This window comes from Amblyomma americanum, chromosome 9 (assembly GCF_052857255.1).
Source record: "Amblyomma americanum isolate KBUSLIRL-KWMA chromosome 9, ASM5285725v1, whole genome shotgun sequence".
Lineage (NCBI taxonomy): Eukaryota > Metazoa > Arthropoda > Arachnida > Ixodida > Ixodidae > Amblyomma > Amblyomma americanum.
This window is the reverse complement of record NC_135505.1, coordinates 96,459,734-96,531,822: the sequence shown is the minus strand read 5'-3', so window position 1 is coordinate 96,531,822 and position 72,089 is coordinate 96,459,734. Positions and strand designations below refer to the sequence as shown.

The window sequence follows — 72,089 nt, the reverse complement described above, 5'->3', positions numbered from 1 at the left end:
GGTTTTCAAGGCTAAAAAGCCTTGAAAACCAACAAATTTTCATACTCCTAAAAAGGAAGCAGTTAATTGTATATTGCAAAGAAAACTAGATAATGCCACACTGTATTTGATACTCGCCTGCTTTTTCACGAGGAAAACACTTGCTTCGCGTTGTAGAATGAGATGCTACCACCTGTGCTCGCTTCAATGCCGCAGGAATTTTGTTGTTAAATGTTCAGAATCCGGAGCAGCTGCTCATAACATAATGCAGGAAGTGCAATTTTAAGTCAATAAACTGTATGGACCTAAAATATTTTCGGTGCTGTATTTAGAGGAGAGGCAAAACGTAGTTAACAAAGCTGTGCACTTAGCAAGCACTACTGTCCTACTCAACTACACAACTACACAACACTACACAACTTTCCCAGTGCCGATGTTCTCTCACCTATAAACTACACTTAGAATAAACATATATTAAGAGGAAACAACAAATTAAACGAATTGTTTCTGCATAGAGTGTGATTTTTAAAGTATATATTAGAAAGTTTGTAAAAATGAAGTTGGTTGCACGTCGCATACCTTCGCATTGTTCAAAACATTCTACATTTTCCAGGCTTACATGAAAGTCCTTGAAGAAGAATGTGAGAATGTTGACACTCGTCTATACGGTCTCGAAGGACTTTCGGGCATCCAGCTATTCTATATAGGAAGGGCAATGGTGAGCGGTTCTGCTTACATTCTGTAATGCAAAAAGGAAAGGAACAAAAGCGCACAATATTCCTTTTCTTACACAGACTTTGTGCAGTTCGTTCAATGAGGAGGGTCTGCTCGAGTTGATGACCTCGAATATGGAAGGTCCGAATGTGTACAGGTAAGTGCACTTGCAGTCTGTAGTGTAATAAATTTTAACCGGCGGGCATGAAAAATGCGAGGGAATTACCGTGTAGCCTTAAGAATTGTGCCAAATATATGATAAATATCTATGTTTCCCACGTATCGTAAAAAGACGAACACCGATATTAGCCGTCAAAAAGAAAATAATTTTTTTTGTCTTGAAATCAGGAAGTCTCTTCAATAACATTGAAAACTTTTCATATTCTGATGTAGTTTGGATGAAAACTGGTACTTTGCGGAATGTGGTGATGCAGCCATTGCGTCCTTATCCCTTCAGGCAAGTTTGTACACAAATTTCGCGCATTCACATATACGAGGAGCCATCAGCATAAACGTAGGTGGTAAAATATTGTGCCGAAATATTCGAAATCGTCTGTAGCACAATCTCGAGCCAGCTATTGAAATGAGCTCTAAGGTCTTATTTAAGAAGAATGAAAAAGGTTTTCCAACCGCTCTGGTATGGGTCCCGTCAGTGCTACTTTGTTCTCGTTTGTTTGATAGTATGAATAAAACACGTTTTTGGGCAAGTTGGTAACATTCTTGATTCATATTGCAGCGAAGAAGCACACACACACAGAGAAGGAACACGCAAAAAACACGGACGAACGCTGCACTCACAACAGGTTTACTGCGAAAGGAATTCAAGCTTAGAATGGCTCACGCATCTGCGCACTACAGAAAGAAAACCAAAACAAACACGTGCCACGAAATAACATCTTATCGTATTGCCGCGAAAAGGTTGAATTCCGAAGCATACAAAAAAACGGATGCATCACCAATGCAGCAATCTGCTTTTTCCTTTATGTGAAAGGCCTCCAGGAGTTCACGTGCCGTTTTATACTTGCTTCTACACAGGATTCGAACACTATCGAAACGTGGCGAACATGTCACGCATGACTGGCAGTGCCTAACCAAGTGCACATTCTCTTTGTTCTTTAAATTCCTTTGGTGCTCCACTAGCCGGTCGTTAATACATCGCCCCGTTTGACCGATGTACACTTTTCCACATGACAGTGGCAGCTCGTATACCACCTCAGAAGCGCATTGCACATAGGGCGTAGTGTGCTTTTTTCCACACCAAAGGAGCACCAAAGGAATTTAAAGAACAAAGAGAATGTGCACTTGGTTAGGCACTGCCAGTCATGCGTGACATGTTCGCCACGTTTCGATAGTGTTCGAATCCTTGGCAGAAGCAAGTATAAAACGGCACGTGAACTCCTGGAGGCCTTTCACATAAAGGAAAAAGCAGATTGCTGCATTAGTGATGCATCCGTTTTTTTGTACGCTTCGGAATTCAACCTTTTCGCGGCAATACGATAAGATGTTATTTCGTGGCACGTGTTTGTTGTGGTTTTCTTTCTGTAGTGCGCAGATGCGTGAGCCATGTTAAGCTTGAATTCTTTTCGCAGTAAACCAGTTGTGAGTGCAGCGTTCGTCCGTGTTTTTTGCGTGTTCCTTCTCTGTGTGTGTGTGCTTCTTCGCTGCAATATGAATCAAGATAGTATGAATGCTGAAGATTCCTAAAAATGGGCTGCTTCGTTTATACAACGAGTTCTTTTGACAAGACTGAGTCAAAATCAGTATTACTAACTCCCTGGAAGCAATTCTGCTATATGATGTGAACAGATGAGATTTCAACCTTAACTGCTTATTTAGGCACTAAATAAATCACCTTGTTAAGTTATTTAGGCACGTCGGGAGATGTCAAATCTTTTATGTACTGTTGGCATGCGCTTCATTAAAACTTGGATAGGATAACATTTCCCTCCATTCGAGTAGACTGCACTTGTCCTGTTCCATAAGTGTTTAATCCTTGTCCTTGCTGTAAGGCAGTAACGTATTACACAGTCATGAACCAGTACAAATTACCCCAACATACCGCTCTATTACATTCGGGTAGATATTTCTGTCTGAAGGAGGTATGGTCATCAAGGTATGGTGAGTAGGTTCGAAACCTTGCGCATGCTTTACCTGTTTTTAATAAACATTACTTCCTTCGTACAGAAGCAATATTTCCTTCAGCCTTCCCTCTTTATTGGTCAGTTTTGCTTATCGGCTCAGTTCTCCGTATTCAAGTGGAAGTGTTTGCCACGGGGCATCGTCTTAAAATTCGCAAGCCTAGGCTTAATAGGAATGGCGCGATTTAAAGACCGGACTGAGAAATATCCGTCAAGTGCACATATATTGAGCTCAAATTCAAAGGCAGCGATACAATTCTGTGGCAAACGAAATAAAAACAAAGCACCCAAAGCGTACGATTTCTCTAAAGGTTATGCGTGTTTGATCTGATAACACCGTAAATTACTCCCACTCACGTCAATGTTTAAAAAGTACTACTTCCCGGCCTCAAGTATTGGTCAGTAGCTCATCCTGCGTTGCTTACGCTTATCGTGTTACCAGCCTTACGTAAGAAGCACTGGCCGCTATGGCTCGAGCGAGCAAGAAATAGTGAAAATTTTGGGTTATGCAACCAGTGACAAGAACTACCCGAAACATAACTGCCTTCATCCACGTTTGAGACATTTTTACAGTAGGCGTAGTAGACGGCTGGAGTTTGGTAAATAGCTGACTGGTCAGGTCTGCTGAGACCGAGGACGCGGTTCGATGGAGGCGAAACGCAGGGCGCCTATATACTATGCGACGTGAGTACACATCTTAAAGAAATATAGGTGGCCGAATAAAATGTGAGGCCCTTCAATGTGAAGCTCTCCTCGCCAGTTTAGATTTGCGAAGGTGAGCCTGAGGTACCAATCGACTATTGAAATACAGAGATTGGTAGCGCTGTGACCAATTTCTATTTATTACCATCTAGCGGCTCATCGTTCACCTTTTCTTGAAATTGCCAACATCCCCGTTCAACTTTTACTAGGATCAGTGTCCCGTTTGCTTTGTCGCACTAAGGTCTTACAATGCGCAGTTGTGTTTGCATCATTATTAAGTCAGTGTTTATGTATGATACGGAAGAGTAAATGTTATTTTGAAGTTAGCGTTTGCGTTTTGCTTGCAAAAAAGACTGTCTTCTCAAAAAAAAATTTCTTGTCCCAAGGACATGGTTTTTACTCTATTGTCTGATACCCAAGAATCCTGACCTCTAAAAATATCACTTGCTCGGATTTGTTTCTCACCCACAGAGTTAATGTGACTATGCAAAATGATGAGGGATTTGCACAAGCATTCAACTGCTCCAAGAAATCCCCAATGTATAAAGAGGAAAATGAAAGGTGCTCTTTGTGGTGAACGAGATTTCAAGCGGCAAGAAATAAAAGATGCAAGTGGTGCTTGTTAGAAGTAACTACAGTTCATAGAAAAGTTTTCGGCAATAACTATAAAGGAAGAGTAGTATTAATAAATTCCTCTTTAGCTTTTTGTTTCCAGAAGTCATTTTCTCTTCTTTTTTACCTATGCAAGTCAACTCACGACTGACACTGTACTACACTTTGTTCTCATGGCCTTCAGTGTGAGGTAAAAATATGAAGCTCTCGCTTGGTGGTAAATACCCATTACTGAATTACCCAGCTATAACCGGCACGACAGAAAAAAAATAGGGGGGAAGGCACTTAAGCTGCCGCTTAAGGATATGACGCAATAGCCTAATGGGGTAATTCTGATATGTGCATAAATGGTCATTCTCCACTTTCTATTCATAGATACCTGTAAGTGTTCATACGACGCCTGGTGCAATCGCGTAGAGGTTAAGCGATGCGGCAATGCCCTGCGATGACCGGTGCTGCCACCAGTGGGCCTTTTGCGACCCTTGCTGCTCTTGCCGAGCTGCGAATCATTACTTTAACTGGCACCTGTCACTGTGGACAGTTTGCTCACAATCCAGTGGGCAGGTTGTGATGCCGCCGGATGTTCATGTGACCTAGGCAGCCCACATGCCTCCTAGGCTGCTTCACTGGGGTTTTTTCCTGGCTTGTTCTCTCCTGGTGAACGACGCCGACACCAGATTACCTGCCGCATTAGCTCCTTAATGCTGTCGCGTTCAAGGTACAGACAACGACGCAAACCTATAAGCATGGCCTTCATTTGTGAAAATTGGCGGCTCCTAGACAGATGGGTGAGTTCTTATAATTCCACTCAATGAGAGCACTTAAAACGAAGACAAGAACGTTGCCTGTAGACGCCGTGAGCGCTAACGTCGGTCAGCCATAAATCTGCATACTTGGAGTGCCTGATTTGAGAAGTGCACTACAATAAAGGAAGTTTTGTTGGGGGAGTCATACATCCAGGTTTTACTGTTATTTTGTGCGAAGGAGTTACAAAAGGGCGCGCAACAAAACATCATGAAAGGGCGTTTGTACACAAATAAGTCAGGGGAAAGAGTTCACGGCGGGCGACACAAAACGGCGAGCAGGACGGCGGGCAGCGCCGACGGCCAGTCCAAAAAAAAAAAAAAACAAGCGATCTCGTGCAGCGCGGTGAAACTTCGTCTTTCACCGACGCCTCGTCTTCATCGGCGCTTTATCAATGATCTGCCTATGCGGCATCAGGCGCGGCCGTCATGGTTCGCTACAATTATTTCAAATTTAGTGCCCGAGACTCCTATTATTTTCGTTGTCGTCTGCTTTCTGATCATCTGCTGTTTCTGAGAGTAGCAACGCCATTGTGTTCCCTGAGCATCATATTGATGGCAGATGAAGGCCTAATGTCAGTGGATTAATTCTTTTGAGGCCATTACGTCTGTCAGTTAAATTTTTAAATGACTTCAATCAATACGTGTGCAAAATTGGTTACAGTTCACCGCTACAACATACCTCAGAGCTCATAGGACTGATTTTTTGCGTAAAAACGCAAAATGAGTGGAGCTTGTGCTGTGCATGACGTTAAAAAATATTATTTAGAACAAAATATTGGCGTTGAACTAAGGCACTTCGAATATTTCCCGTATGGGCGAACTTGCGGCAATGGAGTAGTTTCCGACAAGTGAGGCTGTCTGAGATTATTTTGCCGCACTGTTAGCCATTTGCTGGCCCCGCCGTGCTGTGCGACAGCACCAGCTGGTCTTCCTCGTTTTCTTCTACTCAAGCGTGGGTTGGCAGAATGTGCCTGCTCCCAAGCCGCCGCCTGCGCCGAACGTCAAGACGTACAGCGAAGGGTTATGCAGCTCTGCGCGAGCACCACCGACATTTTACTGACTTGCTCCTCCTACTACTCCTTTAGCACATCAACGCTTCTCTCCTTCGCCTCCTCACTCTGACGCGCGACCACCCTTCAGCAAAGCACATGCGTGGTGCGCACCGAACAACCGACCCTTGTTCTTCCAGTGCGGTGAATCCGGCCACATACCGCGCCACTGCCCGTATCGTCTGATGGGCCGCGAGGATGTTCACCGGACGTACCGCGGCCACTTTATGGTTAACGATCCTGTTACAGTGACCAGTACCTTACGGCTAACGTCCCCCTTGCACCTTGGCTATAGCGGCTGTCCGAATGGCCGTCACCCCGTTGGAATTCTCCTCTAGGTCGCCAGCCCTCCTTCCGGCAGGCCTCTAGTCGGCGCCGGGAACTGAGGACGGCGACCTCTGGGGGCAGGGCCGTCGTCGCTCCGCGATTTGAACATCCTCCGCTCAACGACTAGACCGTTCACCCGACCTTCCACCCCCTACCTTCCGGCGTCCATAAGAGCCTCTGTTCGACGCCCCACTTCGGCGAGCACCACGACCCTCTAGTACAAATCTTTCCACAACGCGCGTTCTAGAAAGTTAAATGGTTTCCGCCGAAATATCAGTCGTCGCTGACAACGACCATGTGACTGTCCTCTTACATATCGGCCCGTATTTCTCCGTTGAGTCGTGGTCCTGCTACCATTTTTAGAAGAGTACTCGCCCCCTGGCACGGAACACAAATTCGGACAGCTGGCAGCCATGTGGTGATGCCGCTCTGCGTTGTGCACCGCTAGGATAGAGATTTGCAGTATAATCTTCACTGGTTGCTTAGTGCTCCAAGAACCTGATCCGCAGCCACGATTTTCTTCGCGAACATGGCACTATTGTCCATCTCAGTGAACTCATGGGGATATTCTCCACCCCATGCGCCAAAACCAACGACAGTGCGCTAGTCAGGGCAGTATGTCTTGTGTCCGACGACCACATCACTACGATTTTGTGCAGCTTGTTTTTTTACGGTGGACTGCGACAGCCCCGCGCATCAAAAGGACCGCAGAAGAAAACTTTTCGTTACTGCTGCGCCATCAAGCCTGCATCGTTCTGGGCGTCGTTCCCCTGCAGAACCATCGATCCCAGCTTCTCGTCGCGAGCTTTAGCACTGAATAGCGCCACTTGCCGAAGAATATAGCCGTCGCCTATTTCGATGGAATTATCGAGTCTGCCGCCAACTGCGTGTTGTCCACGTCAGGGACACTTCTCCAGGGGTAACTAGTCGAACAGTTAAGGCTAACTTGAACCATTACTTGAACACTCTTAGCAACGCCACCCGCAAACAATCCTTGACTATTTTTAATGGCTGCTATGCGACCACCTCTAAGGTAAGGTAGACGTCCATAAGAAAACCTCGCATAAGAGTTGATGACAGTGAACCTCCTATCCGTCAACACCCCTATTGAGTGTCGAAGAAAGAACGTGAGGCGATAGGTCTACATGTTGACGACATGCTCCGGCATGATGTTACACAGCCGTCTACAAGCCCTCACAAAACTTCACAAAACTTCTAAGAAGGACTTCACCAAACTACTAAGAAGGACGTTTACCCGTTGTCTCGAATCGATGACACTTTCAACTGGCTGCGTTATGCTTGGTACTTCTCCTCTCTGGACCTCTGCAGTGGGCACTAGCAGATTGAGGTGGATGAAATCAACCACGAGAAGGCAGCGTTCGTTACTTTCAACGGGTTGTATGAGCTCAAGGTGCAACCTTTCGGCTTGTGTTTGCACCTGCCACCATTCAAAGAATGATGGACACTGTCCTAGCTGCCCTCGTATTGCAGTCCTGCCTTGTCTCCCTTGATGACGTTGTCATTTTTTCTGCCACCTACGACGAGCATCTCAAGCGCCTGTGTGCAGTACTGGAGGCCATAAAATAGGCCGGCCTCTCGCTCAAGCCAGAAAAATGCCACTTTGCGTTCTAACGTCTGAAATGGACACTGTCCTTGTTGCCCTCATATTGCAGTCCTGCCTTGTCTGCCTTGATGACGTTGTAATTTTTTCTGCCACCTACGACGAGCATCTCACGCACCTGTGTGCAGTACTGGAGGCCATAAAATAGGCCGGCCTGTCGCTCAAACTAGAAAAATGCCACTTTGCGTTCCAACGTCTGAAATTTTTATGGCATGTCGTGAGAGCTAATCACATTGCCCTGACGCTGACAAGACGGCTGCTGTCGCTGCGTCTCCCCCACTGATCAGCGTGCTGTGCTCCGCTTTTTGGATCTCTGCGCCTATTGCAGATGTTTTGTGCCAGACTACTAGCAACTAGCCGACCCTCTAACTCGCTTGACAAAAGACGAGAAACCTTTCATCTTTGCGCAAGATTAGAGAAGGACCTCGACGATCTAAGAAAACGCCTCCAAACTACACCCATCCTTGGCAACTTTGACGCGGAGGCGGACACGGGAGTGCAGACCGATGCTAGCAATATAGGCCGGGGCGCCATCCTCCTTCAGTGGCAAGATGGTGTTGAGCACTTGACTACTTACGCAAGCCGCACAGTGTTGCGATCTGAGGCGAATTATTCTACCATGAAACAGGACTGTCATGGTGTTATTTCAGTGGTAACGAAATTTCACCCGTACTTGTATGGTCACCCATTTCAAGTCGCGAGTGATCTCCACTCGGAGGCGGACACGGGACAGCACACCGATGCTAGCAGTGTTCGCCTGGGTGCCATCCTCGCTCAGTGCAAGATGGTGTTGAGCACATGACTGCTTATGCAAGGGGCATACTGTCGCGATCTGAGGCGAATTATTCTACCACGGAACAGGAGTGCCTTGCTGTCATTTCGGCGGTAATGAAATTTCGCCCGTACTTGTATGGTCACCAATTTCAAATCGTGAGCGATCTCCACTCGCTTTCTTGGCTCGCGAACCTTAAGGACCCATCGTGTAGGCTAGCTCGTTGGAGCCTCCGGTAGCAGGAATTCGATGTCAGCATCGTGTACAAGTCTGGCAACAAACACAGAGATGCAGACTGCCTGTCCCATGCCCGTACCGCGACCTCCTCTGCTGCCATAGAAGACGATCCCGCTTTTCTCGACGCTTCAGCCGCGTCTGCGTTTGCCCAACAACAGAGAGACGCCGAGCTGCGCCCCTCCGCTCTCATAGAGTACCTCGAATGCCGCGCCTCGTCGCCGCCCCGGTTCATCACGCTCGGGCTGTCTTCGTTCTGCTTGCGGGAAGAGGGGGGGGGGGGTGCATCCTTTACATTAAGAATCTACAGCGCCACGGACACTCCGTACCTGCTCGTGTGCTTTGAGACAATGTTCTGCACGATTGCCACGACAAGCTTTCTTCCTGCCGCCTCGGTTTTTCTCGCACATTGAAGCGGGTACGTCAGAAGCATTATTGGTACAGGCTTGCTACAGTGGTCGAACACTATGTTAAGACTTGCCGTGCGTGCCAAAAATACAGCGCCTAGATCGAAGATAACAAAAAAGAACAAGGGAATATAAAGTACCGAAAAATGTTTCTTCTCAGCACATATATCATTAGGTCGCTCATACTTTTAATTCTTAGGGTACTTGAACAAAATTATAAATATAACTTAATTGAAATTTCACCTTTGCACTTCTTTTCATCACAGACTGAATTTTTTTATCCTGTCTCTCCTAAAAGACCCGTTTCTTTCCGCATAATATACCATTTCTCTCTAGGTCATCTACCCACGTTATATGGGTATTATGCCGTGCGCAGAAATACCCTCATTATGGTCGGAGACTGGGAAAAAGTATTTAAACCCTCTAGATGGGCTAGAATTGATACTTTTCTGTAATTCTAAATTGCCTGCAGGGGTTTCAAGGATGAGCGAAATAGCAAAGAGTTTTCAAACCGCTGCATTTCAAACGTCATAGCAACCAGTCTTTTGCGAACCTTTTGCACAGAGTAGTGGTCCAGCGGGCCTACGCGCCGCGAGGTAAACTGCGTACACATAAGTAAACATCCTATTGTAGCACATGGCTGAGCACGTACGCAAACACCCTTTTCCTTTATGTTCTTACAGCTCTTGCCGCTCTTTAGACGCAGACGCTACTATCAAGAGCGTGGGCGTGGTGGCACATATTCTAACTTTCCGTGTTCCATTAGACGACGGCGCAGCGTAGCGCTCGAGGAAAATTCAGCTGCCGGTCCGGACGACAAGGCTGGAGAGGGGAGGCAGCGTGGACAGAAAGAAAGGCGAAAGACGGCACGCGCCCCCACCTGCGAGACGCGGCGGCGTCGCTAGCCCGGATTTCGCCACTCTCTTTACCCCGCTTTTGCCCCACTCCCCCCTTTTTTTTTTATGCGGAGGCCTCTACATCACCAGCCATGCGCTCGCGTTGCTCCATCAGGAGTGTCTGCGGTCCACCGCTGCTCTGTCCCATTTCGGCGTCCTTGGGGAATTTGCAGCCTGGCCTTTGTGGCATTAAGCAAACGCGGGTGAGCCTGTCTAGACGTTTAGTAGATCGCACTGTTGCCCCGACATGCTACAAAACATCGAAAAGGAAGTCGTTGATGGTCAGTGTGTTTTTACTAGTGAAAGCAGTGCTGTGCGCTATGAATAGTGATGCAGTGAGAGCTCACAATTCATTTCAGCATCACGGCGTATTGTAACTTGTCCAAGGACATTGACGAAAAATTTAAGATGACCCGCATCGATATCTACCCGGTCCTAATGTTATAGAAGACAGTTTTACTGAGAGTGGTGCGGTTATTTTAAAGTCAAATAACAAAAAAGCGTAAAATGCACTAACCAGTCAGTTTTTTGCTCGGGATAAAAAGAAAGCTACGGAGAATCAAGCTAGTCTTTTTTTTTTTTTGCTATGCGCTGTTCATTGACGGTTGCTTACCGCATCACTGATGTACGACAAGTTATAGCGAACTTTCCTGTTATTGGCACCACGGTCTTCAATCGAGCGTCGAAACAAAACTGTTTGCTTTTAAAATCAGTTTTATCTGCAATTAAGGCGCAGTCCATCTCGAGCAGTGAAAGTAAAAAACAGTCAAAATATAGGAAACGTTTCAGAAATATCCGAATATCGAAGATTCTTGTCTTCGACTGCTGCCTCAGAACTTTTGTGATTTTAAAGCTGAGCAAAAAGTGAATATCAGAATCCTGTAAGACCAGCAAGCTTGTTGGTGGTTTTATTAGAGAATGCAATACTCAGTTCAAGTTCCTTTCGCAGAAGAAAGTGTTTTTTTTTTCTTATTTCTGTCTGTTTTAACACGATGCCAGCCATCAGGGGCAGCTATCAAAGTTTATCTTCTAGAGCCGACATCCCGTTACATAACAACGATAACAGAAGGCCGTAGACATTCTGACATGGAAGCGATTGAGGAGCGCATAAATGTTTGAAATACAACTATTACCACTCTTTTTTTATTACTGTCTTCGTCATCATAATGGCAGTATTCAGACATTACGTACCTAAAATAATTAAAACAACTTGACACCACTAGGCTATTTTATCTATTAATGAAAAACTTTCACAATTACAGGCTCCGTCACGTAGATAAATACTTCAAGAGGGGTTATGCAATGGAAATTGAAACCCTGTACACGCAAATCTTGTGCAGGATTTCTACTGGTATCGGTACGCCTGGGTTTCCATACACAAAATAAAGAACACAAAATGCGCTTGCGACATCGTTGCGTCGCAGCGCTGTGCTGAAACCTTTTACCTCGGATATCTGCCAAGCTTCCCGGAACCTGCAATTTGTGCAGTTACGTAATGTACAATTGATTCGCGTAAGCTTCTCAACGTCCCTCAGAGAGTTTTTCGTAAAGGAGTCTCCACTCGTCATGAACACGCAACAGCCGCTGCTTCGGAATGCCTCACTGTGCTGATACCGGAAACGTCGAGACGAGACAGCGCTGACGAAAAGGGTAGACTCCAGCACTACATCCATGGACGAACCACCTTTGACGATAAAAGCTGCGCCTCTGCATCCTCTTGCTTCTTGTCAGAAAGCAACGTCTCTTTCTTTGCGTATGTGCTTACATGGTTGACATCAGGGCATCATGCAGCTGAAGGCCGTGGTCTACTGGTAAGCACTTCTACGTTTTTAAGCGTGAAGTTTTATACGTCAGTTTTTGTATTGTTAAGCCTAAGGGCTTTATGGTGCGAGTGCGAAGGACAGTGAAGCCGTCGAACTTTAGATGCAAGAAAATTCTTTATCATATCAGTTTTAAGATACACCTAATAGAAATTTTTTTTGCAGACGTTCCTTCGTGTGCAAGTTTATTGTACAGAGAGGCTACCAATCAAAGCAAGGATAAAATTCTAAAAGCAGGAGTACTGCTCGCGGTGTAGAGGCAAAAGAAAAAGATGCACTGTTTTGAGATTCCGTAAAATTATCTCGTTAACTAAGGACTGCAATGTCCAATGTAGACAACATAATTTCTTACGCACCACTCCAACACGTATAAGGCTGAAGTCATGAAATGGAAACGCACCATTCTTTTCAGGATGAGTAGGCACGCGTTATGAAGGACGTGTCTTGAATGGCAACAGTAAATGGTTACTTTCGAGACGGTGCAGAGAGCTGTTTATTATGTCGCTATTTGAAGGTGATCAATGCGTTCTTATCTTTTCTGATTTCCGCGCAGTTAGCGTAGTTTATGCTTACAAGGTGATGGGGTACATACAAAAATAACTATTTCGAAGAACTATCCTCTACTGTAATTTTTGAGGAAGAGTAGGTGGCTTTACACCAGGCTGTGCCTTGGTGCGCTAATCTTCAAATTGTGCCAAGGTGTACGTCAGCACGTGAGTAGCTGTTATGCTGTTTGCTTTCTTCATAGTTCGCACTTAGACACTTGTCCGAAATCGCCTCCCGTTAAGGGCGTTTTGAAGCGTCATACATACATACATACATGGTGGCCCCGGTGGCCTTAACTAAGCTCTAGCCCTCAACTATGGCATCCCTGAAAAATGGCAAACTGCTTGTTCAGCAGTTAAGGGTCAATAAATAAATTATTAAACCAATGAACAAATAAACAGTATGTCAGTCAGTCAGTCATCAATAAAAAATTAATCTCTAATTCTCGATACAGAGATTTCAGGCTCCAAAAACAAAATTTACATCTCTTGGCGCAGACGCCAAGAGTGGATGTCGTCCCCTGGCAGGTGTCAGCCGTGAGAAAGGAGTGCCGCCATCCGTACTACAATGGCGAAAGCGTTACGAAATCCCGATGCGCAATGTTCAAAGCGTCAGCTGTTCTTTGCAGCTAAGTGAAAAATGTAGCTTTAGAAAAAACAAGCGTCTAACATCATTATCACTGCACTAGGAATGGAAATATTACTCATCGCTGATCAGAAACACTGGCAGGGACGACTATTCCTATCAGATGTGAAGAAAAAAAGAACACATCGGAATATTGGTTACTGTTGCCTTTTCTGAACATTTTTTTCGAACGGGCAAACAATTACTGGGCTGAAATTTTACTTGCCGCTTACCTAACTACCTAAGTGTTAGAATTGTATGAAAAACTTGCCGTTTCACACAATACTCAACGTTCAGAAGGTAATCGGATAATCTGCTTTGGCAATAAACAAGTACAGAGATTTCCTAACTTCTGACCATTATTGATGGGCGCCCGCTTGCAATTAAAGATTTATAGCCGGCTGTTAGTAATAGTCATTAAAGTTTTTATAATTTAGAAAACTCAATTACCCTGGTTACTCTGGCTCAAATAATTTGGACCATAATTTGCTCCACTCGAAAACCGCCCGCCAGCGGTGATCGCAACTCGACGTCAATCAAATGACGGCACTCTGGGACCTACGTACCACGTGACAGTCTCAGACCCGCGCGTATGGGAGTGGCGAAGTGGCGAGGAGATGCAAGCGCCGCATCACCAGCGCGGCAGAGATTGTTCCATCTAACGTTCGTCGCGGAGAGGAGCTTTTTGATTGACATCGCGCCGCGCTCCCCGCAGGCGAGTGGTTTTCGAATGACGCAAAATATGGTTCAAATTAGTTAAGTCACAGCGGCAAAGATGATCTTGTTTTCTAAAATATAAAACCTGGTATGGCTCTTAAGTAACAGCCAGGTAGATGTCTCTAACTGCAAGCAGGCGCCAGTTGATGTTAGTTTATTAGTTAACAGTTATAATTGATTCAGTCACTTAACTGTCGGCATGATTCGTCTGTTTTTTTTTTTCGCGACTGCCAACACTAGTGCTACTATGCTGCAAACGGATCTGTTTACATGAAAACCTATATTTTTAAAAATTATTCATGGCCTTTGTAACTGTACGGTAAAGTCGAGTAGAAAATGTGGTCGCATTTCTTCCAGTAGGAACGTCGATGCTGTTTCAGCGCATCAACTATCAAGCATTTACTAGCTTGAGAGCATCCCTTTTCCTCCCTATCGTGATCGTTGTACCCGCGCATCCAAATAACAACAAAGCTTCCTCTCAAGGCAGGCAGCCATCATGAGGCGCTGGAAGGACAAGGATTCATCGCTTGTAGTCGTGCGCCGTTTACCGCGGGAAAGAGTTGCGTAACACGCGGCGCGTCTGCCTTCGAGTCCTTGACCGTTCGCTTGCAGGCAAGACCTATATTTCAGTCGTCTTTGCCGCACAAACACCAAAGCGGGGTCGGCGGTAATCGCGCGCGATAAAAAGCACAAGTGCGCGAAGGACCAATGCGTGCAAAGGTGAAGGCGCGGGGCCGGACGCGATAGCTTCAATGAAATGCATTCTCTCGCAGCCTTTCGCAACGGCTGCATCCTCTTTCCTGAAATCATTTGCGAGCATGTCGCCGACGTGCGCATACCTGGTACGGGCAGCGCAAGAAAGAATACGAAAGAAGAGGCTTTTCTTTGCATGCGCGTACTTTTTTGCGTGTGCATCCCACGTGACACAGACATAAACGGGGGCCTTTCCCAAGTTGAGAAAGAGAGCTATGCAGGAGGAATCATGAGGTACGCGGAGGGTCTCTTTCCTTGACTCCGGCGGGCGTCCCGTCAAGTTGCTGGTGACGCGAGTTGTAAAGCTGTAGAGTGTACTTTATGACGGCTCTTGAAATCTCCATGACGCCCTCCCTGCAAACTTCCGTTTGGTAGTCGCGAGTCCGTGCGGAGTAGCGGACTTAGTCGTCTGGCTGCCTTTGGCAGCAGAAACTTCGGAAAGGTTTGCTCCTCGTCGCCACCTGCAGTCACAGGTGAGCCTATTTTCCAATGTTTTTGTGCCTAGTCTTTGTGCACTGAATTATCATGAGGTGATCAAGTCAGACACAACTATAGACTCATTTTTTCAAACGTGCGGCTTAAATTTTCCTGCTAAAATTTCTATATAAAACTTCACCTTGATGATCGATACCAGGTGGGCTACCTAGATCAAGAGGTTTCATTTTCGCGAGGCATGCAGGCTTAAATGTTTCAAGGCGAGACATAGGCAACGAGAGGCGTCGCAGACAAAGACTGCAGAATAATGCCAACTAGTTGGGGTTTTAACTGGCATTGATATCATCCAGCGCAAAAGAGTTCTTGCATTTCGCCCATGTTGAAACTTGGAAACCGCTACCGAGCATTTATCTCGCTCCCCTGAGCTGAGCAGCTGAACGTGAAATCCGCTAAGTCACCGCGGTGAGTGCGCATTATATAAGAAACGCACTAGTAAAATGTAAATATTATTTTGTCATGCACAACATCTGGGCATAGTTCATAACCCTGTTTAGTGATTTAAAGGCTAAGTAATTAGCTTGTCAAGACAATTTATAGAATTCATACTTGCCAGAGATGACAGCGCTTCAATGTAGGAGTGCTTTAAAAACACCTGTTTGCTGCTCGATGCCAATATACGTCATCATATAGAATCTGGCCAAGATGAATATAGAGCCCGTCACAGCTATGTCTTTCATAGCCCATGCCAAGCTTCAGAAAGTTTAACCACGCATGTCATTATTGCCTTTATAAGAAGGATTTATGTCGGCATTCGAAAATGAATACATTCGAGTAACACTCTTAAAAGAGCTAGTTGGTTCATAATCTTTGGAGAACCACTGTGGGCTTAACGGACAAAGACTCACGGAGAATATACACGAACATTCACAAAGAATGCATACCTACGTCTCCATGCTCGAAATTAACCGAGAAAGGGGTGCTTCCGAAACCGAGTTAAATCCTTGAAGGGCCACTGACTTAGTGAAACCCGAACTCGTTGTTAGAGTAAGCAAATAAATATCTTAAAATTTTCTTCTGAGGAGTTGTTCGGACAATGACACTGATCGGTTTACTATGGATCCGCGATGTTACAGCAAAAGTGTTCTAAGGAAGTGGATCTATAAACGGTCTTGCTATCGCGCATGTTAGACGTATTATGGCGTTCTGGCCCTGTGCAAAAGGCTGCGGCTTGGAAAACCTAGCCGCGGCAGTCGCATTTGGGAGGAAAGAACTGGAAAACTTTTTTTTCCTTCGTTTTCTTTATTTCTCTTGGTGTCCCCTGTCGCAGCGCTTTTGAAAGTATTAAAATGATGTACCAACTAGCTCAATTATCAGTGTTACTCGAATTGGAAGACCTACACCTGTTAAATTAAGATTTCTCAGCAGATAATGAAAGGGAAACATTAGAAGCCGTTTTCTTAGCCGCCCAAATAGCCATCGAGAATATTTAACTAGAAGTCAAAATAATAGATCGATATTATTAGCATTGCACGCCTAATCTAAAATGCGACGCATTTTAACCCCTGACCACATGCCCTTCCAGGGTGCTCTAAATCTCTACAAGCATTGGGGAAGTGACATCCGAGAAGAGTTGTTGCTATCTGCTGGGGCTAAGATGCGGATCCTCTACCTGTTCCTACTCGTTGTCGTCCTTGCTGACTTGGCCATTGCACAGAGGGGAGGAGGTATAACTTTTTACTCTTCTTTAATCAACAAGCCACCGCAAATTTTGTGCAAAACGCAAATTACTGATAATGTTAGTGTAACATTTATCTGACAGCAACACTTAAAGTAACCTTAACTATGTGAATTGTATCTGATTAATATATTAATAAATGATGGCACTATCTATTGGACATATTTTAATGATCACAATGACATATTATGAAGTTTTCTGGCATATCCTAGGAAATGAACATTTGCATGATTGTTGCCTTTCATAGCACCTTCGAAAGAGTAAAGAGCATCAAAAATCGACTTGAGGAGCATGACAGCGAAATGTAGTTGTGGAATTATACTTCTTAAGCATCATACCATTCAAATGTGCAGCAAAGCAGGACATCGCATCTTAGTTAACGTTAAGTTAACTTCGTTTTCGCTGTGGTGCTGCTGCCGCAGCTGCATGAGTAAGGTTTTGGGCACTCAAGGAACCGCCGGTAACAACGAAAGCGTCATTCATCGAGAAGTGGGTGACGTATTCTCGTTAAAACACCACATTTTTGTTGGTGTGGTGTTAAATAGAAACGCAACTAAAAGCGCCCTTTCTACACCGGATATTCATTCGTGTCTGAGGTGGTAGTGGCCCTTGTACTGCAAGAAATAAATGTACAAAATGCATTCTATGGCACATAAAGTGTTTGACTGTCGCTCATGGTACCTTCACTCATATACACCAATATGCAGCTTCAGCTTGGCGGCACCAAGATTTAAGACATCGGCATCGAGCTTACGAACATTTGACCATAGCTTAAGAGTGTACGAAGTCTTCTTGACCAGTTCTACATATTTTGAATGCGGATTGTTTCCTGATCAGCACGCATAGATGTGGGAAAATTTTCTTTCGCGCCTTCAGAAAAACGTCTCATTCGGAAGCGTAGACAGCATGTCCAGAAATGACGGTTGCAGCTATATTCTTGAATTTATTTTACAGTGGTTCGTTTCTTTTCGCCTAAAATATTGTGCGCAACTGTAGACACAATTTAAGTGAATACGCGCTCCCTCCCCGCCATGTCGACAACCCCATAAGCGGCGTAACTGAGGAATGCCTTCTACATAATGCTGCAGTCAATAAGCAGGCCACGGAGCTTGGCGATGGATCTGTGATGAGTGATGACAGTGTTCGGGTTTGTAAGGATATCAATCAGCACTTGGGTGGCAACGAAGCCGTCGAGGTTTTAAGGCATAGTACACATAATGTTTGTACAGTAATGCGGTTTCGACGCTATTTCGGCATCAAGAGTCTTGTCAACATGGCGCCTGGGGTCATTCCAGAACCATTGCATTCACTAACGGTTCTTGTCTTCATTTTGTTTTTGTATAGCCGACTCCCTTCCATTATGAAACCTTTCAAAATGTTAAAATTGTGGCGCGAAAGCGCATATTTCCATAACAGTTTTCGAAGCGCATTGGGTTTATTTTGATCTGAAAACAATAAAACCGCACCAAAGAATGCTTGAAAGCAACAACTAAAGCGGGAAATTGTTGGCTTACTCCAGACATTTTATATATAGCATGAAGGCCAACCTAGCAACATAAAATTTGGTCATGTATTTTCAATGATTAACACACGAGGCACATTTAAACAATAAGTGAACCTTACCATGAGAACCTTTTGCTAGCCAGTTCGTCATATAGAACGTAGTTGTTCAGAATAAGAGATTGCTTGCCGAGTTGTTCCATGAAGCAAGAAAATGGTGGCCCGACCACAAAAGCACCAGAAAGAGTGCGCATGAGCGCATGTGTCGCTTTGTTTTGTGCTGTCGTAGTGGCGCTGCCGTTATCTTGCAACACTAGTTTCTTAGCGCTCTGCGTAGCTGAAAGAGCCCGAAATTAAGTATGCTACCGTTTTGAACTTGACGTTATTATCGACAGAACCCTCTCCTTTCATTACGTCAGTGTTTCTGACCACCACTTGGTCACAGCCTTCACTCGTCTGCCACTTCAAATCAATTCGCAGCCAAGTGTAATGCGTCTCTGTCAAACGAGTGCAGGAGACTTCGAATTCGCCGAAGGCCGTGGTCCCGGTCGAGGAAGGGGTCGAGGCCGAGGTCGAGGCAGGGGCAGGGGCAGAGGCAGGGGAGGAGGGAGAGGTGGAGGTGGAGGAAGAGGCCGCGGCGGAGGCAACAAAGAACCATGCCAAACAGCGGATGGCCAGCCAGGAATCTGCCGGGGCCTGGGACATTGCGTCTTCCAGTTCAACGACGTCCAAGACATCGCCAGATCCCTGTGCGGGCAGAAGGGAAACCGCGTGTGCTGTCCTCTGAGCACACCTCCTGCAGCGCGACAGAGTAAGTGAACGAGAGTCTATAAGGAGCCTTCTACGCAATCCGTGTCTCTAATGCGAGCCTGAAAACCTCAGAAAGCCTATTTTTAATCATATCAGAAAATCTTAGGTAAAGTATGAGGTGTAGGTGTACCTGGGAATCTCTTAAAATTGGTATTTTCGAATTTTTCCTTTTACTCTTTCATCGTCGCTGCTTATGTACCTCTGGCAATGAGTTAGGTTACGAAATTTTCAAATTTTGTACTTTATACTGCGAAGGTTGCCTATATGGCCCTATATTTTTCATTACTGAAGGCTTACCTCAAGGAGAGTCTCTAAACCAGTTGTTGATAGAAAGCGGGAAATCATATAGGTCAAGAGAGCACCGAGAAGAATGTGTTCGAAACAACATTAGGAGAACTAAAAAATTTTCTAACATTTTTAATAGATATCGGTGAATTTGTTTGAACATTTGACTACTTCCATATGATGCCATTCTTTTGCTTTTAGTTATAAAGTTAATAATATACCTTTCGTGGCCCTACGATGGTTTGAAAAGTGCGATGTCCGGCATCGGATTTGAGCGGTGCCGTACTCCGACTATTGAACGCAGGTGCAGTACGCCGGCCTCCAAAGGGGACCACAACTATTGTTTTATCACTGCCTGATATTACACCAGAGGATCTGGACATCGCTGGCAGAGCGAGCCTGAGTATAGTGCGGGGAATAGACCAAGCTGAGAGAGCCTTGCTCAACGATGGTAGGTCCTTTCTTTTTTAATTTATTAGTATGAGGTCTTTCGGTATATTGTGACTCATTGCTATACTTCTCACACATCAGACAAATGTTCTGACATAACTGAAGGGTGAAAAAAAAATTGGCGGTGGTTTAGCTCTGGTTAAACCTGTAGTGACGCGATAGCTACAGCTGGCCGAGTGGAACCACACAGGGTGGCAGCGCAGCCACAGGGTGGCGGCGCCACCACGCTGAAGGCTCGAAATGCTACCGTAATGTAGCTATCGCTACAAAAAGAATAAACAGGTCGACATAGGAAGGTGCCCTCGGGAGGAGCGCTGAACATTCAATAAACTCTATTCTGAATGGTTCTGTTCGTGGTGAAGTAAATACGCTTACATGCACGAAATGAGCCAGCACTGTGTGAGAGAGGGAAATGCCAGTCGTGCCAGCGCGAGTACCCAAGCCAAGCGCTTTATTATGGGCCTAAAATTGTCTTCTTGACACCTTTTTTTTCTTTCCTTGATCTCAACAGGCTTTTAAGAACAAGAGACCAGTTGCCGGACAAGGCTAACACCCTTATACACTTTCTCGTAACAATGACCCTTTACATTTTTGGCGTTCCTTCCTAAATCCTAGTTGATGCGTCACCCGGTTTTCCTTAAGTACATCTTCCTGCAACTGAAAAGTGCTCCTGCCGTTACTCAGCAAAAAGTATCCACCAGCACGCGCATTTCGCTTCACCATACAGTTTTTATTGATGGCAACAGGGTTTGCGGGATTTGAACAAATGAAAATTGCCGTTAATGTAGTGTGATATCAGCATGACCTCAAGGGATCTTGGGAAGTTCAGAGATTCGAAATTTTGTATATTTGGATCAAGATATCAGTAATTAAAAAATAAATGAAACAAGTAGAACTGGCTCGAGATCTTTCTAGGATTAAATAAAAGAAAAAAGAAAACTTCGCGTCCGTAACAACTTTATCATCGAAGAAAATGCGCTAGCAATTCGAAGTTGGCCCACCACCAAATATTCCAATGAATAACATAAGTAGGCACACCTTAGAATATAAATTATGGTGGATTAGCGGGGAACAGAGGGTGCACTAAGGTGCAAAAGGTAGGTTTGAATAATACAATCCTCTTATAACAATTCATTGAAAGGTACTGGAGCATACTAATAATCGGATATTCAAATCTGGTGGTGTTGATAACGTCACCACCCCCTCAACCAATCAGAGAATTTTGCTACAAAGAACTCAGTTGGTGTATGCAAGGTGACAATCTGAATGCTATCACATCAAGATTTTGGCGTACCGTGCAAACCCCTCACCTGATGTATCGCTAGGTCTGAGGGGATATGCGTGCTCTATTCACCGGTATTATTACTAGGCGGCCCGGTTGCGAGCGAGCGCTAAAATAAATTGATTGCGCCACCTGTGCTTGTTCGCATAATAAAGGATGCCACTATTTTTTGGTTTTCTTGGAAAAGAATGGATGTTTGTATTAGTTATTAGTTCACATTCAAACTAAAACCATTCTTCATTATTTTAAAGCTTAGGTGCAAACTTCCGGATTAAGAAAAACACCGACCATCCCAACGTTGTTATCCCAATTCTTATAGGTGCATTTCCTTTACTTACGATGCGGCCCACCATCTGAATGCTCATGATGCAGCGCTAGCAGTGGCACTGAATGTGATTGGCTGGCCATCATTCTTTTCCACCTCTCAAGGATGTCACGCGTGGTTTTCTCGTAGAAAATTTTGTAAGCGCTCGCGCTGAAGCCGCCGATAATGAGCCGCAATACTTGCAAAGCCTCCGCCATACATTAGGGGCTTCCAGTGCTATTTACATATTAGCTTTAATGCGCATTGGCAGCGTAGAGCAGAGAGGAATAAAAGAAATAAGACTTTATAAAAATTTCATCGTGTGAAGTCATTTTTCCTCTCAATTATCTTAGTTTATTGTTTTTACCAATCGACAGATTATAATTTCAGTTTAGCTTTAAAGATGTCTTTTGTCCAGGTTCGATTTAGTTGAGTATTCTGTAGCTGCATAGAAGAGCTTTTCCTCATGACGCTACATTTTTGTTCCTGATATCAGCTTACAGAATAATCAGCTCAAATGCGCCCATTCTATTCTAGGTATTCAGTTCATTAGCTCAGGTCACATGCTTATAGTATGGTTCAAATACAGATCACTGGTATAATAAGCATTGACATGAGTGATAGAGGTATAACTGTAAATGTCTCATACGCTCCATCGCTAAGTCGCCCTGTGTTTGACGAAAGGCGTTATTGATGCACTTGCACTTTTATCATTGGCTACTTTGACAAGACAACTTAAGAAAGTCGGTGGTATAGATGTTAACCTTGAAGAACTTCCACAACGTCCTCTTTCACGATCTACAAATACTGATTGTGGCACTTATATGCGTGAGGTGAAACACGCCACTTTTTTCTCAGACCATCATTAAAGACCTCAGACGTTTACAACCCCGAAGGGAAATTTTCAGTGGTTTGGCAAAGGCGTGGTCTTGCAATACTAATGTGCACAGACTGTTGTGGTGTTTCTTACTATGAGCTGTATGTCTGTCGGGTTTGGAGCGTCATACACCCCGGACCACGCTTAATCACTGCCGTCATGCCACCCTTCACGTGCCGGCTGCTCTTGGCCCGCTGCTAATCGCTCTAACGCTTTGCAGGCAGCCATCACCCCACGGCGAATCGTGCAAGTGCACTTGCCTGAATAGGGGGCAACATACGTTTACATGGAACATTCAGCTGCTCACACACCTGCCATGCACCAATTTCGCTTTACAAAACCTCAGTCTAAGGCAGCGTGAACTTGGGTATGATTTAGCTCTGTATTCTCTGGCACTTACGGCGTTATAAAGCTACAAATAATTTCAGAGGACAGCAGACACCTCGTCATCCTGCAGAGTTGAGTTTGGGTGCTACCATAAACGCACATCTTCGAGGCAAAAGTGCAAACGATATGTCCCAAGCACTCTGGTAAACCCTCTACATGCGCCTTCATCGCATACAATAACTGATCCTAATGTATTTAGCACAGTGCCTCTTTAAGACCAAAGGCGAAGTGAAAAGAATCACGCTAAAAGAAAATAAAAATGACCGGCGTTGTTATTTTAATATTTGATAAATTTCTGCATTTGGGTGATTGCGATAACACAATGAATAGCCCTGGCGCTTGCCGATAGGTCCTAGAAATGCCCTGGAATGTTCAGAAATGCGTGCTGTGAAAAACGAAATAGCGAAATATCCGTGCTGTAGATGTTTTCCTCAAATTTTTGTAGAGGTGAAAAAAACTCATCGCACTTTTAGAAGCGCGAAAAAAAGCGCGTGTAAAGAACCGAAACTACACCAACGTGTCCAGATAACGATCTTTGGTTTTGATGTCCAACACAGACGTTCTTTTTATTTTTTGCGCTTATTTGCTTTCCACCTTTGTTTGCTGCCCTAAAGAGCACCTCCTACCGATAGAGTAGTAGATGTTAGAGGTGTCGGACTGGAACCACAGATTACGAACTATGTCGAATTAGGGGATATATTTATGTTTTAGATACAGCATTATCTTGCTATATTCTCTTATGAATAAAAGGCGCTGGATTTCTCTCGGCTTCCAGTATCTAATTTATTTTTGTCTCTAATAACTATAAAAGCAGGGCGCGGCAGAGTGCGAGTTGAGTTTTATTTTGTACACGCGTTGACCTCTTTTTCAGCAGCGGAAATAAGATTTTTATATCACTCGCTGATTTCTTTCTTTAAAGTTTATTGAGAGAAGTATGAAATAAACAAGAACTATTTGTCTGTATAATATGGTGGCTGATCTATCAACATTAAAACCGCCGTTTTTACTTTGTTAAATTTGTGACATCTTGACAAATAGGCACCTAAGAAATTAACCTCACTGCACTTTTAAGGCGTTGTGGCCAACTATCGCCGAAGTCACCTAGCAGAGAGCTTCACGAGAACGCTTTTCCTAATTTCCTTATTGTGGCCTCTAAGAAAGAGAACATCATTTTAGAGTTCACGCATGGCTATATTAAAGAACAGCACGCACATTCTCACGAAAAGTCACAGAATTTAAGATCTTTATATTTAGTGCATGTTTTTGTGCCTTGTGAGGCCTCGGCAACATTTTGTAAAATGTTTTCTAACCGAAGAAAAAAAATTTACTTGCACACCTTTCTATGGGCGCCATTTCTGGCGTCATATTTTGTCTATGACACTTACTGACTTTTCTCATTGTTCGACATTCAATGCAGCCCACATTCAGTGTTTCCCAGTCACATAAGTGAATTTAGCGACGAAGCATTATTTCAGGCAACTAATGCGCCATCCTTGTGAATGAAGCAAAATGCATAGAAGAATGGTTAACATCAACATGTTACTTTGCACCATATGGACTTATCAGCTATTCATTGTGCTTTTTCTACCCGTGACCGTTGACAAGCACTTTCAATGTGCTTCCCCTGGCCTGGTGCTCGGGTTATTCAGGGTGGAATGCTTGGGAAATGGGTAAATACCTTGTGTCATGGCGCTCTTTGGCCACAGGTGCCCTTGCGCCATAAAAACACACTATCATCATAATCATCATAACTTTCATTGTATCCTCAGAGATTGTGTTCCTTTCACAGGAATATTCTCGAAAGACAAGAGATCTACCGCATCTCAACACGCTGCCTTCTTCGGCTTCAAGCTCGACGTTCAGTCTCTCGGAAGGGATGGCCTTATAGGCCTTGAAGCTACAAAAGAGCTCGCACGCAGGTATGTTTTCTTCCCGTTCCCATCCACAGGCTGTTTGGTTCCAGAATCCGAACATTTCTGGAATCTAAACAGAGGTCACATTGAGCCTGTTTTTTCAGTCTGGTTTTGAGGAAACATTTACCTAAAAAATTGCACGAGACACTTACGTTCTGTCTTGAGGGCGTGACGCGAAAGCGTAAAAGGTTAATTTCTTTATATGCATTATTTCACATGTATACTTTACATTGATAGATCGCTGGCAGTTCTCATACCCCTTCTGACGCTGCGCAGTGGGCGCTAAACGATGCGCAACTGCAAAGTGATTGCAGGTGTTCACAGCGGTGGGCCGTGTGCGACCCAGGTAGCTCTTCCCAGTCGACCAATCAACAATTTAACTGTCGCTTGCCACGACAGGAAGTTTTCTCACTATCCGGTGGGAAGGTTCTGATGGCGCCGCAATCTCAGTTGACCCAGGAGGGCCACCTTGCTCCCAGGTTGTTCTCTGGACAGCACCTATTAGAGCTATGCCTGTGATTTTTTCTTCAAAACGCCAGCGCACACAACGTTGACACTGGACTTTCTGACAATGGGGCCTTTAACGCGATACCTTTAAAAGATTAAAAAATGATGTCTCAAATAGGTTACGCATTTGGCTTCTTGCACTAGCCAGCAGGTTGTCTCGACTACGCCACCATTACTCCAAAGGAAACGCAAAAAAGATCGTGTATGCACATAATGAAGGTAAGTTGGAGGAGATCAGTTCAGAGACCGTCACTGCAATCTTTCTTAAAGTCGAAAAAATTATTTGTGCTAAGCGCAAATATTTATTAATTTAAATATGCACAGAGCCAATGCAATTAGAGGTCGATATAAACGAAGGCAATACAAATGATATCATTAGTGTCATTGAAATAACATCTTTATGAAATCAAGGATCCCGTCCTCATAGCCTCAGCCGCTTTAGGACGTTAAATCCTCATAAAACATAGACCATAAATCAAGAATCAGTAGCTAAAAGACAATTATTACGTAATGCCATAAAGTACACGTAGCAGAGGAAAACTCGAAAGTGAACTTTCGAAAACTGAAAATCACACAAGATTGCACGAATTTCAGGTAACGTTTGAAGTCAGTTTGTTTCAGACCCAAACTATGCTTGGAAAAAAAAAGAAAACTACTGCCCTCTTGCGTGTGGTTCATTATGCAGATGACAAGACAATAGAAGATGTTTGTCACGCAGCGCTGTCTCATGAAAAAATTTTTATTAAAGGAAGGCAGAGAAATACACTATGCGGTTCAACTGTGCACGTAATAACAGATAAAAAACTGAAGGGATAACTTAAGCTCCGCCTCAAGGGCGCCATGCGATAGCGTAATGGGTGAATACCCATATACATTAATTCTCTACTTTCCGTTCGTAGATACCTGGGGTCACTGCGGGCACAATGGTGCAGCGATAAAGCGATGAGCCACAGCCCTGCAATGACAGGTGCTCCCAGAGGTCGGGCTTGTGCGACCCTGGTTGCTCTGCTTGTGCGACTAATCATTAAATTTACTGCCACCTGCCATCGAGTGCAGTTTGACTCCTACATTGCTCTCCGGAGACCACCTGCCAGATCCATGCCCCTGATTTTCCGCTCACAACGCCGACAGTAAATCTTCTTGGGCACTGGGCCCTAAACGGCTGTCGTGTTAAAAAAATATCATTGCACACTAACTATTCAAGTCAGAAGGCAAATAGATAAGAAAAAGTAGCAATGCAAGAAGCACTTATGATCGCCTTATTACTTACGAGTAATGATGAAGCTGTAACGACGCAAGGATCACTGGTGTTGACATGTAATGGGCTTCATCAAGCTCACGTTTAAATTGCGCGCGTTGCATAAAAAATACCGTAATATTCTTGAAGCAACGAATGCAATCATTACAAGAAGCCCACTTATCAGCTACATGGCATGACGAAGACAAGGAAAGCTACAGCTGCGTCTTTTTAAGCAAGTGCTCAACTATTCTCGTTTGAGCAATGTCGCCTTGACCACTGCGAAACAGCATTGGGCTCAGATTTCTGGTAGCACATGAGATATAACCACTTTTATGCTCAAGCACGAATTTAGAAGTGATTACTTTACTTTTTTCGCCTTTGTATGCACCGGAGGAATCAAAAGTTCTCGTGAAAAGTTCCTGCTGAACTTGGAGCTTTTTAAGTACTCGTGATTGCAGCCTTGTGTTTAGGGATGCCGAAATAGCCATCAATATTTCCATGGTCGTAATCGCAGATTCAACCTGGACTCGCTACAAGGACGGGATGGCTTACAAAGGTTCAACATACAGAACACTGTGATCGCCGATGCTTGCCCAAAGATCCCGCGTTGCCCGTCAACAAAATTCCGCTCTCCAGATGGACTCTGCAATAACCTGGAGAACCGAGAGTGGGGAAAGTCCCTGACTGCCTTCGAGAGGCTCCTGCCGCCTAGCTACGCCGATGGTCAGTTCGCCAGCCGGAAAACGCTCTCCTAAATACGCCATGTATTTATTTTATTTCCGAAATAGTTGCACCCTCAGGTCCGCAACGTTTGCTGCAATTTGTGCGGTCTGATTTTTAAATGTCCTTCGTTTTTTTTTATTTTTGCCGGCAAGAGCTTATTTGAATGTAAAGGCTGCTTTGAGACTTTCTTCAGGATGGATGGTGTAACCATAGCGTTACTATGGCGGAGCCAGGATCTCCGTTCAGACGAGACGGCTGTTATTGTTACACCTTCAGTGCGAAAGAGGAATAAAAGCCTGGGAGATTCGTTTAAAAAAAACAACTAAAAAAACTGCTCTGTTAATTAAAGAAACATGTACTGCCGACATGGTGATTGAGCTCGTGAAGCAATGCCTCCCGAAACCAATTCACACGCCATGACTAGACAGCGCGCGGCGACACTCTGATAAGCGATAAGAAGGTAATGAAGAATATTCGCCGGGCACAACGAAATGACTGCTAAGCCAAGCACATTCTGAGATAAGGTCGCGAGTTGTGTATGTACACAAATGTGCACAAATATGCTTTAAAGGGTTGACCAGAGAGAAGTTATATCTATAAGTAATATTTTTTTAATTTTTACAAATAGCTGTGAACTCAAGGCCGGGAAAGGATAAGAACAGAAAAGGAAGAAGGAGAGGGGACCCATTGAAGATTTGGTTGCCCCGCCTATTCTTTACTCTTGCCAAAGTTTGATTGCATGCGAGAGTTGTTCCGGTAAATATAATTGTGCGTAAATGCACGACGGCTACCAACCTTCCGTGCAGAGCCGTAGGAGTTACACAACTTATCACTTCCGTTTCCAAGTTATTAAAACTTTGTTTTCTCTTTCTTTCCTAACAGGCCTTTCAACTCCCCGAGTTGCTGTGGATGGAGGGCCACTGCCCAATGCAAGGACAGTTTCTGTGACACTGATGCCCGACGCCGACGTGCCCAATCCTATACACACGCTGATGCTAATGCAGTTTGCCCAGTTCATCGACCATGACCTCACCTTGACCGGAGGAACACGATGTGAGTAGTGTAGGTTTACTGCGCAGGAGAAATTGCAAGTTTAAGTGCGATAGCTCTAGATCTTCCAGTCAGCCGCTTAGCCTTTGTCTGTGAAGTCCATGTGCGTTCTCAACGGGTTGTGGGTAACCTCCCCTTGGTGGCCCCCTTGCTACGTAAGTGGCACCCCGAGGTAGCTAGTGGGCCACCTAGGTCACGTTTCCTTGTGATACCGTCGCAACCCTCCCATCGGATTGTGAGCAAATTGCCACCTTGACGGTTGATCCTTCAGTTAATGAATGTTCGCAATAGGCTGCTAAGGAAGAGCAACCTTGGTCTCACAAGATCCACCAGTGGCTGTGCTTGAAACAGCTACCTGCCGGGGGGCTGTGGCACATCACTTAATCACTGCACCACTGTGTCATGAGGGAGATGAGGACTACCAGCGATCTATGAATGCAAAGTAGAGAATGACCAATTACGCATATTTGGCATTAACTCAATAACCGTATCGCGTCAGAACGTTAGGGTGGAGCCATTAATAACCAAGTTAAACTAACCACAGCAACTAGTGCTAACGCAGTTGCGTCACATTTGGCCGAACGAAAATAAATCATTTAATTTTTTATTTTTCTAGGTTCAGACATTTTAATGTAAGTCACCTCCGTTTTCATCTCTGCACTGACAATTTCCACCGTATTACACAAGGAAATGATGTCTGCTGTTGTACCAGACAATTATGGAATCACATGCTTTTCTCACCACAGTGTAAGGGACTTTTACTGACCACACTGTCATTGACGTCAGCTAGCTGCCCTCTATTCTAGCAGGCGTCTAACCACAGACGGTGGAAGTAAAGAGGTCGCCATTCAGCAATTCAGAATGGAATCTGCCCTAAAAAGTATTGACTCTCAAGAGTGGTTCCTGTTCACCATCAGTACATGTCAAAGCAAACAAGTAAAGACAAGTCACGTTATGTTCGCCGCTTTCACGTTGCCTTGCATGTGATATACAAAATGACATTCGGGTCATACTGTGCAGTACATGAAGACCTTGCTTTACCATCTACAGTATCAAAAGTAAGACCCTCAATTCAAGTCAACACAGCCACTGACGCTAAATGGTGGTTTCAAAGTGGGCGAAAAAAAACAAACTGTTTCACGGTAACCGCTTGCTGCTTCAATCGTTTAGGAAAGCCATTCTAGAAACATACTGGCTGCAATTTCTTGCTTTTCGGCTAGCACATGTGCACCATTACAGACCAGCAGACTTGTATTCTGAATTTTTTATTCACTTATTCCGCTTCTCCAAACGCATTGATTGCGGTGGGAATGTTGTCTAAAATGCACAGCGACTTCCCTACTAACAAAAACTAGAGGTGTACTTTTTAGCGGCTAAAGAGCCATGATAATGTTTAATGCTGTAGTGATGGGACGTTGTAGTACAATGCTTGAAATTCACAGATTTGCCTTCTTCACTAAAGGTTTAATGTTTTAGAAATCAGGGCTACTTTTCATCACAACATCAGTGTTTGGCGCAAGGATCAGGTAATACCAATTTGTTTACAGCGGGAGCTCAAATTTTAAAATTATATTTGCATCTATTGATTACCAGGCTACATTATGTATTCTTAACACATGCTCATGGAGAGAAAAGTCGCAGTACGGAAGTCTTCATAGGTATGAAACGCGAAATATGAACATGCGGTGCAATTCAAAAGCGAAGCGATCGATCTTGTTTTCGGCCTACGCTGTTAGATTTCAACAAAAAAAAACGAACAATTCTTGAAAGTCGATAGTAACGAAATCGGTTGTTACCATTCGCCTCTCCGGATAGATTATAAGTACAAAAACACGAACATTCAGTAAAATTAACAGTTGAAGAAATCGAGTTTCTTCGGTGAATTTGAAGCACGGCATGAATATCCAACTACCGTGTACATTACGTTATGAACTAATAACTGCTCTCGCACTCCGTATCTACTCTACGCAGTCAGCAACGGCTCTGCCATCACCTGTTGCGCCCCTGAACTGATCGCCAATCCGAGTAGGCGCCACTTTGCCTGTATGCAGATCGACCTTTCTCCCCAGGACCGCTTCTACGGCCAGTTTCAGCAGGGCTGCATGGAGTTTGTGCGCTCTGTTGCTGCGCCGAGACCCAAGTGCAACTTCGGTGAGCTGAATTGTGTGGGAACTGTGAAGGTTGACTCCGACGTACAAGCTCATGGCATGTTGCAAATTATTATTAAAAAGGGATGAAAGAAAAATTGGTGATTGGACTGTTTCAGTAGAATTTCAATTTTGTGAAGAAGAAAAGTAAAGAAGTTTCAATAAAATGAAACCGGTGCACACGGCGGCGTATGGCGCAATAATACGTTACCAGTAGCCTCAGCACTCTAGAAAAATAGGTTGTGACTAACAGAACAGCCGAATTGAGCCCGCATGGCTTCAGTGGAAATCCTGCTCTTTTCTGCGCTCTTTTTGCACAATTTTGCAGCAAGGCACTCTTATGGGCTTGATTTGAAATTTCTTTTATAGCTTCCGCCTTTTTTATCCTTGAACGGCCAATTAAGGTATCATGGCCTTTACTAGAAGCATTTTTCTTTCACAAAGTATCCGCGCCACCACATTAAAAATCTCGGAATCCTGTTTTGGCCTCTTGATTACGCGACATCTGAAGCCCGCCACGTCTTATACAACGTTTGTCAGTAAAGTTCCGAGACTGAGTTCATTTAAAAAGATGCGTTTAACATTCAAACTTTTTGTGCAGCACCCCTTCGAAAGTCTCTCCCTTGCAGTCTATACAAGCTTCCAATGCTTATTGAGCTAATGGAAAAAGTTGGAAAACGCTTCTTTTGGCAGGACTACAAGCTCTTTTGTCGTGGCGCATTGAATGGCCTCCAGGCTCCTCATCCAGCGACCTTTTAGGGATCTCATTAAACGAGGAAAAAGAAAAAATCGCATGGGGAGAGGTCAGGCGAGTGTCGCGGATGGGGAAGTACAGTAAAGCTGTGCTTGGCGAGAAATTTTGTTACGCTGAGAGCAGTGTGCGGACTTGCGCTATTGTGAACAAGGCTCCAATGTCCGGATGCCCATAAGTCAGGGCGATGGCGTCGCAATGCATCACGCATGTGTTGGAGCACGCGGACATAAAGCTCCTAATTCACCGTCTGCCCTTATGGGACAAACTCGTGGTTTATGACACCTCTGGAATCGAAAAATCTATCAGCATCGTCTTGGTTTCGGTCTTCTGTCGCCGCACCTTTCTCGACGCCGGAGAGCTTGTTGATCGCCATTCGGTGCTCTCCATCTTTGTTTGAGGATCGTATTCAGAATCAGAATCAGAACGTTTATTCACGCAGAAAATGATACAAAAAATGTTGTGTAGTCATCTGGATCCTTAGCCGCTATGGCTAGTGATGGATCCATTACAAACATTGTCAGAGTTAAACAATCACTATATGGAGCATTGCTATGAGCAACAACACGTGTTTAGCTTGGTGCATCAGATTGCTTGTTAAGGTAGTGGCGTTTTAGTTTAGAAACAAAGTTGGACGTGTATTTCATGTAACACGGCACGGTATTCCATATTTTAGCCCCGATAAAAGAAATTGAGCGCCGCCCGTATATGTTGTGAGCTATGGGTAAATTAAAATTATTGTGCTCTGCCTGCCTAGTGTCACGTTTGGGAGAGATGAATATGGAAGTAGGATGTGGAGAGTTCGTGCTAATTATCTGGCGGACTAAAATGGCCGTTTTGTACTCACGTACATTGGTGAAGGGCATTATGTTTAATTCATCAAAAAGAGGTTTGGATGGTATTGCCCTCGGTGCATATGATAATATTCTGACAGCCCTTTTCTGGAGAGTGCTAACTTTTGCTAAGTAAGATGCGAAGGTGAAACCCCAGGATTCAATGCAGTATATTAAATGGTTATGGAAAACACTGAAATATATCATTCGTAGTGTGTTCTTGTCAAAATGTTTTTGTGCTTTAATTAGTGCATAGCACCCAGAGGTTAACTTTTTGCATAAGTTTTCTATATGAGGTGCCCAGTGTAGATTCTCATCAAGAGTTACTCCTAAATATTGGTAGCTTTGAACCCCGTTCAATTGGTAATCCATCGAGATGCAGACTACATTCTACGGGGGTAGATTTACTACGGGAGGTGAAAGCAATGAAATTTGTTTTTTTAACATTTAGCGCTAGTTTGTTAGTGCTAACCCAATTTGCTGCTTTTTGGAGGCTATCATTTGCAAGTGATTCAGCCTTTTCTGCCGACTGATGAGGTAATAGTAGAGCTGTGTCATCTGCGTACATGACTGCTTGTCCATGCTCAATGAAACGAGGAAAATCATTTATAAAGAGGGAAAAAAGCAGGGGGCCAAGTACTGACCTTTGCGGAACTCCTGTCCTAACTTCCCCCATTGAAGATCTTTGATCTGAGGTTTGCACGAATTGCATGCGGTTAGTTAGGTAGCTACGGAAAAAATTGCTGGCTGGTCCTCGAAATCCATAACTTTCAAGTTTCTGTAACAAAATGTCATGTTTAACAGTGTCGAATGCTTTTCTAATGTCAAGGAATATGCCTATAATAATCTTGTTTGAATTTAAAGCCCGGTTAATTATTTCTGTTGCTGAGTGTACTGCTGTGCCTGTAGAATGACCTCTGCGGAAGCCATGCTGTTCTCTGGCTAAGATGCCATATTTTTCAACAAAATCCTGTATTCTCTTAGCTATTAGTTTTTCGAAGAGCGTATTAATGCAACTCAGTATGGTGATTGGGCGGTAATGTTCTACATCATTGGCATTGTCGTTTTTGTAGATCGGTACAACTCTCCCAATATTGAGCATTTCAGGATAGATACCCGATAAAAAAGCCTGATTAAATATTTTTTCCAGTGGAAGGCACAAAATATGAATGTTGTCCTTAATGATGTTCACTGATATTTCGTCATGACCCATTGAAAACACCATGTTTCGTCTTCAGCAACAAAGCTGTTGGCGATTGCAGCATCCTTCTCTGCCTCGGAGGTCTAATCAGCGCTGACTAATGTCTGCGTGTCCTTGTGGTCTTGTGTGAGGGAGTACGGGACAAGTCTGGAATTCAGCTTTCGTTTCCCCAAGTTCTCACGCAAAATTTGGTGGCATGTTGTCTTAATAATGTCGAGAGCACCTGACAGCATGCAGACTGTTATGGTGCGGTGCGGTCTTGCTCTACGAATTCCCTGATCCGAGCCACGTTTTTTTTTTCATTCCGTGAGGTTTAAGGGCACCCCTGCCTTGTGTCTTCTTCGACCGACGTCCTCCCTGAAACGAACCTCTCGTGCCACTCGGAAACTCGCGCTCGCGATAATGTCTCGTTGCCGTAAGCGTCACGAAGGAGCTTATGTCTTGCCAAGCTTCACAGAGAATTATATAGTTTTCATGCTGTTCGAAGTGGACGTCGATCTCTCCTCCTTCACCCACAGCAGAATGCGCTGGCCACTAGTGACAACGTATTTTTCTACATGTAGTGCCATCTACCGGCTGCCACAGCAATTAACATAAATAGCTCAGGTTAGCCCGAAAAGATGGCCCTACACATACGCATCAACATTTGTTTTGGGGAACCATTTCTAGAGAAGAAAATAAATCTATCTCGTAACTTTGCGGACAAATGTTTATGTATGGTTGTAAACCACGCAAACATTTCTTGGGAACGCACGAAATAGTCGTGAAGGCCGGCACAGAATTGTTTACCACCCGGGCACAAAAATTTGTTAAGGTATTGACGACAGTGGCGATGAAAGCAACAGCAGCTATTTATACTGTTTTTTTTCTTCGTTTGCTTTCATGGGAAGAGTCTTCGCATAAATTTTTTGCTTCTATTGTAGTCTGCCTGAACCCCCCCCCCCCTCCCCCCCCCCGCCCTGTGTTTTTCTCTTTTGCAGGACCACGTGAGCAACTTAACCAACTTACTGCGTACCTGGACGGGTCTGCCATATACGGCTCCACAGAGGATGAAGCCAGGGCTCTGCGCAGCTTTACAGATGGTACGTACCCCTAAGCGACCTATTAAGCAGCCTGCATAAATCCTACGTGTGCATCTTTTCCTGTTAATTTCTTTAAAGCCATAGCGAGCGAAATGCAGCCACTTAGTGGAGCATAGTTTGGAGGTCAGCAATGAGCGTAAAATCGAACCGATAACCCGACCGCAAAAAATAAATACAAAGTTTTTCAAATATTGACACAAAGAATGTGAATAGTGTCTGTAAAAAAAGAACAAAACCCGTGGGAATGTTCTCAAAACGGAAGTCTGGAGCGTGAAACATACCTCTCCAAGATAAATAATGCGGACAGTGATGACCAACCGAGCTAATTTTATGCTAAGATGAATAAAACAGACAGTTAATTCTTACGCACTGAGCGTAGTATAGCAGATAACGACCGTGTAACTGGAGATGATGTAGGTATATATATAATCCTCTCGTCGGTCTTGCGGAGGTGCGCGATTTTGGTATTGCTAAGAAAGTCCAATGGAAGTGTGGTACGCATTCATTTCAAAAGCGCCCGTATGCTATTGTTGTTGTTAGTGGCTATTTATTAATAAAATTACATTGGAAGGAAAATATGTTGCTAGCCGGGGCATCTGCCGTCGAACCTGAAGCACCTGAGCTGCGACTAGCGGGAATAAAAGAACAGGGATAGGGAAAATAAAGGGGGGAGCGATAGTGAGAAATGATAGTGGTAGGGGGCTTGGGAAAATTGGCTCGGATAGGCCATGGCAATTGCGGCGTGTGGAGGTGACGTGGGATTCTGCCGGTGTGAAACATTAACGATGGAATTCCTGTTGCCCTTATAGAGCGAAGACAAATTGTTTGAAGCTTTTTTCAAGTAACATACCTTTATGAGGAGGAATGTTCTGCGACATTTTTCAGGTCGCCTGGCCTCCACCTTCTTCAGCGATAATGAGATGCTGCCACAGCAGCCTGAAGGGGTCCAGGCGTGCATCGGAGACAGCGTTTGCTTCCGAGGAGGTATGGATTGTTCTGGCAACATGGTCAGTATAAAAATACTGTAATCGCCTGACCTTCGCCCGTCATTTGTAATGCCGTCACAGGGGTTCGCTGTAAATTCACGGCACTTAATCCGCTACAGCCCTCTGCCATTGTTGCGATACCCATCCTTAGACGGCGCTCTTTACTGTGGCTTGCACTAAGAATAATGTGTTTGATTTACCGGAGTAGTCTTATCATTGCTCATAAATACTGGAGCCTGCATGTTATGCATGTTAACACAATGTTCTACACTTAAAAGACCAGGCATGCGATATACATGTCGAGGAAACCGCCTCTCCTAAACAAAGGAATATTTTTTTTCCTTTTTGACTTTCTGGTGGCACTCATGTCTGTGTCTAATGAGCAAAAGATAGTATGGTTCTATACGTTCTATAGTCCCGACAACTAGATTAATCTCCGGGCAGGAGAGAAAATATTGCAAAATCCTGCCTTGCAGGTATTTATTCAGCTGAAATAATATTAATTAAAAGCTGTCTTTGATTTATCATTTGCATTAGGAAAGAAATGTTTTCTGCTGTAATAGGAGGAAACGTCAACAATAAAATCTTGATGTAGATGCAATTCACAATCAAAATATCAAGGTTATCCCATAACAAAAGATGCGAAGACTTGTCACTGAACCCTCCGTTGGGTGACAAGAGCGTTGGATGACAACCGCCAAGCAAAGAAATATTTTTTGACTAAACGGAAAGCATGACCTGATTCATCGAAAGGTAAACCCATGTCGTCCAGAAAGTTGCTGCGTCACAAAACTCGCGATTGGCAGCAACGGTGTGGCGTCATCAAATATGCTTAAATACCAAATGTTAAGAAATAAAAGTGTACTTTTACTTTCAACTCCACCAACTACCAAGCAGTCGAATAAATTACATTAATTTGACTAAAATTATGAATTATTTGGAATATAGTGGAATCGAATAGCAGTACTTTCGCATTATTCGTGCATAAGTTGCTGAAGTGCCCCGTTTAATTTTTTTTGCCTGACTTCTCGCATTGTAGATATGCAGTATTGTGCGTTTTTAGCGTGATGACTAAAAAATTTTCCCACCTCAACCGCTGGCTCATTTGCGGTGAAACTGCACACAAAGCTTGCGTATTATGGTAACTTTTGTATCGGAGCAAGTTTGACAACGGTACTTACTTAGTTGAGCCGTGCATGATGCGAAAACATAATCGTCTACGTACGGATCGGCGAACCAAAACCCGCAAACGACGTTTTTTCGCTGAAGGGCGGCAGTGGCGCCATCTTTTCTCTGCAGTAGAAAGCGTCACACCAAGGTCGAGGTGAGAGGTGTAAACAATATTCTTTGAAAGGTAAAGCCTCGTTAAATCAGTTGTTGTGAAAATTTCTTTCCGCTCAATTTGCCGAAAATGTTGTAAGCGCTTCAGTTGAAGCAGACGAAACAGCCGGAAGGGCATTTTCAAAGGGCCAGCGCTTCATCCAACGTTCGCCTCGGCGGCCTTCTCGTGACGTTTTCCACAGCGAAAACAGATGGCGCCACTGGCGCTCTTATGCAAAAGAAACGTCATTTGCGGGTTTTGGCTCGCCGATATCAACGTAGGCGATTACGTTTTTGCATCATGCACGGCTGAACTAAGTAAGTACCGTTGTCAAACTTGCTAGATTCAAAAGTTACCATAATACGCAAGCTCTGTGTGCAGTTTCATCGCAAATGAGCCAGCGGTTGAGGCGGGGAAATTTTTGAGTCTTCACGATAAAAACGCACAATACTGTACAGCTCTAGTCCAGCTGTCAGAACACCTCTTTTGAAAGACTGAGTATATATAAAGTGTTTCGTTTAATTAATTTAGTACGTTCTTATTATTTAGCACTCCATCTAAAAACGATGGATAGCAGGAAAAATGGCTGTGCCCACATTCTCAAAATAAGGAAGCACCTCAACCGCCAAGTCTCAAAGCTGCATACCTTCGATGTATGAAGAGCTGCCTGTTTGTGTTCCCTTTTTTTTTGTCTTGTGCCTTTGCATGGTCGGCAATTTTCCAGACATTTCTGTGACACGCTTTACGTTCGAGAGGCACTTGTTTTGACAGTTTCGAGCTTTAAAATCACACAATTTTGCACTCTTCGTTACTCACAGGTGACGCCCGCGTCAACGAGCAAGTCGGTCTGACGGCCATGCACACGCTGTGGATGCGGGAGCACAACCGCGTGGCTGCCGAGCTGCTGCGCCTAAACCCGGGCTGGAAAGACGAGATCCTTTATCAGGAGGCCAGGCGCATTGTGGCCGCAGAGTTCCAGCACATCACCTACAACGAGTACTTACCGATACTGCTCGGTGAGTCGCATTTCAAGCGCTCATGTAGAGCAATTGTTTTTTCACTGGCAGGCAAACCCGACTATGCACATATTTGGGAACAGATTAGCAAGTCGAGTAAGTAACCTTTTTATCCCTCCACTACAGCAGCGCTATAGGGTAATTGTATAAAGGACATCCGGTTACAGTATATCACGCAGCGCAAAATTAGACTCTTTTACGCGTCTTTCAGATATATTTGGAATAAAAGTTATAACGCGAAAGCAGAGCCAGAAATATTTTAGGTTTTTTCAAAACAAGCAGATCACCAGCGGCATACTTCTATGAGTGTGATATTGAACACTTAATTTTTGTTACCACAAAGCCTAAACCAAAGGTGAAGAAAAAAACAAATAAGCTGATCTGTAGAATCGTCCCAAAAACGCCAATATGAATAATATAAGCAAACTTTAAAATTGTCTTGATCACTTAAAGCAGACCCCATAAGCCTGCCAGAGGTTTCAGATGATGTTTTAGATATCAATAAACCGACACGAGTTATCATCCGGTTTCATTCAATTAACTCAGGTTTAAGAGCGGTCATCGGCCACCTGGCTAGTTTTTTTCTAATTCAAATCTGCAAACGAAGGTGCTGGACTGCATATTGGTGGTAAAAAGAAAAAAAAAGATCCAGAATAAGTCGGCATGAGTCTCGACGAAATTTTTGTGATTGGTCGACTAGGCTAAATTAATTTTTTTTGCGCTATTCAATATTAGTATTCGACAGTAAAACGTCGCATTAGGAGGGATTTTTTTTCCTTATTTCATAACGGACGGGCTGAAAAACGGTTTTAAATTGATGATACAACAAAATGGTGGGTAGCTAAATTGCTTGATAGAAAGTCTCAGGCTAATCAAAGCAACTACAACACCTGCTACGGCGCGCATCAAAGCGGATGTTACTACAGCAAATTATTAGATAGAATGAAAGATACTTCGACCAAGACTAGCCTGGCTCTGTCGGGAATCGGGACGTCGGCCAGGGAATTGCTAACTGTGAATTGCTTTATCGACACACAGTTTTGAAGCGGCAATTCATCGAGCGCCTGGTACCGTGGCGTATGTGACGCGGGCTGCAGCGCTGGGTAAAAAGATGGAGCTGAGTAATATTGGTGACGTATGTCATGTGCTTATTGTCCATGTCAATCATCAGAGCCGAATCTTGGGATCAGAAGCACGCAGCTACTCCGCGGATAAAAGCACTGCATTTTCTTTTGCAATGTGGTTGGCATCCTGCTTGTTTTAGAAAATATGGCTACGTTATTCTGCCCTTCATGCACCGACTCGAGCATTCTTTCTTGCAAGAAAATTTCACTCTCGGAGAAATGCATACAGGGCGACGAAAGCTTCTCTCAACTTCTGCGGTTGAAATAGCATTGGCTGCTGTATCAGCAGATGAGCCAGGCCACACACAATATCTAAGCTGTTGTTTGAAATATCCACACTCACTAGTTTAGCCTACGCTTGTGTCCACTTTCTTCATCTTGCTGTCTCCACGCTCTTGTTTTCCATTGAATACTCCTCTGGCGAATAAAATAATGTTTTTCGGATCAATGCAGTGTACTACATTCGGTTTAATGACAAGCCATTGTGGTCGCATGTTTAGAATCTGCCTTTATACGCCTAACTTACGCTGCATTGAATGTGGAAGGTAAAACTGAATTTCGGGCCGATATGAGGATGCATAACCGTCTTACTTCAACAGTAAATAGGAAAATGGTTACAGCCCATTAAGACTGAGCTATGTCGTTGTAGTAAACTTAACTAAGTCAAGAAGACCAGAAATTATTCTCTGTCACGACATAAAATTTTCAGCTAATCTATACAGAGTTAAAAGAAGGCTAAATTCCGCTTGTGCATTTTACGGATGGTACTGCACAGTGTTATTCCGCGTGGTCAGCTGTGCCTCTCGAACTAGTGACTGAACATCCCATCCTGTCGCCATATTTCTTGGCAGCCTCCTGAACAAAGATTTTTTTTTTTCTGTCGAGCCGATTATTATATTTTAATCTGAGTTGAGCAAAACATTTGTTTCTTGCGCAGATGGGTAAATAAGGCGGTCAGTACGTTTTTGCTACTGAACATGAACTCACGGGCATCGATTGCAGGTCGCGATCTAATGAAAGAGTTCGACCTCCTGCTGACACCTTCCGGGTACAGTGGAAGTTACGACCCGCAGCTCAATGCCGGCATCGTCAACGTCTTCGCAACAGCCTCGTACCGGTACGGACACTCCCTGGTGCAGGTGAGTAAATGAACGCCACGAAAAGATAGAGAGGCCGTCGCATGAGTTAGTCCCTTGCGGTTCGTGGGTTGTTACCTGCCAAGGAAGCAGCATTTCGCTGTGAACCGCGGACCTGTGGAAAACTATTCTACGTTCGCCAAAATAACTGTACAGAGGGCTTCGAATTTCAGCGCCTTTAAATTATGCCTTCCGTCCACCCGTGTACAGCATTCCTACGACTTAGCCACTGGAGTCCCGAAGCAGAAGTGCCCCTTCGTATTTCTAAGTAAATCACGAAACCTGCTTTGCCGCCTCATTTTTCGCTTCAAATTCATTCTTAAAATGTTTTTCTCGAACGCCAGAAATCTGAAATGAAGCCATTGCGTATAAAACGAAGTGAGCATAGATGACCTATACAAGGATTTGTAACAACATTCGCGATAAAATTGTAATGATCACAGCTTATATTTGACGAGTATGCAGTGAAACGGCAAGCATATCTCGAATAAAATGAAAACAAGATTCCCGACTTGGCCTCCTGTTTAGCATTGCATACTTTTTTGCTTCGAATCGACTGTCCTCTCAGTAGCGGCCGCTACGCTTTTTTTTCGCACTTCTGGAAGCATTAATGCTCCTGCAGCTCTCCCGCGATCCTGCTGCGTGTCAGACGCAAACTCTATGTCCCTTTCCCGCGTACAATTGCGTGTAACTTCGGTGTAGTGTTCTTAGAAGGTCCACCGTGCTGCCTTTATTTGCGATCGTGCCCTTCAAATGAAATCAGTAATTGAACTTCAGCACACATCAAGAAAGTACCGAGGAATAACAGTGTACCAAGATATGAATGTTGTATCGATGCCGGCACACCTATCTGATATTAAAATCTGCAAACTTTCCTGGCTGCAGGGCAATATTGACCTCATCAACGAGGACGGCTCGGTGCACAAGCGGCTACCTCTGGCGACGCAGTTTTTCAACCCTGCTGAACTGGTGCAGCCGGATAACCTCGACAGGTTCTACCGCGGCCTCATCAGCCAGCCATCACAGAGTTACGACGGCTTCATGTCTGAGCAAGTACGCACGATGAGCCAGTTGGTAGCTACACCTACCCTTCAAATGATACAAAACTTCAACGAACCGAGCAGATTCAGCACTGATAAGTAGGGAATCTTAAGTAAGACTTGAAAGAAGGGCGTAATGGTGTCAGATCTAGATTTAGAATTATGATCTATTCGAGCATATAGGGTTTTTTTTTAATTTTCCAAGGACTAACACAGGGACCACGCAAGAGTCATACAGTAGACGCAAACAAAGCTGACTATCTAGAAAATCTATTTTTCCGCATCTTAGGCAGATGGCATTCCATACAGCTCTCTAGAAAGGGTCTTGCCTCTTTAATGTCTTTAGTCTGCAGATGCTCAGATTTTTTTATTTCTGTAAAGTGTCCTTCAGCTGCTGTCTGCGGCCTAAGGCCGGGCGTGAAGGTATGTAAACCTTCAATTGCGCCATCGGAAGCAGGCATTATCGTTAGGAAACAGAAATAATTAGCACAAACTCACTACAAAAACCTCCGGCTTGTTCAGTGAGTAGGAAGCGTAGATGGTCCACCCGAATGCACTTAAGTCATCGAGAGAATCGGGGCCGTTTTTTACAATTTCGAAGTTAACCTAAAATTTCTCACGGTTCATATTGGCAGTGCCGCGATGATAATCTTAAAAAAAATATTATTAGCTTAGGTATTTAAACATGTTGCAGCCCCTGGTGGGAATAATGAAAGAGGAAGGAAAAAGCAAATATAAGCTGAACTGAAGTGCAAGGAAACTTAGTGAAGCAAGGGAATAAATACGGTGGGGTAAGAAGAACAAAGATGAAATGGGGAGACATATGCAATAGGAAGAAATGAGTCGAAGCGTAACAAAATCAATGGGATGGAATATAAGAGATCATTAGAAACCGTTAGAGAATGAAACTATGATGAAACATGAGATTAATGGGCGATATCAGGTTTTTCCGGGAATTAAGATCAAACGTTAAAGCGTATACGTGAGCAAAAGCTATGTCTAAAAGCTTTTTTTTCTTTTTAATATTGTGTTTGGGGTATGCATTGCGCATGGAGTTGTCGTCCCCTTTTTATAAGCCAGTGGCCCAACAATGTATTACGAACCCTGCAACAGCGCCCTTTTCACTTGCCTGCCTCTCTCGCAGTTGACCAACCATCTTTTCGAGCCACCGGGTTTCGGTTTCGGTGCGGATCTGGCGGCGTTCAACGTGCAGCGTGGCCGCGACCACGGCATCCCCAGCTACAATGACTGGCGGGAATTCTGCGGCATGTCACGCATCACCGACTTCTCGCAGCTGGCGGATGTTATGTCCCCTCAGGCGGCTCAATCTTTCGCACAAGTGTACAAGTAAGCTTACCACTTGATATTTCAAGGCCGGCAGAAACAATAATTTGGAAGTCTGGGACCGATATGTGTACAATCAATAATTTTAAAGTGACTCTGCATTAAACGTATTATCTGCTAGATAGCTCTGCTAAAGAATTTACTTGCCGCTCAGGATCCTAGATACTGCTCAAAAGAGAGAACCTTCGTTTTCTCATTGCGGAAGAGGTGCTGGTCGTAATAACAGCCCTTTCTTTACCGAAGAAAACATAAAAAATATGCCATGATAGCCTAATTACTCGGTTTGCCCAGAATTTGGTATTCGCATCTTTTTTTCGCGTTACTCGTTTCTCGAACACGCCAGCAACCTCAAGCATACACAAGCAGTCACTTAGTGAGTAGTGTGCTTCCAGGAACTGAAAAATGCGGCAAAGTTGTTATTTCTGGTCTTTTAATAGAGAAAGATGGAGGTGCTGAGACATTTTCCATCATTTCACTCCGGTCATATGCTCACAGTCATACCTATAGAAGTGTAAGCATAAAAAATGACCACAACTTTGTTTGAAAAACTATACGAGGAAAATATGTTTAGCCTCCCCATTTCTTCGAGTTCCGAAATATCAACACTTTTGCACAGGTAGCTCATTGAAGTGGGTCGCGTACTGCCTTTTACAATTTGTTATTGTAGTGATACCAACGCGACGTGAATAAGCGTTTTTGCTTACATGAAAAAATAGTTAAAAACTATTACTACGATCAACTGCTGCGGAAAAATTCAAAGAAAAATTTTACTCGTATAAAGGAGAGCATTGCTGCCTTAAAAGGTTGTCATTGTCTTCTTCCGAGTTGTTTTCTCTCGTTATTGTTAACGTAACAGCTGCGAACAACTCAACCAACCTTTACACAGTATAAAATATTCTTTCATACTTAACGGTAAGACGGTTCTTCTTGGCATCAAGTGGTCACAGCGAAATGAGAATATTTATCCAGATGGCTTCCTGATGGTGACTTCAAGAAAAGGAAGCGCAGCGCTCCTTTGTCCTAACCTCGAATCATGAGCCGTGACAGTTTCTTTCATTCATTCATTCATTCATTCATTCATTCATTTATTCATTCATTCATTCATTCATTCATTCATTCATTCATTTTTATTTTTTAACTGCAAATAAGCCAATACGTTCATTCGGTCCTCGCGTACGTCTCATAAATGAGGACAATTTATCTAATATCACGAAGCATGTACCTTTCCGTGCTTGAAATACGTGGTGGCACGTGACATAGGGTTGAGAAGACTGCATGCCCGACATATTTTGGCGGTAGCCTGGTGGCTATGTAATGCAACTGCAAATGTGTTGCGAAGGTTTAGTATATGTGCACGAGTGCATGATAGTTATACCCAGCCTACATTTATATAATGGTATCTTGTAATCCCATTTTGATAACCGACCACTACTTAATTTTTCTGCCGTTTTGTTAGCTATCCATAACCTGTGTTCTGTACCACAGGCACCCGGACGACATCGACTTGTTCGCCGCCGGTGTTAACGAGCGGCCAATAGCCGGAGGAACGCTGGGTCCCACGTTCGCCTGCAGCATCGGCGAGCAGTTCCGCAGGCTGAAGAACGGCGACCGCTTCTGGTACGAGAACGGAGGCCTCGAGTCGTCCCTGAATGAAGGTCAGTGAGACCGCGACTGTGTTCGAGGTTTTCTTGTTTCTTTTTGTTTAGTTTTTAATCTAAAAGGTATTGATCGAGGTGTATAGTGAAAATACATAGGAGAGCCTAAAATCACCACAACAATATAGCGGCAATAAAGATGAAGCGCTGCAGTTATCATTGGAATAGCGCAATTTGCAATAATTATTATTTCTCACTAAAGAACAAGCTATCTGCTATCTAATGAATCAATTCTCATTTTATAAGCTACGGAAGGCGATAAAACCACATTTCAAAGATTTAAATCATTGAAATGAAGAAGAATTGGCGAAAGGAGATAATCATTATTCCCGGAATTAAGGCATCATTGCCGTCCATTCTACGCCTGAGACGGACCACAGCCTATCCCGTAGAAGCATTTAGTTTTTCCATGTGGCCTGTTTTTACTGCGACCTATGCTGCGTAAAATTTCCAGATTACCTAATATCAATATCGGTTAAACATTCGTCGTAAATTTGACTAGCAAATGTAGCGCGCACCAGCGTAGCACTTAAAGTGTAAGGCCTGCTGAATTCTGATGCCCCAGATTAGTTCAAGTTTATTGTTATTGCATGTACAAGAAACGGGCTTACATATTATATACAGCATCAGGAGTTCCCAGAGTGAGAAACTACCAGGGGGACCTCCTATCATTAGTGGGTGCATAAGAGTATTAGAGCAGCAAGTAGAGGGCGAACAAACAAACAAAACAAAAAAAGAGAAAAAAAAACGTGTCAAGAAATACAATTCATAGGGAACAAGTGCAAATAAATAGAAGACAATTAGATATATACTAAAAACAGCGTTATACAGTAATATCACAATAAATAATCATAAGCAGGAATATCTAGTAATCTGTAATAAAAATTTGGCTCTTTTGCATATTACGAACAAAGAAAAATACAAAGTGTTTTACAGAAACATGAAGCCTAACGATACAATAACAGAAATAATGTAAAGAAAATTTGATAAATGTATTTATGACAAATGAAAAGATGGTTCTGCTAACAGTATTCTCTTCATATTGTGTTTAAAAAACTGCAATGAAAGAGATGACTTAATATTAACAGGGATGCGATTCCAAAGTGAAATACCATAGAAACGAAGTGTAAATTTACCATAGTTATATCTCATTTTAGGTAATAGAAGGTTATAGCGTTCTTAAAACCTAGTATTATTTTTGTTCATGAGGTTATCAAAAGGAAGACTGTCTAAGGTTATTTCACGATGAAAGAGACGAAATGTTATGAGTGATAACTTATGATAGAACAACTGTTGAATGGGTAAAACGTTAAGACGTTGACAGATAGGTAAAGAATGGCAGCGGAATGAGCTAAAGGTCATTAATTTTATTGCCTGATTTTGAAGACGTTGAAGTTGTGTGAGATGAATGGCTATGTATTACCCCATGAAGATCAACAGTATGATAAATGACTGTTAATATAAGCATGATACAACGATCTAATAATATGAGGGTGGAAGAATGCGCGTGTTTTAATGATAATGCGGATGCCAAATGAAACCTTTTTTATTAGCGAGTTGGCATGGCGATTGACCTTAAGGTGTTTGTCGAGAGTAATACCCAGAAATTTAACAGTATCAGATGTCGGTATAACATAAGTATTTAACGAGACAGTTATTGGAGAAGAAATTGACGTTTGTGATATATGAAATAGTACAAAGGTTGTTTTTCAGGGATTGATTTGAAGTTTATTATCAGTGCACCAGGAATACACATTGTTAAAATCAGTGTTAAGTGTGTCTTGAAGTGCGGTAAGCGATTTCTGTGATGAGTAGATGGTCGTGTCATCAGCATATAACAAACAGTTACAGTTGGTAAGTACATTAGGTAGATCATTAATAAATATTAAGAACAACAATGGGCCTAGTATAGAGCCTTGGGGAACGCCACAGTTAATTACTTTAGTAGAAGAGAATTGGTCATTAAGATACACTACTTTAGGCCTGTTAGACAAGTAGCTGTGAATAAGATTTAAAGGTGGGCCAGTAATACCGAAAGATTCGAGCTTATACAGAAGAATAGAATAGAGCCTTAATATGGGCTCTCTGAACCTATCAAAGTTAGCGCTTCAAGTTTTTGCCGCCATCAACCTATGAGCGTAATTTTGGCGGAGCATTTTAGTGGTGCACTGCAAAATTGCGCAGACGTGTATTGAACCCACTATAGGAAACGAAATGATCTGCAATGAGTATGCAAAGATAACACTTTGTGACATCGCGACACAGTAGCTGCATGGACATGAGAAAAAAGTGAGAAATGCGACTAGTACCAGACGGGTGCGCATAAGGGAGGTAAGTGATTAACTGAAATGCGTTCGTATCTCAGTGGAATATTGAGTTCTTAGCAAAGAAACCCAGTAGACGTGAGGTATACCATCGGCGAATGCTGAATCGAACAACACTGATAAGGATCATGTACCTATGCCAGCATGCACTCCACGATGGCAAACATGCATCTTTTTATACATGAAGTTATATACTAAGAATATGCAGCACTGAATGAAGACATAACGCGTATAAAAATTGTGTATGTGGGCAGCACTAACATAAGAATAAACACCGCATAAGCTCCAGCGGATGTCCTTCGCGTTATAGTTTTCACGGACAATTTTAGCCAGCCTATGGAGAAGACACGTTTTAGAAAAATCGATGCGTGGGCTCTGGTAAATCTGCAGTTAGTCAACCTATAATTTTTGCTGTAATAAGCCTGCTTGTTGCAACAAGGCAGTATTGGCACTCTGAAGAAGGGCATTAGCCTGGCCGCACTGCCATCGCTCAGACCGAGATCCTGCTGACCCTGACAGATCGGGGACTCTGTTTCGCCGCCGCCGAAGCGCTGACCGAAGCACCTTTACAGTATTAATAAGTAAAGAGAAAGAAATGTTTAACATCGTCGATACTCGGCCACTATGGTAGAAAACTGAATGCCATCCAAAACATTTAGCCTGGCGTGACAACACTTACACCCTGTGTAAAGATATAGGGTCCTGTGTTCACACAAGTTTTGCCTTGTACCTCGCAGTGCAAATTGAGGAAATACGAAAAGCCAGCCTGGCTCGTCTTCTTTGTGACAACTCGAACCTCAAGTTTGTGCAGCCGCTCGTCATGATTCGTGAAAGCAGCTGGTAAGTGCTGCAGGAGCTAATCTTTTTTTTTTTTGCATCACTCAGGGCAGCTCTTATGTTCTAATAACATAATATTCTTCCACTCTGAAGGAATCCAAAGGTGGACTGTGACGGCGAAGACATCCAGCATGTGGACCTGGACAACTGGCAGAATGAACCAGTCTGGACGTGATTTCGTGCCCCATTCCGGTCGGAAGTTTTCGACCCCACCTCGCGTTCCTGTCTACACGAACGTGACCTCCTGACCTTTTCACAGTCTACGCCATAAAATTTGAAATCCACTGTAAATATCCCTTGTTGTTAGTCCAACCATCGATAATAAAAAAAACGCCATTTTATGAATATCACTGTGCAGGACATTCAAGTTTTCATGCGTGAGGGCAACGCAAAAGTCTTGGGTAGGGGTAACTTGTATTGCATAGTATAGTGCTAGTATTAGAAGGCAATGAGAAACGGGAAATGGCGACAATTGTGAAGCGTGACACGTGGCACGGTGCGAACCTTATGACGTCATCACAACCTGCCTCTCACTGCAGGTAGCAACATGCCCACCGCATTGTGAGAAAACTGCCGCAGTTAAAATAACGATTTGTCGTGACAGGCTGCTCGGAAAGAACAACCTGGTGCTGAGAAGCTGGACCAGTGTATGTGCTTGAAACAGGCACCTGCCATAGAAATGGCGGTTCTCTTAATACCACTGCGTCGTTGCGCCAAGAGTAGTACGAAGACTACCAGCGGTCTATGAATATGGCCAATAAAGCATATGTAGGTACTAATAGTTTAACGCTCTCACATTATTATCTTACCGCAGAGGTACAAGTAATTAGCAGCAAGAGAAAATGGTAACGCTTTTAAACGATCTGCCAACGATCGCGTAAGAGATTCTTTTCTTTTTTGCATGATACCTCTGAGAAATGATTAATGCTTCGTAAAGTGTGTTTGTTCAATAATTTGCTCCTGTTCTTACTGACTGAGCCTGTTCCAAAGGAGCAAGATGGCACCATACGCTCAACACAGAGGTAAATTCCGCATTCTGCTCATCATAAAATGACACTGAGGATAAACAGATGTTGATGTGTATCTATGTATTACCACATTCCAGTGGGAAGGAGGCTATGTTGTGGTAAAATTAGATTGTATTAGCTATACAAGAACGCAAAATGAAACACTTGTATCGGCACTAAGAATAGATTTTACAATAAAATGACGTTGCCGGAAACTGGAGACTTCGCACGGATCTTTAAATTAAACTATTCCTCCGTTCACTTTTAGTCAGCGATCACATAGCCGATTCTAAAGTCGTCAAATATTTAAATGTGAAAAAAGAAACCATAACGATTCCTGTTTAGTTTTCAATAATTCCAGCTATAATGCACGTTTCATATCGAAAGAAGAAACATAATGACCAGAAAAAGTGAAACAACCGATTTTTGTAATGAAAAAAATTTGACGTGGTTATCTTCATGGTGACTTCAACCGACTGGTAAGAAGCTGATTACCAGTGATGGAAAAGCCGAGAAATCGCACTAAGAATCTTGGTGATGAAATAAGTAGCGCTGGCTACCAGGTAAGTGAAGGGAATCACAGCACAAGATAAGAACAGATCCTTGATCTTCTTCACTGATCCTGTGCAAAAAGGACGAAAAAGCGCGCAGCCCGGCTGTCAATGACTTGAAATAATTTTGGTCGAAGCATACTATCAGTCGCAGAGATTTTTCGAGGACAGTCTTGTTGGAGCCAATTCATCTACAAGGAAACAATATAAAGATTATTTTAGATGCGCTCACCTATAGCTGCTGTACGTAATGTACGCTGTCCCAGGGATCTTTCGAAAGGGCGAGCTTTCTGAGATAAGGAGCCCATCGACCATTTGCTTTCTCAAAATTGCTTGCCGATTTTTTTTTACTAACCATATTCAGGAATGAAACAGTTCATTTCGCAGCGACATGCTCGGTGACTCAAATCTTCAATTTTCAATCATACCTCTTCTAGTTCGGCGGCATTTTTGCCGAAATGCAAATTGAAACGTATTTGATTTTTTCCGCGTGTTCCATGCGTTCGTAGCAGTAAGTAAATTTAGTTTTCATTTATTTTCAACCATCAGATTTGTCAACATGAGGTACAATGAAGTAAAGACTTACAAAGAGAAAATTTCCGCAAAACAGGTGTTGGAAATTTTATCGGTTTTATTTCATCCTATCAAACTAAAGCCTTGGTTTCTTACCAAACAGCGTCTGGAATTTAAAAACTATCTCTTGCACGCATCTCGTAGCCAGCGTACAAGTCTCTGCTGCCACCACACCAAAGCCCTTAGATGTCTGTCAACCGGGGAGAAAAGCGGTAACACTGCATTCTAGAACTCCACTTTACAGAGTGTGAGGAAAAACTACTTGAAGACGAAGATGCACTAAAATGATTTACTTTTTTCCTTTTACCCTTTTATGAACTCTCAGATTAGGAAGCTGCATCTGCCTCAATGCACTCTCCAGCCATAAATATTCTGTTGGCAACATAATGAGGGTTTTCTTGAAGAATTTACTAAACTCTAGCCCATTGTTTCCTTTTATTTCATAAGGGGTAATAATATATACGAAATCAGTGCTGCACAAGTAACGGCTAGAAAAAAAAGACAACACTGGTGACCGTACCAGCACGGGTCACTATTGGCAGTTCGTATTCAAAGGCAGAGAATATTCAGTAGGAAGGTGATGAATTAGAAAGATGACTATTTATGCCTGCAGCATTAAAATGTTTTTGCCTAGTTGGCCGAAAAAGACGTGTTTGCTTATCATTTTTTTTTTACTTTCTGAGATTTAATAAAGGAAGCAACGGCTTTTCCCTACAATTCATGCACATCATAAGGAGCATCGAACCCTCATTACGGGGAGAAATATTCCTTACACTTAACCAAAAACTGTCAAAATATTGCAACGGATAGAAGAAGAGATGAATGAAGACTCTTGGAGGCGCGCGTGCTCTGGGATTCGGTGCTCTGTGCCTGGTGCTCTGTGCGGGCCGCCTTGTGCTCTTGACCTGTGTGCGGTGCCCGGGCGTTCTCGCGTCGTTCCCGCCTGGACCACGTAACATCTTCACTGCACCTTAGAGTATATGCGCTATATTCCAGACATTTTTACTATTCTTTCGCAATAATGTGGTTCGGCAGAGGCGTAAGAAGACAGCGTGTCCTGGCTGGCATCGAAATGTAAAACTAATTATAGGAACCTTTAGTAGGGCCTACGCTGAACAATCCAACATATAAAATTTTGGTGCTCGTGACTGACACCGTAACATGAGAACAAATCTTCCCGTACGCATATTTAAAAGCAAGAATCTCGAAAAGGTGCCCCAGCGGGTAACCACACAATCGCGTTTCTTAACAAAACACGATTCTCCGGCATACCCTCTCATGGAGTCAGCAAGAAGTGCAGATGCGGTTAGAGAGCGGACGATATGATCGCTGCAATTATCACTTATTGATGTCAGCCTGTACCATTGAAATCACAGTAGGCACATCCTTTATTGCATGCAATTAAGCTTGCTGTTCATTTAATTCCTGCGGGCAGAATGAAAACGAGTAACTCAACTATTGTACCTATTGCTTTCTAATTTTACAGCGGCCTCGGGATGCGCTCGCAGATTTATAAGCGTCCCGCACTTAAATGTTGAATACAATCTTTAATCGCAGAGAACTGAGTTGCAATATAGGTATTAGCGGCAAATAAAAAACGAGCGCACTTTCCTCTCTTTTCAGAGTGCGCCTCCTCGTCAGATAAGATATAAATTTGAGAGGAACACTAAAGACAGCAGTGTCTTTATAGTTCCTTTGAACCCGTCATGTCGGTAACATAGAGTAGTAATTATACCAGGTGTTCTGAGAAAGACTACCAGTATGGCTACCAGAGTTGGCGGACACCGGAAAGCATATGGATTGTTTTAAGTAGTAAGCTAGTTAACGAATTTCTGATAACTAACATTTGAGCTATCACAGATAGGCGACTGGTTGCAATTAGAGATTTGTAGCCGGTAGTTAGCAAAAGCCATACTAGCTTTTATAATTTTGAAAACGCGAATACCCTCTCTATTGTGGCTCGACAAAATTTGGCTTCATCGTGCGAAAATACTTGCGCTTTCGAAAGCACGCAGGAAAAGCAACCCCTCCAGTGCACGTAACTAGTCGAAAAAATGCAATCTTTGTACAGCCACAGCGCCAAGGGCAATCGCGTTTTCGAATTTATAAAGTATAATATGGCTATTACTAACGACCAGCTACCAATCAAGTTGCAACTAATGCCTAACTCTATTGGTTAAATAGTTATTTATTAAAAATTAGTTAACCAGCTTAACACTTGACACGATTCACCAGTTTCCTGGCGCCCACCAGCACTGTTCATATTATGCTGCAAAGCAATTGTTAACCTCAATAAGTCTATTTTTGAAAATTTTTGAACATGTTCTCCGAAAGAGTTGGTATATCCGACGCATTCGTTCACGTGTTCTCTATTTCAAACATCGCGTATTGCCCCAGGACGCGTGGTACATACTCTGCTATTCATGTGTGCGCGGTAAATTATTTATTGTTGCATTCTTTATACTGAGCGATTTAGGTTTCGGTCTCTGAACGCTCGGATGTGCTATGACATCGCACCCAGCGAAGAGCAGCAACCCTGGCCATGCGGGCCCTAAAAGTTGTGACGCATGTGGACTGGTGCGTGGTCTGCCATCGCACGCATGTTGTGCATGCCAGCGCCTTTTGAAATGCCGGCAAACTTGGTCGGTACTCTGACATGCTGAGGAAAGTGAATAGAGAGGCGGACGACTCTAGGTTCTGAAACCAAGCTGCTCGCCTGAGCTGACCTCAACGGTATACCACGTATGCCAACGTGGTCTCTGCATGTAAGGTATACACAACGCATGCGTTGTATTTACCTTTGCAGCACTACGCCGGCGCTGGTGCTTGGTCGACATCTGTGTAAGTGTAGTTTTACGCAGAATGCTTGACCAACACCCCTTAGATGTCGCAAGCGGTGTAAAATGTAGCGCCGCAAGACAGGAATAAGAGCAAATAATTGTAACATGATTTCAAAATAAACTAACGTCAATTATGCATTTATTTTACCTAGCTAGCACTTCAGCTGTAAACAAAGCGTATATTGAGCACAATGCAATAATTTTTATGAGTAGTCTTATTACTCATCGTGCTATAGTGACAGCGCTGGCCAAACATTTCAGGGCGGCAGCTAAACTACATTGCGACGCTTACTGCCAAATTATAACGGCAATCTGCTGTATTTTCATGCGCTCGTGCAAAGCGAGAACTAGTTATGCGGCTTGTTATATGCTTCGATTGTGTGCCTGTCGGCCTTCAGCATATGTGGATAGAATAATAATAATAATAATTGGTTTTTTGGGGGAAAGGAAATGGCGCAGTATCTGTCTCATATATCGTTGGACACCTGAACCGCGCCGTAAGGGAAGGGATAAGAGAGGGAGTGAAAGAAATGCGTTTATCGGAAAGAGCAGCTGGAGAGAGGAGCTTGTATAGACTTCATGACAAGCTCATAGAACGGCTCTGAAAAGGATTTTTACAGCGGTACCTATAAAGAGTAAGGTTTTCAGGCAAGACGCGATCGTGTCTTGTAGACGGAAAGGTCCCAAGGCGAACACGAGAAACGCTGCCCACCACGCTTTCATCGCCGCCGCTCCCCTATGGTAAACAGAACAGATATAAAAGAATGGCGGGAAGATACGGGCGCCTCATAACTGTTGCCCGGCTATAATCATTTCCCGCTCGTTTGCTATGACAGAATTCGGATGCGCCAAGAGTAAGAGAAATGGCAGCATGTGAGGAGCACACACGATTGTGAAATGATTTCTTCGATGATGAGGCTGAGATTATCAGTCTTGACAATGAATGCGTAGTATCGACGATGAGCAAATTTCACTGAAACATACATAATCGTGGCTCCATAGTGGTAGCTCATTATACTCATAACGAGTTGTGTAATGCAATTCATTCTTTTTCTCCAATCAACGTCATATTTACCGGGTGTTTAGATGAAGTTACCTTGTACATTTAGGAATAAGTTTCCTAATGTGTACAGATGGCTCTGGCTAACTGGTAATGCACTCAGCGCGGACGTCAGTAAAGAAATCTCAATAACAACAGATACCTTTCTAATAAATGCAGTTTACGCCGAGTTACCTTGCAAATAAGTAGCTGTCCGTTCGCGAAGAGGCAGGAGCTTATAAAATTTTGAAAAGGCATAACGAGCATTTTTGAGTCTCGAGGAATTCTGGTCCGCCTAGTGCAACGATTAAATGCAGCCTGGCAGCAGTTACTGAGCAACCACGCTGACAACCAAGGGTCACTCAGAACCGCACGTTTCTCGCGAAGTCCACTGGGGTGCTGGAATGGTGAACTGCGATGCGTAGCGGGCATAGCGGGTAAAAGTAATATCCGTAACTCTCTAGTGACAGTTCGATGTATTACTTAGCAACAGTCTATAGTCGTTCTGGGTAAAACTCATGCATTTCAATGTGTGTTTCGTGGAGAATAAACTATTTAAACTAAAAATAAATATTGCTTAAATCTCAAAATGTATCTGTAATTGTACCTGTCCTCTACATCAGGCGTTGGCATCAGAAAATTTTGACCGCTTTACAGGAAAATTAAAATGCCACGTGTCAGTTGGCTGCCGCATATTGATAACTTAGCAATGGCCTGAGTTTGCGGCTCCGTGAAAAAAAGAATATTCATTCATGACATGTACGACACTAGAATTCATAGGCAAACAGTGCCATTAAAATAGCACACGCACGTGGGAAAACGCGCGCGGGGCCGTATCACACGTGGAGAAAAAAGCTTCCTGTTTTTCTCCTGTCTAATGCGTCTTATTTTCCAGGTTGTGCATTGATCCCATAAAAAAAAGCGAGCATTCGTGGCGATAGTTATCAAGAATCTCAGCCAACTTTATTTCGTACATGTATATGCATGCAGATATCACGCCCACGAAATGACGCAACAGGAAGAAGTCAAGGCAATCTTTCTGCGGAGAGATCACTCCAGGTTACGCGTGTCTGAGAGCGTGGCAGGAGTATATGCAAGAGAAAAGTTTAAGTAACGCAAGAAACGTTCAAAGGGTAAGATCTGTTAACTATAAGCAAAATGAGATCTGGGCTAATGTGAATAGAATGTACTGCGATAGAAGTGAAGAGAAATTTTGGAAGAGCATCATATCACTAAGTACAAAGGCAATATAATGTTCAGTATAATTACAATACACCACCCAAGGCAATCGGGGTGGGCTCTGCCTGTCCGTGTGTTTCAAAGCCGGATAAGGTGGTCGGCGTGCTGTGCTTCGGTCGTTACTTCGATTGAATTGTGGATTCTAGGCTGGAGCAGGTATTGCTTTAAGGCATGTGGAGGAATTCTCGTTGCCATCTTGATTGCTGACCGGAGAAGAGCAATAAGCATTGCGGTTTTCCGCAGGTGAATGTGGGGTAGAACGTGAGCTATGTAAGGTGGCTCAGAACTAGTTCTTGCACAGCGCAGAGCGTCCACCTCTTTCGGACTGCAACGGCGACTTGATACGCTCCGTACCATCTGTACTAAGTGTGATCTGTTTGTGGAGGAGGTGCATCGAGTGAGTGCCTCTCGAGGTAGAACCTCAAGACGTGGACTTAAGGCAGTGGTGCCCCCCTCCAGTTTGAGAGAAATCGCGAGGAAACTGTCTAATCGTCGGCACTGCACGTGGACTACCAAGAGTTGAGGCTTTGCCTCGAAGGTCAACCCTCCGGCAGTCGCTTAACTTTGTACCCTCCCGACAGCTTACTGGAATGCGCTTTGCATGTTGTTATCGGAGCCCTCGGTCACCCAAATCACGACGTCGTCCCCGCACAGGGCATGACGAACGTGGGAAATGCGGCCAAGGAGTGGCCGTATTCTCGCCGTGGCTGCTTTGAGCACTGTCGGTGTGAGTATGTTCATCGGCATTCGTCGGACCGTCAAGGCGATCTTAATCTCTCCGACATCCCCTAAACCAACGAATGTGGAGCGGTGTGCAAGGAAGGCGCGGATGATGTTATGCGTTCGTGCACGGCAGCTAGACGACACGAGGTTGTCAAAGATAAATTTATGCTATAAGGTGTCAAATGCCATTTCAGGTTGAGGGCCAGGATTTCCTTTGTACGCATAGCGCTTCGGCAGTTCGTGAATGCTCATTAAGCTGCAGCAGGAGATTTTGGCTGGAGCGACATTTTTGGAAGCCACACATTGTGTCACACTCAAGATGCGTGCGAACTGGTTCGGCCACAGGTGCTCGGTGCGCACAGGTGGCCGTGCGCAAAGTGAAAGTTTGTGACTCAGGAAATAGCCTATTTTGAACGCTTGCATCAGTTGTTGCGAAGGCGGTTTTCAACGCATTTTAAGTGTTTTTCGTGTGGAGAAAATATGTCACCAACGATAACGTGCACACCTGTCTGAGTCCAACAGTTGCACAAATCCTCTAACCCTGGCACATCTGTCGCTGCTCACGAGAGTGTTCATCTCAAAAGCTTTTAAAGCACTATTTCTATGTTGCCACATTGCAGCGCGGAGGGTAACCGACGAGTAATTTGCAAAAAGAAATGCCTTTGGTTCCCGTTGTCGGCGCGCCACGTGTGACTATGGCTCCAGAACAAATAGAGAATATGCGGCTGAATCTGAACGAAGTGTGGCGAAGCCTTGCGCCTGCTTCTTAATGCCGATGTGCTCACGTTCTGCCAGAGCAGCGCGTACGTTAACAACAGCGTCGTATTAATAGCATGGTAAACGAAGCCACTGCATGGCGCAAAGGAGCATACACTTTGTCCTGCTGCCTAACCAACGCATGTGCAGCTCACGTGACTTGTAAACGAGGCGAGAGGGCCAGGGAATTGCACAATCCGGGCAGCTCTCGGGAAAGTGGTCTCGTACGAAAACCATGGCACCGCCCTTCTGCGCGCCACGGGAACCATTCTATATAAGGAGGGCGTGGAAGCTAGTACTTCTGAACGTTCCACTCTGAGAGAGAGAGAGAGAGAGAGAGAGAGAGAGAGAAAGACTCTTTAATGAAGAAACAGAGAATTTAGCCGGCGTTTCAATATCGCTGGCATGCTACTCTGCGTAGGGAGGGGAATTTGGGAGATAAAGACTGAAGGAGAGCAGCGTGGAAGAGGTGGAAAAAAAAACGAAGATAAAATGCAGCCATGAAATGGGTACTAAGGATGCAGTGGCGAGTATTGATGTAACCTATGGAATGATGGAGTGCATAGTCCGACGAATGGGCTGACGAAGTTCACTGCAAGAAGAATGCATGAAGGTAACCTGCAAGTGAATTTAGAGCTTATCGAGATGTCCAATGTCTTTTAAATATGTAAAAAGAAAGTTCATTGCAAGTCTCTGTTGCCTGAAGCAGGCTAAGGAGCCTAAAACTTTGTCCATTGTTAGGGGCACTGCGCAGAGCTTCTGCATGCAATGTTCATAGTACGCACGCTCGTTAGCATACGCAGGGCGCTCAAGCAGGATATGTTCCACATTTTCTATCGAAGCACAGTTGTCACAATGCGGACTGTTCATTTGTCCAAAACGGTATCGCAGGCCATTTGTATATGCAGCATTCAGACGAAGTCGGTGATAAAGTGTTTCGAGTTGTCGAGGAATTCTGGGTGAGAGTCTTGATCTAAGATGTGGGTCGATTGAGTGAAGAAATTGGTACTGATGTGTCGGCAAACTCCAAAGACGATACGTTTCTTCGTACGCAAAACTTTTAGCCATTTGGGACGCATCAGATTTCGTGAGAAACCTTCGAATGTATCTCTGATGTTGATGGCCCTTACGGGCCGCTTCATCTGCTTTTTCATTAGCCATAATGCCACAGTGAGCAGGTACCCACCGAAATGTTATGCAGTGGCCTGCGGCAATAGCTAAATGATGGATATGCCCAATGTCCAGGGAAACTGGCTGGTGATTCGTTTTCTTCAGCAGGTTGGCCAGGAGCTGCAGAGATGCTTTTGAATCGGTGAAGATAACCCAACGGCCGGCGGTTCGGCGCAGGATATAAGAGTTCCACTCTGTCGCCCGAGCGACGCTGCGGATGGTTGTTTGCATTTGGCTGAGCCCACATCTTGCAACTACAATTAGTCTCTGCAATGTTCTACTGCATTGCAGAAAAGAATTTCATTCAAACCTATCATCTGTGCTCCGAAAGAGTGTTCATTCATGTTTAAATTTAGGCTGGGAGCAAACCTTCTCTACACCATTTATATTCAGCAGCTTGGATGTAGACGATAAACAGAAGTGATAATTTTTGTCCTTGACATCAGGAGACGTTTGAAGGAATTTGTGGGGTTTAATTGCTGAGAGAATTATTTCATGAGTGGTTGTTAGCTGCAATCTTCCGTGCAGTACTGGACTATCTGGAAAGATCTTGTCGAAGGGGTTCCAGTTTGCAATACCTTTTGCCATCTGACATGACCAGGCATATGGCTCGAAACATTTAGTGGTTTCAAAATATGACTCATAAATAATTTTGCGGTTCAGCTCCGACCCGGAAGGGAACGTACGTATGCTTCAATTTCGCCTAGTGAAAGCGTTGTTTTGTGATTTTTATTTCGAAATCAGCCGAAATCAGGTCAGCGAAATCAATCAGCCGTATGACTTTACGTTCATTGAATTAGTAGCGTTTATTCAGTACTTTTCAGCAAAGTGTTTACTGCGATTAAATGGGGAAGCAACTTGCAAGTTTTCTCAGAGTTACATCATCGACCCAGTAAAAAAGGTATGCTTGGTTTCTAAAAAGACCGACCGTCCAATTTCTACGCGGGGGAAAATAGCTGCGTGCTTTGGAAATCGCGTGAACTAGTGTTATGAATATTTTCACTTCTGCCTTTACATAAACTTAACAAACCAAATAGCTTACTGTTTATATTCTTGTCTTCAGCGACGAAATAAAAACGGGAAAGTGTTAGATAGCCTTAAAGACAGACCGCTGGAGCGTTTGGAGCTAAGTAGGCTGGCTGACCTCACAAGTGTATTGAATTAACCGGAAAGCGTGTGAACTGCATTCCACTTGAAAGTTTTTTATTGTGAAAGTTTGGCGCCACACAACCACTGATACCTGTAAATGACCGCCTTAAGAGCGGGATCAGGGTTTAATATGCAGAAAAAAAAAAGCTCGTCATTCTATGCGTTGATGATTTTTGACCCGCAAGGTGTCTTTACCGAAACAATGTAGGTGCAGTGTCCCCGCAACCCACCTGGTAAGAAAGCGTCACTCAGCAGCGTGCGTTTCTCTTGAGATGACCAAGTAGGGTTTGGAGGCTGCAATAACGAATCCCGGCGAGCAGCTGCCAAGTTTATAGAGTACGAAAGTTGCTAAACGTTGACGTGGCTCTTGGTTCAATGTTTTGCTAGAAAGCACTCTATATTCGTTCAGCTTCCAGCTCATCTACCCCCACGTGGATATTTTGGAGACTGAATTGGCAAAGACAAAAAATACTCTCTATGACAAAATATTGCTCCTTTCCATACAGTTCAGGATCAGGTTGTTTGGCGTCGAAACATTTTCCTGCCACGTGCAAGCTTGCTGCTATGTTTTACTAAATTAGCTGCTCTGGAAAAAATACTGGGCACACGTGTCTATACTTATTATTCTAGAATGTAAAAAAATAAAGCGGAAAAAAATTACCTGCAAGTGCAGAAACAGAGCGGTGATATATCACACCTGCAGAAATAATCTTTAATTTTTTTCTGGTATCTAATGCGTTTCGTTTGCGAAGACACAGACCCCATGGATAAAAGAGGAAGCCTTGCAATACGTTTTTGAATTATTTCACGAGACGCCATTAACGCAGCATTTGCTGTAGTTATCGTGGCGGCTTCCTCTGCGCCATTGCTTGTGGCCATGACTGTGGTAAGATTTTATAGTTGAAACTGTTAGTTATATAGATTTGAAAATTAAAACATAAATCGTAATCAAACTTATTTCGAATTCACAACTCATGCGAAAGGTTGAATTCAACTTTCGGAATTCAACTCGGGAGATTAAAATAGATTTTGGCTGAAAAAATGGCACGAGAAATATCTCTGGAAAGAGAAGATACTTTATTTCTCATCTCAGTTGCGGGTCGCCGAAGTGACATGCAGAGATGAATGGTAGAAAATATTTAAACATCAACAATAGCAGCAACGAGGAGTACGGAAAGTAGTGAATATGACAGGTAAAAAAAAATTCTTAAAATTTCTTTTTAACTAGTCCAGCCATGAATTCTGTTCAGAAGTTCAATAGCTGTATTCCTAGAACCAACATAACGAACAAGTAACACGTTCAATGAATGTGCCTTGAAAGTGTTCTTTTCAAAATGAACTCTGACACTACATGCTCCATCGATAGGTCTTTACAGCATGAAATAGTTTAATCAACTTAATCAAATATTCTGCAAGGTTTAGCATCTTGATTAATTTATAATTCAAAATTAAGAGTTTTAATTTAAATACCCAATAACACAGCTACCTTAATTTCTGATTGAGCGCAAAATGTGGATTGTTCTCGAGAATAAAGTGTTGACAGTGTACTCGCGCCCTGAAGCAATGAAACAAAAAGTGTAATGCAGTTAGTTATTAAGCGCAAGTTATGTGCGGCCGGCGTTATATCATATATACATCGTACGCACGGCCCACAATGTCAACAAAGCATAATTGCCCGGAATACGTGATTGATGCTAAAGCGATGTGAAGTCAGCCCAGGCCATAATGTCAGCTCATTTTTAAACTAGCCACAGTGGTGGCTCAGTGGTTATGGTGCTGGGCTGCTTACCCAAAAAAAACGCGGGTTCGATCACGGCCACGTTGCTCACTTTTTGATGGAGGAGAAATGCTAGAGGTCCGTGTACTGCGCGATTTCAGAGCACGTTAAATAACCCCAGGTGGTCTAAATAATATGCGGCCCTGACTGCGACGCCCCTCATAGTTTGAGTCACCTTGGGACGTTAAGCCTACGAATCCAAAACGTGGTAAAACTCTACAATTTTTTCTATTATATCCAGCAGGTTTATAAACTTTCCTAAACTTTAACATAATTTGTGCGTACAGGAAGAAGGGAGAGCGAAGGTCATGACATGAATGCAAATCTAGTGTGGAAAGTTTGCCTCTCTGATGCATTTTTTTTCAGATGAGCACCCTGCAATAAGCACCCATAAAGATGGTATGCGTTCCAGGTTTGAAATCTTCCATCAACATTGCGTTCATATTAAAGATTTTCTAAACATGCAAACGTAATGTTGCTATTTAGTGCTGCCCAGAGTACCACCAAGTCAGCTTTGTGGTATGCTAAGGCTGAAAAAGGAAAAGTATTGACATTTATTCACTTATTTTTGGCGAAAGAAAGGAAGGATGAAATTTCTTCCTGCCTTGAAATGATTGGGTGCGATCGGGATGTTGAGCAAGCTATACCATAAGCATAGAAAGCAGATCTAAAGGCCAGAACAGAATGAAAGTTACGGTGCCACAAAAATAAAAATGACTTATTTGGCTAGCACACAGTTATAAACTTCTTACAGGATCCTTCAGTCACATCAAGCACAAAGACTAATATTTGAGCTGTTTTGGAAACTGGCCTTTTGAGTTACAGTCCAATAGAGACATTGCTGCTTTCATTTCTTCCGTTTTAAAACATACTACGCATCGTAATCTAAGCAGCTTGAATCTCATTGTTCCTCCCGATTGCTTTTTGTGTGACTTCAGCGGCTACTTGAAAGCGATATTGGCCTTACACACCAAAATTACCAAACTTAGTGCTGGACTCCCAACGAAGTCTGCCATAAAACTTGTGGTTCTTTATTGAATCGCCAAGAGCAGTTACCTTAATTTTAGGAGAATATTTTTCTGGTCATGTCAACCCTTTTAATTCTTCAGATAAGTGCGAAAAAAGTCTAGAATAAAAAATTTGCTGTGCTCTTCTTAGTTTTGCTTCGCGCAACCTTTTTAATTTGCTTAGCTATCAAGAGCTTTACCGATAGCTATTCGCTTAATAAAACAAATACTTAAAGAAGGCCTTATTTTGAAGGCAGACATAAGGCACGCTCTCCTTCCAGTTCAGAATCCAGTGAATTCAGAAGCTTTATTCTATTGTTGCCCCCGTAAACATGCAGCATTCAGTTTTTTGAATGACAGGAGTGATGCTAATCTCTTGCAGAATGTTTATTCTCATCCTTTTTGTTTTAGTGGAAACAATAATGTTAGAAAATCCTTAAGATATTGTGTTTTACTCATTCGAATCACATCGAAAGCTTGGATTTGTTCTACGTAGAAGACGATTATGAGCGAGCAGTTCTGTGGGGGCGCCGATGCTAGGTCAGCCTCACGGACATAGATTAGGCAATTTTTCTAGGCTCTCAACCTCCGGATTAGTGCCAAGCAGAATACAACCACATGCGTGCAGTGCCACGGGACGGAGCGCTCGAGCTTGTGCTGCTTCTGGGACATACACTAGACAATTTTGCTACGCTGCGAACCTTCAGATTAACTCTCTAGCGGTAATAATACCACCGCGTCTTCCTTCCTCAATAGCTTGAGCCAGGATCTAAGTGAAAAGGTAATAACAGTTATCAGGACCTCAAAGCGGATGTTGCCGACTTCCTTGAAGGCGGGACGAGAGCCGTGGTGCTAAACTTGCTTTGCTAGCAGTAAGTCCTCTGTAGCTATGTAGGATGCATCTCCAGTGAGAGCATCAGAATGCGATGAGGGTTCAAAATTCCGTACTGTCCCTGTAGCTATCATCGTCACAAGAGAATCACACTCAAAATTCCACTTAGCTGGGAGGACGTCTCAGCTAATTGGAAATTTTCTACTTATCATAGCGTTGTTGTTTGAACGCTTGCGGCGCCTTGTCCAAACGTTGGTTCATTTTGTCCTTGTCGCCACTCGGTGCGTTCAAGAAACAGAGCAGTGCAACACCAACTAGGCTCTTTTGACGAATCTCATAGCAATAGTGCTTGCGACGGCGTTGCAGGACCAGCATAGTGCACCCTACTGTGCACCCGTGTGCACAGTAGTGGTCGTATCGAAGTAAAGTTTGTCTGTATAGCGCATGACGAGGGGAAGCAAAATGAATTAAACACCATAGAGTAGCGTGAAAGGTTTGCGTGGTGTAAATAAAACTTAGAGGACAGTTTCGTGTATGCAATGTGATCGAATGTTCGCGCGTTCGCTGCAGTGCGAGCAAACAATTTTTCAGACTTCTCTTTTTAGAGCTAGAATTTTTAAATGTAGAGATGACAGCCTTGTGATCGCTAAATGAGTTGTTGGATGCTGAATATCATGGACCATATCATGCGTTCCAATCTTATCGCGCACACTACCTGAAAGTTAAGGATATATACTTGTCACACTGCCTCAGACGAAAGATATCGATCGTGCTCTCTGAACTGAAGCGCGTGCTCACAATTGTTGAGCGGCTTGGGGCCATGCGCGAAGAATCAAAAACTTCTTGCGGCAAAATGAAGTTCGTTGGCTAGGAGACCCCATTGATTACAGAATACGCTGCACAAACTCGTCGCAAGCAGAACGCAGCTTCTGAGGGCACAAGATGCTAGCCGCCCAATCAACAAAAATAGGTGGCCGCGCATTGGAAAGAATCTTCAAGCGGAAAGTGGTCTTTCGAGAACACAGGCGCCGGTGGATGCGTTCTCTGCCTTCCGCCGCACATGCGTCGAGCGCGTCTCCTTGTTGGCTCCTCTCTCCTGGGACCCTCCACCCAGAGGGCCATTCGCCGCTCCCGCAGGTGCCTACTTCGGTCAGGTGAGGCAACGGCCCCCCGCAACTTCCAAGAAACTCGCGGATGTTGCGCCGAGTTCCCTCCGCAACCCATCGGGCAGCGTTTCGGCACAGCGGAGCTGGGGGTGGCCCAACCAAACTCAATTACCCCAGCGTACGGCGATGGAAGAGAGCCAGAATTGAAGATTCTGTCCTGATAATGGCGGTGCTGTCGCCGCCGACGGCTATGACGCTAAAGTGAGGGACTGAGGAACGAAGAGCGCACGCTCAAAAAAAGTTCCTCACCAAAGGCCCGAGTATATGCATAACGCGACCGTCTAGCACATGCCTGCCAAAAAACCCGGCTGCGCTCGGTGCTGTACATTTTGAGAGCTCGCACTGCGCATATGGCTCTCACCGCTATATCGACAAAACTTAAATGTGCATTTCCAGCTGTTTTTTTCTATCTTTTTGGGCGCTCTGGCCTAAGGAAACTCTAATTTGCCCGGTTTATGAAGTAGGATATTAAAATACTTGGCTTGGGTGACATCACACTTAGATGCCAAGCAATGCCAAGATCAATGTCGGCGAGCCATCAAAATTCCTTGGAGAATATTGACCAAGGAATGCAAGGATGTATACAATTTCAGCAATCAATCGCAACAGGCAGGAAAATGTCGAACAACATATGCCAGGATATTCCTATTTTTTATGAGCGATCGTTAATGGTGGGACGAGATTGACCATCGCATCCCAAGATGTGTGGTACACTGGGTGCTCATCGCAACCTATGGGGCAATAGTTTGCAGCCCAGCCCAGTTTGTATACATTGTTGGGAGGCCATCCCAACTTCCAGGGCAATATTGACGAAATTACACCAAGATATGTTCGATGCTCACCACCCATAAAAATTGGCATGACAACATCAATCAACGAATTCCATGATGTACGCTACTCTGGCTAGCCATAGCAACTGCTGGGACATTATTCGCCATGGAATACCAGTTCGTACGCGTCGTTGGCGAGCCATTGCTTCTGGCTGGCCCTCGCTGATAGTTGTTCACAAGGGTATGCCAATGTTGGGGAATTATGAGCATAGCCGGTCCATTAATGGACGTGTTCTCGTATCGCATCGCCATTATTGGCCACGCATTGGCAAGAACGGGCCACCGTAGGACCACGGATCGCGAACGCGTTTACAATATCGGGCCGATTACATCTGCAGCTTAGGAGGAAGTAAATATAAGCGTTGACTAAAAACAAACCAAGTTCAAAAGGTGCCTAAATCCTGCCGAGGCGGCGATGTAGTTGACAAATGTAAAGAATGTAAATGATAGTGTGCCAGCAAGCATATATACAAAAAAATATGTGGCATAGTTAGTTTACGCGCGCGAGGTCATGGTGGAGCACGAGATTCGTGGCACAGCCAGTATTCACAGGACCCTGTTTATCCACCATGTTTATCTCTCCGAAATCGTGACTTACGCATACATATTTAAATCCGACATGCGGTCCTCTGAGGCAAATATTCTCCCTCAAATTTACAGATACTAGTGGTGTTTTTGACTATGCCGATTTACAGATACCAGTAGTGTTTTGGGCTATGCCGGCCACGTTTATTGAATATCCTTGATTTTGAGCGCCTTTTTGTGTCTAGGGTGGAGTGAAGGGTGTGACTTTATTACAATGATGCTTAAGAAAGTTTTCCTTTTTTTAATCCAATTCTTCTTTCAGGTCCACCTCCCCTGCCATGCAACTATCCAGATGGTATGTGTTTTAGTTTAGAAATCATTCTTCAATACTGACTGTATTTATAAATTTTGCTAATTATGCTACCTTAAGAACGCTGTCCAGAGCTTTCCAGAATTCACAGCCGGCCACTGTTCGCACTAAGCCCGAAAGATCAACTCTGATAGCCTTTCTTAGCTTTATGCGTAGAACAAATGGCGTGAAGAAATTGACCACTACCTCGAAATTTTTGGCGATAACTGCGATGTTGCACGAGCCGTAATATAGGCCCTAGTAAGGTATTCAAGCGTCCTGAAACATTTGAGTGTGACGGTACTTAGTAAACAAAAATTGTCGCCTTTGGTTAACACACTATTCTGAAGAATATTTGTAGCTTTGCAGTTGCAAAAAGCGTAAAGAAAAATAACGCACTGCATTGGCATCGGCTCTTTATTTTATTTTTGGTAGAAAAGCATTCACTTTTTTATTTAAAAAAAAGATGTCAGAATTTCATGAACCTGAAATGACAATCTTCCTCTGAATTGGATTTCATGCAGATGCTTCGCTAGCTACTGAAAGCCGCAATAAAGTTTCCGCAGCTTACAAGAGCATATCAATCGTTTGCTTATGCCAAGCGCAACATGAAAACAAAAATTTTCCTAGCGGAAGAAAATGAAACGTACGGACGAATCATGATAGAACTGTACATAAGAGACAAACGGTTCCACTTAGTTCATAAATTATACAAAAGATTTGAACCCAGCGCTTACTAGACTCTTGTCACGCCCCATTTCCGTAGATTACAAACCGCATTTTCAGTTTTGTAAATTATGTCAGCCTTTTGCGCAAGCGAAATCGTGGGGGGGATTAGAAATAAGATATCAACATAGAGTTCCAAATCTCAAATGAGGGACGTCACATCGTTGCACGCACCAAGGACTGGCAAGCCGCAACAGTAAGATTATTTCGGAGAGGGGCTTTCCAGGGGAAAGGGAGGGGTATAATCGAGAAAATAAAGGAGTTGCGTGATGATGAAAAGTGAGCTAAAGTGTTAGAAATGACAGAGGTGAAGACTTTCAGAAACCAATTTCAGCTATTTAATCGATAATTTATATAGTTCCGGGCTCTCAAAACATTAACAGTTCCACTTATTTGTCGGCTAAATTAAAAAAAAAGTTCTTGGTATAACGGTACACAGTAGATGTCCGCACTATCTTTCATGCAACCAGTGCATTTTAGGCTCTTAGTGCGTAGCGCAGGCTAAGCAGAAGATTGAAGCTGGTGTTAAATACTTTACGAAACTTCATCTTTATGACACATCAGCCGAGAACGCTGTCAGCAGTCGGCTATGAATGTTACTCTTAGAGGTATGAAAATGATAGTAACCTGATCATATTGGCATCTATGATTATGGGCATTTTCTGTGCAGGTTGCAAGCAGCAGCAACAAGTTGGGCCATGCAAGGCAATTGTGCCGAGGTGGTATTTCAACCCCCTGACCAAGAAGTGCGAGCAGTTCAAATGGGGAGGATGCTGCCCAAATTGCAACAATTTCGCAACGTTTGAAGAATGCCAAAGGAGATGCCTTCCTCAACCATAACATTCTGTTCGCAGTTCCTTCTATCTGCGTCTTGCATTAAGCAAGAGAGACGAACAGTGTTTTGAAATAAACAAGAAAATCGTCGGAATGTAAGTTTTCGCTCCTTCATGTGGAGGCAAAAACTGGCATCATTTTGTCCCAGTAAACGTAATATCCTACACCTCATTACAAATTTAGATCGAGGATACTCTACATCGTCAGGTTTTTTATGAGCGCGAGCACAACACGATTTCGGCCACACGCCTGGTTGTACCGAAAAATTAACTTAGCTGATTTCTTAGGAGTATCATAACAAATCTTTGACCATTGCTCGAGGGCTGCCTTTATGCCCAGCGCTGCTGTGTGTTCATCGACGCGAGCTGACTCAGTTGAGGATTCTTGTAGAGTGGCCGTCGCGATTGTCGGCGGTGCAGGCCTGCCAGGCAATGCTCAGAGACTTGAGGCGGTCTTGCTTGCACAATAGGCTGTGAGTTTTTCACTTAGTTTTTGCACACTGACTTGATCTTCCTGAAACACTCTTTTTCCCCTCACGCTTTGTATATATTGTTAACTTTCCCCCATTGACGTCTTCCAAACCAATTTCTTCTTCCCATTAACCTCGCTGCCTTTAAAGCTACGACACATCTTTCAATGACACTAAAAAACACTGGCATAGGAGAGGAGACACCATGGACGCTATACTTTCACTGAATTTCATCTCACAAAAGGTACTTCTTTATATACTTTACGCGGCGCTTATATCCCCTGGCGCTCGAATACATTTCGCGATCAGGATGATTATTTAAATAGCAAAAATAAACAAAAGCTTGCATTTGAGAGAACTCACCCTTTTTATTTCATATTTGAGTATTTTGGTTGTTTCTGGTTTTTTGATAGCTTATGATTCGGTTCCCGAAATGTATTCGTTGTCTGCACGTAACCAGTGCCGCGTAATGTGTACAAATGCCTACTATTTGTGGAAGGGAACCTCATTGAAGTCGAGCGCCTTTGATGTCTCCCCTCCCTCTGCCCGCTTGTTTTATGTACTCTGGAAAGATGTCATGGTGTTACGAACGACCAACTAATCCTGCAGCCAACGCTAAATGATATCCTCTCTGGGTTATCTTTACCCCCTCCTACCACTCTTTCATGGCCATTGCCTCCAATAAGCTTAGGTGCCCACTAGTTCACCTTATCAACTGCACACAGGCTCACAAAGTTGTAGTGGTAAACGCACACAAGACTGGAATTTGAGTAATAAAGAACATGGTTGAATTATTTCGCAGCTGGAAAATGACAGGGTTAATTGTTGAGATATGGGAGAGGCCTTTGTCCTGCAGTGGGCGTAGTCAGGCTGGTGATGATGATGATGATGATAAATTTTAAAGGAGAGGAGAGGCATAAAGGGTTTTCTCGACGTGACACAAATATTTCCGCCAGTTGGCTCGTCTTCCGCTTTAACAGAGATTGGCACTTTCTGAAAGCAGCGTCGGGCAACAAATCTGTCATATATTATTTGTTTTACTCTATCTAAAAGCAATAAAATATCTTCGTCACCTGAGCGCATTCTCTGGAACCAACTATGACTCAAAAATACAAATACGGAAATGGTTCCGGAACACAAAATAATTAGGTACAAGCACTTCAAATGAGCACTCGCTACGATAGTTTCATCTCAGCGATTTTACCATTCCTCGGGTAACAGCCACCTCAAGACACTCATAGCTTCGCAAGAAGGTCTTTTTTTTATTTTCAGGAACGATGTACAGATCGTTCGGTCGACATGCCATCGCCCTGAACTAGGATTGACAGCAAGGCCTCAGCACAGTGACAGAAATGGCGCAAGAAGTTTCAAATGAAAAAAGGAATCGGCCGGCATTCGGGTTTGAACCTCGGCTCTCTGCATGTCAGGCGGGCGCGCAACGTTTTTGCAGGAAAGGGTCGTTGGTTAGGTGGCAAAGGGTACTTGACCAAAACGGATTTCTCTAGTTTACTTTAACAATTATCTGGGATGGATGCAAAAGTTCGATCTCTTTATCTTTGCGTTGCAGCATTCGATCATTCGGCTACGGTATGAGCGATACCATCGTTTGGAAGTACATGTTTAAAGCACTGCAGAGTGATACGGGGCAACCGCGTTGGGAAGATGGCAACTTCGGCCAATTTTCATTTTTTTTTTCTTCAAAAGAACGGAATTGCAGGAAGAAAACACAGATCCCGTTCTATCCCATGTCATATGAAGACGATTGGAGCTGAAGATTCTCCAATAAAAGCTTTTTCTTCAACCAAAGTTATCTAATTTTATTTCGCTCCCTAAAGGCACATTGATTGAGCTCCCAATGGTTTTGGAAGAAGCATTAGGCGAAGCATCGAAGTGCCGCAGCCCGAGACATGCGCAATAAATTAAGAACCTAAATCCTCGGGAACAACAGCTATATTTACTAATAATAAATGAAAAAAGCGGGAGCTCCCCCATTGATGCGGCATAGGCGTCGAGGTTTAATGGCGCCACTTAAAAGCTTTTACAGAGAGAGGCACATAAGTGCCGTCTGACAGCTTCAATCTCCAGATGACAATATGCCGCTTACATCCAATGTCGTTTCGCCTTCACCTCGAGCACTTTCTTTCCTGTTCCCTCCCAGTCCCATTCCCCAATCTTGAACACAAGGGGCCATGAGAGTGCGAGTTTAAAACAACGAATAAACCTAGCGAGGCGACTTTCCCCAAGACTGATGTGGCACGTAAAGCATTCCATTGCGTGCCCTTTTGACCGTGAAAAGGGCGACCATCGCTTCATCTACTTGAGTCGTTATAAGGAACGGACGCGGAAGGCAAGGATCTCCAAGGCTAGCCACCAGCCCAGCACTACTGCAGACTGGGTATTATCACGGTACGCTTGCCGCGTTCCTCCAGTTTACCGCTTCATCTAACGCCTTGATCTGAAGGGGACTCTACTACCTTTGAAGCTCTGGTATTAGAGCGCCACACTTAGGTGCCTGTTCCAGCTTAACTCAAACCGTAGTGCGCGGTGAAGGATGAAAGTAGGGTATAGAGAACGGAGGGTGAGAATAAAAAGGTGGAAAGGGTTGGCAGTGGAAGGGGCAGGGCGAAGCGTGAGGTGAAAGGCGAAAGTTAAGGAGGAGTGCACTGCGGGGGCAGGCGAGAAGGTTCACGCTCAGCTGGCTTTTCTCACTAATGACTTCCTAAACGCATTTACAGATTGTCGCCATGCGTAGCACGTGCACCGCAACCACCAGCGCAAAAGTGGCTGCGGTGGATCTGGCAGCAGGCAAATACTCCAGAATACATCCCTATGAGGTGGGAAATATATGGGGAGTTTTAAAAATTGGCGAACAAACATGTCAAAGTGAGGTGGTTCTGGCGCAAGATTGTGGGCTCCGTCATTTTCGCACATGTGCGCGGCTGATTGTGTTCGAACCAGCGCAAGACTTACAGCAAAACTACCCGTCTCAAGTTAAGTCAGCCGTGAATACGCAGCCGAACTGTCAACCAGAACGTACATGTGCGCCTCTATACGGGGTCCGTTAGTGGAGCCACGCCGTTGCCTTGGGAACGGACGCGCGATACTCTGCGGGCCACTCTCCTCGCCACCGCTCCTAGCCATGAGTGTGATCGTTTGGAGGCCTTGGGCGAAAAGGTGGCAACGCTTCTCATAGTGTTGTTTAGGGAACATTAAGTGTCGTATACGTTTTCTGCCTCATCATGTCCCAAAATCAAGCTAGAATAAAATTTCGCGCTAGAAAATACCGTAAACGTCGGTATTCTTTTTCTGAGTGACGTTCGAGGGCTTTAAGCTAGAAGCTCTGCAGTTTGTAATACTTGATGATGATCTCACTCTGCATTACCATTCTGGGCACCAACACAAGAACTACAGCCTGCTAGAGATAAGGCACGCTAAATACATGTAAACCTTTGATATTCGCTACTGATCCGGAGTTCCCGGATTCGAACCCGAGCGCGGCGGCTGCATTTTTATGGATGCAAAACGCTAAGGCGCCCGTGTGCTGTGCGATGTCAGTGCACGTTCAAGATCCCCGTGTGGTCGAAATTATTCCGGAGCCCTCCACTACGGCACCTCTTTCTTCCTTTCTTCTTTCACTCCCGCCTTTATCCCTTCCCTTACGGCGCGGTTCAGGTGTCCGCCGATATATGAGACAGATACTGCGCAAGTTCCTTTCCCCAAGCACCAAGTATTATTATATTTGATATTCGCCGAAGCTACTAATGGTGCAGGGCTACTTAGCCAGAGGTTGACCAAGTAGTACAGCGCGGTAAGCTGCTGGTTGACAGATGCGTTCCTTCAGCGTGTCTATGGCGTTACCGTAATACGATTTTGAGGTCAGAATTTTTGTGAACTACTTAGCCACCCGTCCACTGAGCGATGACAACGATTAAAGTCGGTCAGCTCGTTTTTATTGTAGACAGCGGAGTGCAACGTTTCCTGAAAAGCTTGCACCTGGGACACGTTGCCGCCAGAGTGGAACAGGTTTAATTTCAGCAGCGTCGAACCAGTGCGACCCTGTCATCCACTTGTGGCCTCTTTCTAGTCCGAATTTTTGCTTTGGCAAACAAAACGCCTACCAACTTTGTTTATTAATATAAGTGTTTTGTTGAGTTTGAGGTGGCAACACATACCTTGTGAGATTTCAGGTGTATTGCTTCGATTTTGTCAGTTCACACCAGCTTAGGATGCTCGTTTTTTACGGATATGTGCGTTTGAACAGATAGAACCCACACCAAGCCCATCGCGTTACGAAAAAGCTTTTCTCCCACATCGCCTCTCAATATTTGGCTGCACTAATTTTTTCGCGATAACGAGGATGCCTCGTTCTTATAGGCTGTATATCCTGTCCTTGGAGAAGAAGCAGGAAGGCGTAGGTAATTCAGATTTTACAAGCGGAATAGTGCTTGAAGTTTCAAATTATTCAAAATCATTTCACAGTCAATCACCCGCGCCTTCTTGGTAACCAGCGTACATAATGCTGTTTCTACACAAATTATCCTGCAAATATTGTAGATTGTAATGTTGATAAGGATGAATAATTAACGGATATTCCAGCAGGTAACTTAATACTGGTTTCATGCCCTTTCTCGGACGTGGCCATTTTGTTCAGAAAACTGCTACCATGCGCCGCAAGGACGTTAACTTCTCCTCTTTTTCCTTTTGACCTTTTCTTTCTCGCATATATGCCTAGGCTGGCCGACGGGAGGGCTCTCCGCGGCAGGGTTCGTGCGGACGCGGTAAACAATGTTCGGATTAGCTTCAACACTGAGGCAGGCATGAAGCCTGCTCTGGGCCTGAGGCAGTCTACTGGGAGAGCGCAGCCCAGTGGCCTGACACCCAGGCGATTTTTACAAAATCCCCTGCTCCGAATGCTCGCTGTCATTTGGGAAGCTAAGTACGGGGGAAGGTTAGAACCTGATGTCAGACAAATGAGCAGTGACCGCAGCGCGATCCATAGGACCATAGGATTGTTACCATAGAATTGAATTTGGCGGAGTAATTTTGCTGAAAAACGAGCAAACGAGGGAAAGAGAATCCTCCTTAACTCGTGGCACATTCAGGTAACGCGAGGGGGGGGGGGGGGGGGGGGGGGGAGGATCCTAATCGCTGCTTGGAAACCGTGGAAACCATTCCGTCTTCCTACGCTCACTGGTTACGTTCGGTGACCCGGCGCTGCAACTCACACATTGATGAAGAAACCGAGTATGTTGCGAAACGTCGATATTGAAAAACTTTGTTGACAGTCATTGATCGCTTATATTAAATATTTAACCAAGTGTTTTTTTAATTTTTTTACGCAGACCTGAACTGACTGGAAAAACCTCCCTGCACAAATATGCAATAAAAACAATGAGCTGTTCCGCGTTGCAAAATTTAGCATTGCATATTCAGGTGCTATTTATTAATGCAGCTACTGAATTTTCTTCATTTTTGGTCATTTTACTTCTACCTCTATGTAATGGCTCTAGCCCTC

The 72,089-nt window shown here is 43.9% G+C and overlaps 2 protein-coding genes across 2 annotated transcripts; both read left to right on the top strand.

The window, feature by feature from the left end:
* Positions 1-591: 591 nt before the first annotated feature.
* LOC144105181 (membrane metallo-endopeptidase-like 1) lies at positions 592-4,250 on the top strand. Its single transcript, XM_077638336.1, has 3 exons — positions 592-697; positions 774-850; positions 4,005-4,250. Exons 1-3 carry the CDS (start codon positions 599-601, stop codon positions 4,108-4,110), a joined length of 282 nt encoding a protein of 93 aa, XP_077494462.1. The 5' UTR covers positions 592-598; the 3' UTR covers positions 4,111-4,250.
* A 10,596-nt stretch (positions 4,251-14,846) lies between these two features.
* Positions 14,847-47,758, top strand: LOC144103821 (peroxidase-like). Its single transcript, XM_077636522.1, has 17 exons — positions 14,847-15,190; positions 16,735-16,876; positions 18,902-19,198; positions 19,787-19,933; positions 24,572-24,701; positions 26,957-27,165; positions 28,048-28,218; positions 30,187-30,366; positions 34,128-34,229; positions 35,115-35,213; positions 37,355-37,552; positions 39,679-39,815; positions 40,698-40,865; positions 41,997-42,199; positions 43,682-43,851; positions 46,913-47,015; positions 47,106-47,758. Exons 2-17 carry the CDS (start codon positions 16,807-16,809, stop codon positions 47,185-47,187), a joined length of 2,466 nt encoding a protein of 821 aa, XP_077492648.1. The 5' UTR covers positions 14,847-15,190; positions 16,735-16,806; the 3' UTR covers positions 47,188-47,758.
* Positions 47,759-72,089: the final 24,331 nt, after the last annotated feature.

What these genes read in the sequence shown, in the direction of transcription:
- LOC144105181 (XM_077638336.1), top strand. Translation starts at nt 599, where the DNA reads ATGAAAGTCCTTGAAGAAGAATGTGAGAATGTTGACACTCGTCTATAC. An exon ending in TCTATATAGGAAGGGCAATG is followed by an intron (nt 698 to 773) that starts GTGAGCGGTTCT and finishes TTTCTTACACAG; the next exon opens with ACTTTGTGCAGTTCGTTCAA. An exon ending in GAAGGTCCGAATGTGTACAG is followed by an intron (nt 851 to 4,004) that starts GTAAGTGCACTT and finishes TCTCACCCACAG; the next exon opens with AGTTAATGTGACTATGCAAA.
- LOC144103821 (XM_077636522.1), top strand. Translation starts at nt 16,807, where the DNA reads ATGCGGATCCTCTACCTGTTCCTACTCGTTGTCGTCCTTGCTGACTTG. An exon ending in GAGACCCAAGTGCAACTTCG is followed by an intron (nt 30,367 to 34,127) that starts GTGAGCTGAATT and finishes TCTCTTTTGCAG; the next exon opens with GACCACGTGAGCAACTTAAC. An exon ending in CGAGTCGTCCCTGAATGAAG is followed by an intron (nt 43,852 to 46,912) that starts GTCAGTGAGACC and finishes TGTACCTCGCAG; the next exon opens with TGCAAATTGAGGAAATACGA.